We start from the raw sequence: 72,089 nt of genomic DNA, 5'->3' as shown, positions 1-72,089 counted from the left end.
CTCCACTCAGGCTGGCCAACCCCTAAAACCAAATGTCGGGACTCGACCGTAGCAACCCCGGCGCATCAGTGACTGTATTTCCCCCAATTATTGACAGTTGTTGAAGAAGGAGGGTGGATCTTTTGGCGTGAGTCAAAATTTAATTTAAATTGTAATGTGGAAGCATTCCACCCCGTTACACCTATATTCCGTTCAATTTGATCTAAAATTGTCTATAAGGCCATCTATATTTTTCTGAGTTTATCTATAAATTGTCTTATTGAGAAAGTTAATTGTAGGTTCAGGTTTCACTATATTTAAAAATTGGGAATTTTCTTTCGAAAAAATCAGTCCTTGCCCCTAATACACTTTACGGTTGTTTTTTTCCCATTTCATTCAACTTCTGAGCTTTTAAAAGCAATTCAAAAAATCTTCAGCACAAAGTCATAAAAAATAGGCCAAAATTAGAACTTTTTTTATTTTCAATCGAAAAAAAAAAAATATAGAGGAAAGTCGGCACAAAATGGAAATAGCGGGGTTATATACTGTCTTGGTTGAAGTTTTTTTTGAGACAAAAAAATTGAGAATCGAAGGTTTCGGACTTAGAAAAAATGACGGTTTTATTGAAAAAACTGAAATATTTCATATATCGTGATTTCCGAAAAATTTTTTGTATTTTTTTCTGAAAACTACATTTAAACACACAAATTTTGAAAAAAAAAAGTGCTGAAAGATTAATTTGTGAGAAAGTTATAGCAATTTAAAATAAAAGAGCGGTTTTTTTTAAAAATTCGTAACTTTTTTTGGGTTGGGTAAAAAAATCTGAAAAAATTCAGAAAAATGTCTCTGGTAGGATACAAAATGATAAAAAAGTTTCAGCGAAATCGAAGGGGGTCGGGTCAAAACCTCGGTGATTTGGCATGGAATGCCCCATATACAATCGGATGAAGATGATGAAGATTTTTCAACGATCTTTGATCATCCAATTGTAGTTGGTGATGTTTTGTGATTTAATTGTCGTTCAAAAAAATATCAGAAAAGTACTATACTTTACACGCAAGTATTTTTGTACTCTCCGACTAAGATAACAAAAGATGCTTAAGCCAAGAGAAAAAATTTCTCGGGAGAAAAGATCGATGTGGAGAAGGGGAAAGTCACCGGTGCTAGGCAGCAGCAGTGGGAGTAGTTCGATGCTTGCCACGAGATCGCGCCTACCATTTACAGTGTCCCTGGTAAGAAAGATGTTCTAGAATTGTTAAATTCCAAATTTCAGTACGATATTGTTTGAGTACTCTTCTGTCATTTGACAGAGCTACAAGTACCCTTTTGAATTGTACTATAGTATATCCTATAATACATCATGACTTCAATATTTGATATTAATTTTTACTTGAATAATTTTTTGCGAAATAAAAAAAAAAAATTACATTTCAGACAAGAAAAAAAAAGAATCAACACGTCAACCTTTCGGAGAGAGAATACATTTTGGACTGAGAAAAATTTCAGTCTTCATTAAAGAAGCAAACTTTTGGAGCAAGAGAATTTTTTTTTTGGGCCAAAAAATTTTTTCTTGGCCCAAGGGTTTTTTTTTCAATCAAGACGTTTAATTTTTAGAGCAAGAAAATTTTTTCTTTGGGGCAAGAAAAAATTTCTTGGCCCAAGTAAACTTTTTTTCGTTCAAAACTTTGATTTTTTGGAGTGAGAAATTTTTTTTCTTCGGGCAAGAAAAAGTTTCTTGGCCGAAGTTAAACTTTTTTTCGTTGAAAACGTTGATTTTTTTGACGAGAGATGACTTATTTTTTTAAGCCAAGAATTTCTTTTCTTAAACCAAGAAATTTTCAATTTCGCTTCAAAAGTAAATTTTTTTGGAGCAAGAGAATTTACTGTCTTGAACTAAAAAAATCGGTCTATCGGTTGACCCTGCCGGCCAGCCCTAAAACTTCCCGCTCTTTTCAAGCTCCTTGAGCTCGAAAACGTTGTTGTGAGTACGTTTTTGAGCTCTTCGTGCTTAAAAATACTTTCGGATGCCGTTGTTTTCGAAAAAAAACATATTTTAGCATTTTTTCTCCAACGATATCTCTCAAACGAATTGACCGATTGAGACGGTTAAGGTGGCAATCGACGCGTTTTATTGAGTTCTAGAGCTGATTAAATTTTGAAATTGATTGATTCAATTTTTTTGTAGATATTATATCGTATTGAAGTCACATCCTATAACATTAAAGTGGCGCTGCTTTCGTGGAGGGGGGGGGGCTTAAATTTACATCACCGAAAACTCAGTCACTTCAAATTTATCAAACGTAATTAATTTACTGTAATTAAAATTAATTCAGAACTTATCAAAAATAATGAATAATTAACTAATGAATCCTGAGGTATAAGAAATACAGAGTGTGGAGAAAAAACGAAAATTAATTTATTGCTATTTGAATTTCCCTAGGCCCCAGGCCCATTAGATAATTAGTAATTATTTTCGATAAGTTCTAAATTAATTTTAAGTGTGGAGTAGAGTAGGAATTTTTCCTACAATAGGAACTATCTTGGTCTCCTCACACGTAATTTAAATTCTAATCTTGCACGGTAATTTGGATTATAACTCATTCAAATAAAATAAGATTTGGAAAAATATTCTTCATGTTCATTTTTAGGAAATTAGGTTAAATAAAACTTTTACATTTGTTATAAGTTGTTTGTTTAAATTAAATTCATTAGCCCAGCGTATTAACTTTAGACCCTGGTATTTGAGGCTGAAGAACTATACATCGAGGCCATTGTAATAAATTTTCAAATTCTGTAGGCTAGAATGGATTCTAAAAATTTTGTTTGACTTTTAATTGGTAACAACTGTGAGTAATTTTTGTAAAATTCTATTCCTTGGCGCAATAGTAACTACATTGTCTTCTTTTTGGTTAAGGTTTTATAATTTTTTTTTTAATTAAATAATAACATTTGAATACAGTTATTACAGTTAAGTCATTGCTTATTTTTTAAAGGTGGGCGAGGGGGGTACTATCTAAAAATTCCCGTAAATTGAAAAACAAATAACTAACATAATATTTTTAATTTATTTTTTTCTACTTCGTAATTATTTCTCATAATTCTAATTAAAAAAAAATATATAATCTACATAAGATTGAGTATCCGGTAGCTTAGGAGTAAATTAACTGTTTTGAATTAGATTTGAATAAACGGATGGCCAGATTAATATTGTGGAAGGAAAGAAATAAATAATTAATAAGGATGTAGAAAAGGGGTGGGGGGAGGCAAAACAGGGAACCCCTAAAGTTTTTTAAAAAATTTTTTTCTTTTAAATGTTTTTTAAACAGTCCAAAATCACGTTTGTATTTATAATTGAGCTAGTTTTAGAATTTGTAAGAAAATAGTATAATATCAATTAAATTTTCTTTCTTATTAATTTACAATAAAAAATCTGGGCGTCAGTTGGCCCTGCGTGCCAGCCCCAAAACTTCGCGCTGTTTTTGAGCTCAAAACGCTCGAAAACATTAGTGTAAATACATTTTTAAGCTCGAAGAGAAAATGCTTTTATATGCATTTGTTTTTTTATGAGCCTTTTAAGCTCAACAAATTAGGTTGTATGTTAAAGTTTGAAAATTTAAGAATCTAGAATCAGTAATGAACATGCGGTTTTAAAATTTTTAGTTCTGATTATGTTCAACGAAATGGATAAATTATGGTAGAAATCAATGTCAGTAATAAAAATAAAGATTTAATAGAGTTTTGACTGAGATACCCGATGAAAAAAGATTTTGTCTAATCATATATGATTATATATGTTCATATATATGATCATATATGATTATATATAATCATATATGAAGTTATATATAATCATGCATGATTATATATGGGGTCATATATAATTATATATGACCCCATACACAATTAGATCTGATCATACCGGGCTGTTATGAGCCCATATGTAAATCTATATATGATCAGATCTGATTATCGCACTCGGCGCGATACCGAATTGGTCTGGGTTCGATTCCCAGTTCGAGCTATCTATATTTTTCTCAATTTATCTATAAATTGTCTTATTGAGAGGTTTGCATGTTTAGGTTTCCACTATATTTAAATGGTGTATTACCGTACGATGGACGGTGTGGTTCAATAAGTTACAGATCAAATTGAATGGAATATAGTATAGGGCCGGATAGCTCAACTGGTAGAGCACTAGGCGCGATACCGAATTGGTCTGGGTTCGATTCCCAGTTCGGGTTATCTATATTTTTCTCAATTTATCTATAAATTGTCTTATTGAGAAGGTTATTTGCATGTTTGCATGTTTAGGTTTCCACTATATTTAAATGGTTTCCACCATGCCAAGCTCATAAAAATAATAGTTTTCTAATCGATTTTGAGAACTTAATGTTAAAATGAAAATAACTAAAAAACAATGAGGAATTTGAATGAATTTTATTGAAAATAATTTGTAGGGAATAAAGTTGTCTACAAAAAAAGACCTATGACATTTTTTGATAAGTCTGATAGTTTTGCTGGAAAAGTAAAAAGATCTCGAAATTTTCTGTAGATTTGACTTCCAGCTCCAATCACTTTCGTGCAGACGAATTTATCAAAAAATGATAAGAGACTTTTTTTGTAGAGCGTTCAATTCTCTACAAAAATATGTGATGGACATTACAATGTAATTTACGGTTCATTAGTTTCAAAAATCAGAAGAAAAAAAATTTTTTTTTCCTGTGTTATTCTTATGGAAAATCAAAAAGTGCAATGCGGACTACCTTAATATTAATATTAAGGGCTCATATTTTCAGAGGCCTATTTTGGCATCTGAACGAAACTCTTGAGCCTGGTTCCGAGAAAAAAAAAAAATTCTTGTTTTTTTTGAAACGCCCTAATATATATATATATATATATATATATATATATATATATATATATACTAAATAATATGACAATTTTTTAATATCAATGTTATTAAATTTTTATTCTGTCAACTATCAATCAAAATTAAATCCCCAATACTTAAAAAATATTCAAAGGTTTCAGCAGCAATTTAAAAGTATAAATCGATATCGATTGATATACAAATATTTATAAGTTTATAGATAAATAGATTTGATTATATGTCTCTGATAAATTCTACTGTATTTTATGTACAAAACCAAATTCATCATTAGGTGCATTATCTACGTAGGATGTATCAATTTGATTATTTGAGTTAAGTAATGCCATAAACGTTTCTTAATTGTAAGTGTATAACAGACCAGAGGATCAGACTACAAACCATCGATAACGAAAGTTAAACAGCATCAACGTGGGACATTTATTGGACGGGTGACCTCGTAGTAAAATTATAGTCAATGGTTAATAATTTTATTTTTTTATTCAATTTTAACCGACATTTATATTGATGAAGACAATAAATCCTAATTAAACTACTTAATTAATAATTTACAGATATTCTGAATGAGATTCTAAAAATGACTATATTCGTTCATGCATGATTATTAAAGGATCAAACGAGCCCGCCGAAGGCGAGCGAAGTTCGATCAGAATTATATGACGTCTCGTTCGAAAGGATTATATAACGTAGTACCGCTGTTTGTACTGCGATGTCACCACAAATTCAGAGTATGTAAAAAGAAAGAGAGCCACTGGTGGCCCTCTATAGGCTGTACGGTCCCATCTACACTCATATTTTTAGAGAGTATCCTTCAAAAATAATAAAATGTTCAAAAGGGTGATAACATATCAGCAAAGATCAAAAAGAGGTGGGAATGAATAACTGGGTGGGAGATAATCCTTTCGAACGAGACGTCATATAATTCTGATCGAACTTCGCCCGCCTTCGGCGGGCTCGTTTGATCCTTTAATTATATGGCGTCTCGTTCTCAGGATTATACAACGTAGATGTTTAGAGTGTAATTAATCATGGAATGCATTTTATTATTTTTTACAGCTACATCAATCATTCATTAAGAAATACAGTTTTGGCGAAATTGTTTTCAGTTGTCTGTAATGGGCGATTATAGAATCTGGCAAAAACTTCGGAAGATTTCGACCATCCAGCCGTAGATTTAATTACATCAATATCCACTTCTTTCCTGAATGCCGATGATGTCGATGCATGTCTCGTGCTATACGCAGTGAACTCTTCACTTACTCCACTTGCCGATAAAACAGACTTAATCCATCTACTAATGGTTTGTGATGATGCTTCATTGTGAGGTTTATTCCAGGTTAATAGCAATTTTTCGCTGTTATTTCTAATGTTACTAGTTACCTCTATATATTTAAGAACGTAACTAGCAATACAAAGTTGCGGCTTCTCTTTGAATAAAGGTAAGTATAAAAGCGGTTGGTTAACGCCCTTTTTTGACGTCTTAGCTTGGTCCTGTATCTCAACTTCTAATCCATTCTTAGTCTTTTTAATATCACTTAATCTTATGACAGCCAAAGTCTGAAGCCTGTGCCCTGTTCCTAATGCTAGCAGCGTAACTAATTTCTTTGTCAGTTCTGGCAACTTTAATGACTCAATTGGCTCCCACTTCTCAAGAAAATCTAGTACTATCTTTGGGTCCAATGTTCTATCATACCGAGGCTTTAATGGTCTCTGTTTATAGACGAATAAAAATCTGTTGAGCAGTGTACTAGTAGACAAATTTTTTCTTGATATCAAAGATATGGCCGCTCTCATTGAGTTTAAGGTACCATAAGATGCTCCTGACTCAAATCTCATTGATAAAAACTCCAGTAGTCCGGATTCTGAGACTTCGTATGGGTCGACTCCTTTTCCGATACAGAATCTCCACCATAATCTTATTGGACTAGCATACTGCTTTAAAGTACTTTCTGATAAGGATGACAACATTATCTCGGAAGTCTGAACTGAGAGATTTCTTCTCGTGAATGCTGTCCTGATAATTTGCCGGCAATCAGGGAGAGTTTCCGGAACAGTGGGTGTTGTTGTGTTTTACAAGGAGATATAAGCAAATTCTCAGTAGGTTTAAATACTATAGGTTTATATATCAACAGAGACTCGAAGATAGGGAACCAAGGCTGAGTTGTCCAGAATGGGATAACTACGATGCCTTCCGACTTTTCTGCAATAATTTTCTGGAGTACCCGAGGTACTAACGCAAATGAAGGAAATGCGTAAAAATGATTATTACTCCAGTTTATTGTAAAGGCATCCACATAAGAGCCTTCTGGATCTTTAAACCAAGAGCAAAAAATTTTGCATTTAGTATTGATCCTGGTAGCAAACAGATCAATCACTGGTTTGCCGAAGGCTTGAGTTATACTTGAAAAAGCAAAATCTGCAAGTTCCCATTCGGTGTCAATATTAACTACCCTTGATTCCCTATCTGCTTCGACATTCTCCTTAGAAGGGATGTATGAAGCAAAAATCCATAAATCTCTTGCCTCGCACCATTGCCATATTTTTCTGGCTAGGTTATTCAAGTGTAAATATTGAATATCCCCCATGCGATTAACGTAGGAGATTGCAGTCGTATTATCCATTCTAAGAAGAATGCCACAGTGAGAAAGATCAGCAGCAAAAGTCGTCAAGGCCAGAAAGACTGCAAGTAGCTCTAAGCAGTTTATATGGAAAACTCTCTCTTCCGCAGCCCAAAGCCTATGCGACCGTTTTCCTTCGCACGCGGCTCCCCAACCTGTTAGGAAGGCATCTGAATAATTGGTAATTTCATATGAATGAACCCCAAAGGTGTTAACCGATGAAAGGATATTCCTTTCCCACCATGAGAAATCATCGGTTAAGTTCTCTTTAAGATGTACCTTCCCTTCATAATCACCATCATTAACTAGTAAGGCTAAATATTTCTCTCTCTCGAACCGTTTTGTATATAACCAACCATACTTGATCGCTGGGCAGGCTGCGATTAAGTTTCCAATAAATTTAGTCAACTTTCTAACTCTTCACTCTCTTTTTTGGCTTAATTGCTTAATGAATTCCAAGATCTTCAACCGTTTCGTTGACGGCAACTCTAGTGTCAAACGATCTGAGTTGACCCAGAACCCTAAAAACTGACACTTTCTGCTAGGAGTCAACACACTCTTCTTCCAATTGATAATAAACCCAAGAGACTCAAATAATGTAATTGTTACCGATATGTTTTCTTCACAAGAAGCGAAATTCGGCCCTATACATAGTATGTCATCTAAATATGATACCGAAAGTAACCACGTTTACGTAGGAAACTTAAAACAGGCTTCAAGATCTTGGTAAAAATAAAAGGAGCTGTAGCTAAACCAAACGGTAAACAACAAAACTCATACAGTTGTGATTGAAAACGGAATCTGAGAAATTTCCTGCTTTCTTTATGAATGGGCACAAAAAAATACGCGTCTTCTAGATCCAAATTAGCCATGTAATTTCCTTTAGAAATTAATTTTGACACTTATTCAATATCTTCAAATTTGAAATGAACTGTCTCAATTAAGCTATTTAACTTCTTCAAATTCAATATGAATCTTTTTGTACCGTTTGATTTGTCTACTAAAAAATAAGAAGAAACAAACTGTCCTTCTACGTCATGACATAACTTAACAGCTCCAAAACTTAATAATCTATGAACAGCTTCCTTGCAATCTTTCAACTCCTGTGAAGAACTTATAAAATTTTCTGGCTCTTTTACTTGAAAAACAGGTTGGCAAAACTCAATCTTATAACCCTGTATACAATTTAAAACAAAACTATTATCTGTGATCTTTCTCCACTCATCAAGGAAAAATCTTAGTCTCCCTGCTTTTGATGATACCTTTTGTCCTAAAGACGACGGTCCGTTCTCGGACGAGTCAACTTTGGCTGGTGTTGAGGCGACTGGTACGGTTTTCTTGACGCACTGGTTCCGGTCGACCTCCCTTGGAAGGTCGATTTGGAGATCCCCATCCTCGACCAATGCATCTTTGAGGATGGGGTTTTCCAGTTTACCTGATCTGAAGTTTTCAACGGCAACTTCTTTGGAGTTGGCTTGGATGGATTTAATCAACTTAATTTTCTCTGACAAACCATCTCCAAAGAGAAACTTGTCGAGTTTACATTTTTCCAGGACCTCCTTTATATTCTTCTCCATACCTGGTAAAATAAAGGATCTTCTTGTCACGGCTTCCCGATGGTGAGCCTCTGCTAAAAGCTTGCCGGCATCAGATAGGCACTGTAGTAGCTGCATCCTATCAACTCCTTCATCTTTCTCATTTAACATTAAAGAAATTCCCATACCTAAAGCAAGCATTGCCGATCCGATAGTTTTTTGGATCTCACTGGCATACTTGTCTCTTTTTAGAGCAACATCTTGCATAGAGACTGCGATCTCTGGGTTAAGAATCTGCGCTTCTAACTGACAGTTATTTGCGCGCGGATACTTTGATAACAACTCATTTTTGAGCTCTTTTTTCAAACCCTCGTTGATGTGATTAGACCAACGTGTTGCTAATTTTGAGTGTAAAGTTCCCACTTGGGGGTCCTCTGCTTGCGGATCATCACCCAGAATATCAATAGTTTCGGGATCTATATGATCAGTCTCTTTCGCGTCTGCAGTGTTAACAGACTCAGACGTTTCATTCTCGGATGATTTGGGGTCATGTTTGGCATCTCCGGTGTTTATTTGCACTGCCGAAGCCTCTGTCGATATATCAGATACCTGGTTCTGGATGTCCTCTCCAGTCGGTAAGGAAAGATTTTCCTTAACCGAGCTTCCGTCCGCGTCACCTGATGCTTCTGTGAACAGAAAGCAATTATAAAGCTATGTCTGTACCACTCGGGTACGCACTAAGCCAAAAATATGAACAATTTGTCCCACCACTCGTGTGGGCTCATTGCCAATTAAAATAATACCGCCAAAAAGCAAGTCAAGTATAAACAAGACCAATGTTTACCAGGTAACTGTGCAGCCTCGTTGGATGATGGCGGCTGGACGGTGTGCGTTGCTCTTTGAAGTGCTTCCTCCAACTCTTTTATTTTCTTACACATCCTATCCTCCCGCTCTTCACGTTCTCTTTTTCTCTTACTCTTAGACATTATTCCCGCGAATCAATAGAAAAAATTAATATAAACTCAATCGTTGATCACTCTTATTTATTTTTTTTTTTTTTTTACAATGAACTCTGACGATGTGGCGCTATCGAGCACAAAAAACGTTATGAGTGTAGATGGGACCGTACAGCCTGTAACGGGTATTTTTTTTTATTAATTAATTTATTATAAACAAATCTTACCCCCGGCTCGAGTGAAGCTCGCCGGAGTCCAGGATTCTGACGAGGGTAAACTATTGTGCAGAAGTAAACTATAAGTAAATTACCAAAACCTCTTTATTTTAAAACAAAAAAAAAAATATAACAGTAGTACGATTACAATAAACAGAGAAAGAAAACCCACTCATACACGGCGTTACAATTCTCCGCCGTCGGTACAAATCGCGTTGCTAACCTCCCCTTCTCGGCCCTCTGTCCCCGTTTCCTGACGGGTAGCTAGTGCCGCCCCGCCGGCCCTATTCCGCGTTACCCGAGGGGAGAGTGAATAACATCCACCTCGCCCCCACCTACTCGGTTGTGATTGCCTACCACCGTTTGGCTGAAGGCCTCCGGGTGGGGAGTCGCCTTTTCGTCGTGGGTGAAACGGCTCACTTACCTGTGTTGTAGTCCGCGCCAGGTAGAGTGGACCCTCTTTAATTTCTCGACTAGAAGGCTCCCGTCGAGGAATTAAACCCAGAGAAAAAGTTGCCCAACGGTGGATAATTTTTCGGCTTTATCACCTCAACCTGATTGATCTGTCACCGAAAATTATTTGCCCAACATCGCCACCTATCGGGTGCCGTGGAACTTCGAAAATTCACCGATTCATTCTAAGTCTCGCTAAATTTTCGCTGTGAAATATTTATTTTCATTCAGACAATTCATACCTTTTCACAATAAATTATATCTTCGTACAAATTCTCGCCGGGACTTAGGCCCATGACAGAAAATTTAATTTATTGTGAAAAGGTATTTATCATAAATTATTTTCTATTCTAAGTTTTCTTCGGACTTAGAATGAAAATGTAAATGAGTATTAATTTATAACATTTAAGTAGATAATACTTTGCATAAACTCGATTTTTGTTCTTCTTTAGAACAAAAATTATCGGCTCACTAATTCGCTTTTATCAGTTCGACGGTAGTTGCCGCAAGCGAACCAACGTCGACCTTGTCAGCCCTCTATCGCAGCGGTGGCGAACTCTCGACGTTCAACATTTATTTAAACTGAACCGTCGCTGATAATAATTTTAATCCCGGAAATAATAAATCAATAAAAATAATACATGTTTATAATAATATTCGCAAGTAACTAACAAATAATTTGTAAAGCATCATTTAATCATAATGACAGAATTACCAATATTAATAAATGTAATTAATTATCATAACGATAGTAATCGTAATAGTAATCATCGTAATCATACGAAACAAAAAAAATAATAAACGTAAACAAAACAAAACAACAAAACAAAACTACTGTAGTTTCATGGTCTCCTGCCATGTTCTTCACACCCCTCTTTCTTTGAAACGAAAAGTGGTGAACTTTGTTTGCCACTTTTCGTCTGGTAACTCCTTTCTTCATTCTTCTTTTTCGGCTTTGGATGCCCGTAGTCTGGCCAGCATGTCATGAGCAGTCTCGTCCGACGAGACTATAGTAGGTGTTTTCTGGTTACGGGTTTGGCTCACTTTATACAGTCGTAGCTCGGCGTCATATGCCGTGTATCTGCGTCGCCTTTGATGCGGAAGGAACGGTAGACTTCTGACTTCGTTCAACGGCGTCAGAGTTGCCAACAACTGCTTCAACGACAGTTCCGGTCGTTTCCTTGGGCGCTCGAAGAGATCACCTGGCTTGTCCTCGAATTCTTCCGGATAATCCATCAATAATGGTGCCTCGTCATATTGAGCCCAACTGGGTAAACGGGCCCCTGTCGGGGTATTTTCTGATGTCGCAACTGCCAAGGGTTTGTCTTGGCGGGGACTGTGTTCGGCTCGGAGGTCTGCGTGGACGTCGCTATGGGTAGTCTTTGGTTCGGAGGTAATCAGGATTTCCTCTAACAGGCGGGCTACCTTCTCCAACGAGTCAGTCGTTGGGTGATTTTTCCTTGGTTGAGTCCGTACAAACCCAGGATTGGCGGGATCATACGGCTCGGGGCCTGGTGCTATCCGGATCTTTTTGGGCAGTGTTCGGATCTCCGCTATTGAGACGTTCGGTCGCTGAAGTCTCTTCTTCTTAGGAGTTCGTCTGGTTTGTTTGCTTGGTTCGTCGACGCCCTTCCACTGGCGTGGACCTGGACTGGCCGAACCGAATAGCTCTGACATTTTTTTGCAGCGTTTTCGAGCGAGGCGAACTCGTCGAATATCGTGACTTGCGATCAAGGTAGCTGTGGGAACGTGGGGGTCGTTCTTCAAAACTTCCTCGAGGCGGCGAACTTCTTCTTGAAACTCGCTGATCTTCAACGGCTCCATCGTCTATGAAAATCGTCGAAAAAAATGTGTATCTTAAGGCTATAGACACTTTACATAATTTCATACCCGCGTTATTAAAATAAAGAGGTTTTTTGAATTTACGATTTGATTATCTTAAACTACCTTTGCGTCACGTTCGGCCATTTTCAAATCGGCGCCCACGACTCTATGACTAATTTTGCTAATCCGCGCTTCGTTCTCGATCGCGTTACGCGAGCATTCTCGTCGGGTTCCTCGATCGTCACTTTTGGTTCGTTTACTTGGGGTTCTGATGATTCCTTGAACTGTGCATTACCCTCATGGTATGGTTTGATGTCCTTGATATGCACAATATACGTTTTCCCCGCTTTTTCCAGCTCGTACACCGATGGTCCTACTACTTTAGAAATTACGAAACCCGTGGAAAACTTATTTGCCAGCTTGGCTGAAAAGTTGTCCCCTGCGGCAGACAGATGGTGTTCTCTTCGACTCACCAAGTCTCCGAGTTCAGGTTGCCACGACCCACGTTTCTTATCGTAGTATTTAGCCTGACGCTCGTACGCCTGCGCTAGGTTCACGTTTACTAATTCCATCGTTTCTTCCAAAGATTTCACCGCCTTATGGGAGTCGTGCTGCGCGTGTGTTCCTTTGTCGCTCAATGCCCTTATTGATACAGGTGGCATAATCTCGCGTCCATAATTTAGATACGCCGGTGAGAACTGCGTTGCCTCGTGTTTAGCCGTATTATACGCGAACATTAACTCCGGTAGCAGTTTATCCCACGTTTTCTGACTCTTTTCGACAAATTGGGCAATCATTGTTCCGATTACGCGATTTGTGCGCTCTACGGGGTTGCACTGAGGTGAGTAGGGTGGGGTTTTCACGTGTTGGATATGGAATCCTTGTAACAACGAAGTGAACTCTCTGCTTACGAATGGGGTTCCATTATCCGTGATCACCGTATCGACTCGTCCAAAGCGCAGTAAAACTTTATCCTTGAAGACTTTACTAATCGCGTCGGCCTTCTGGTGGCGTAACGGGTGCGCCTCGACCCATTTCGTGTATTTATCTTGAAATACCACGATATATGCCAATCCGCTGGTCGACCTAGGCTTTGGGCCGATGATGTCTGCTGATACTACCGCCCAGGGTCTGGTAGCCGGTATAGTGCCCATCGGCGCGGACGGGGGTTGCTGTGACGGCTTGTACGCCTGACATTTTATACATTGACGGACATGCTCCGTAATTTCAGCGCGCATTCTTGGCCAATAATAACTACGTGATATCCTCGCGATAGTTTTTGCAATGCCTCCGTGTCCGGCGGTCGGAGCGTCATGATTTTCGTGCAAAACTCGGCGTCTACCTGCCTCTGGGATACATAACTTCCACACGTTTCCTCGATCCGCGTAATCCAGACTGTGATACGCGTGTCGGTATAAAAGATCGTTTTTCACGCAGTATTCTGGATACCTCTGTGGGTCGTTTTCGACGCCCTTTTTAACGCGCTCGTACCACGAGTCTCCCAAGATTAAGGCGTCGATTATGAGCTCGGCATCGTGGTCCTCAGCTTCTTTGCTGTCGGCATTTCCCGGTTGACTACGTGACAAGGCGTCAGCCACTTTATTCCATTTTCCCCTTCGATATACGACGGTAAAGTCGTATTGCTGCAAATACATGTTCCACCTAGCCACTCGACCGCTCGGGCTTTCCATAGTACGCAACCATTTTAATGATTGGTGATCGGTGATTACCGTAAACTCATAACCCTCGAGATACTGCCTCATTTTTTGAATCGCCCAAACTACGGCTAGGCACTCCTTCTCAGTCACGGAGTAATTACGCTCCGCTTTATTCAAGGCTCGACTCGCGTATGCGATAACTTGTTCTTTACCCTCGTTCTCCTGCGTTAATACCGCGCCCAACCCTTCGTTACTCGCGTCGGTTTGCAAAGTGAACTTTTTGTTGAAATCCGGAGGAGTTAGCACCGGCGCGGATTTAAGATGGTCTTTCAGAGCGTCGAAGGCCGTTTGCTCTACTTCTGTCCATCTCCAACGTTTCTTTTTCTGGAGTAAGGAGGTGAGGGGTTTAGTTTGGTCTGCACAGTTCGGGATGAAACGTCGGTACCACGAAACCATTCCCAAGAACTGCCGTACTTCTTTCGTCGTCCGAGGTGGAGGGATCTCGCTGATTGCTTTCACCTTTTCTGGGTCCGTATGAATCCCGTGCTCGTCGATAACATGCCCGAGATAGACAACCGATGGTTCCAGGAAGCGACTTTTCTCGTGGTTAATCTTCAGGTTCGCGGCTCTGAGGCGTTCTAGCACTTTTTGCAATATTTCCATGTGGTGCTCGAGAGTTTCGCCGAGTATAATAATATCATCTAAATATACTACGACGTAAGGTTCCAAATCGACCCCTAAGACTTCGTGCATCGCTCGTTGAAATGTCGCAGGCGCCGAATGTAACCCGAACGGCATCACGCGGAACTGGAATAAACCACGCCCGGGAATTGTAAAGGCAGTGATGGGTTTACTCTCTTGGTCCAGTGGTATTTGCCAATACCCGCTCTTTAAGTCAATTACGCTCTTATACTTGGCTCCTCGCAATTTGTCCAAGGAAGCGTTGACTTGGGGAATTGGAAAGGCATCCTTCTCGGAGACATCATTTACGTGCCGTAGATCGACGCAGAACCGATATTTTTGGTCTTTCTTCCGTACCAACACAATTGGTGAGCTCCATGGACTGCTAGACGGTTCTATTATGCCGTCTTGGAGCATTTTGTCCACCTCGTCGTTCATAATCTTTTGTATTTTTGGATTTTTCGGATAATAACGTGATTTGATTGGTTCTGTACCGGGTTTCAGTTTAATTCTATGAGTCGCGCAGCGAGTTGGACCTTTTACTCCTTCGTCGAGCTTGAGTAAGGCTTTGATCTCTCGGCGGGCGGTCTCGAGATCGTATTTCACGTCGAGGGTATGACACTCGAACGTATCTTGCCTTCGCAGCAACTGGTACCCCATTTTATTTAGGTTATCGACCCCTAAAAGCATATCATTCCTGTACGATGGAATAATATGAAACGGTAACGTGTAAGCTCGGCTTGCCTCGGATATCGCGATCCACGCTGTGCCAGTAGTTTGCACTACGTGGCTTCCTAAGCTTGATCCTCGTATCGGCGTTGGATCGTACTTCTCAAATAGCCCGTTATTTTGTACGAAGGTCCATGTGGCTGGCGAGATTACTGAAGCTGTCGCGCCAGTATCCATTAACGCGTGTATATCCTTTCCACCAAGTTTAATTTTGGCAAAAGGGCGGTTATCTCCTGTTCTTACTGTCGAGGGGTTGTACTGCTGCCGGGCTCCGACGCAGCCGTCGTCACGGTGTTGCCCCTTTTGTTTGTCTGAGTCTCGGCTCCCGATGTTCGTAAGTCTTGACGGTCCCCGGGTCGACTCTGGGAGCTGGTGTCGACCCTCGCGGCGTTTCCCTGCCACGGGCAGCAATCACGGGTCCACGTGCCCATTTTACCGCACCGCGAGCAAAATTTCACTCGTGGGTTCGTGCATTGGGGTTGTCGGTGGCCTTTTTGCCGACAGCGCCAACAATGTTCTCTCCAATCGTACTCAAAAATTTCTAACGCCGCGCCTGGTTTCGTAGTTTTTCCTGTAGCCGACTTTCCGGTATTAGTTTTCCCCGCTGCTGGCTTACTACTCGACGGTGATTGCCCGCTTTCTTGAACCACGAGCTGTTCGAACTCGCCTGCCAGTTGCAACAGTTCTGGAACGTTGGTGAACTCGGTTCGCTTGATATACCGACGGTATTCAGGTCTTAAATTTTGGTACAATCGCGCTAACTTGGCCTGGGAAGTCATCTGACCGTGTCGACGCATCAGGGTCTGCAAGCTTGTCGCATACTCTTTTGCTATCTCCGTCTCTCTCTGCACCCGGTTCCGAATTTGTTCTTCGAGTTCGATCTCCCGGCCCGGTGGTAAGAAGAAAGATTTTAAATCTGATGTAAAGTCTTCCCACGATATCCAGTCCCTCTTGTTGTTTCGATACCAGTGTATGGCTTTATCGCGGAGAAGCATGGGAATACAGTGGACTAGTTTGTCCTTCTGGAACCCGTAACTTTCAGTCAACTCGTCGATACGCTCGATGAAATCTAAAACATCGCGCTCGCCGTTGAAGGTAACACCCCACTTGCGTACCACGTCTCTCGATCGGAATTCGTCGGTCTCTCTTGGCACTGCCGCTGGATAAATCGGGCCCGGATTCACTACTGCCTGATTGGCTTGTCTTTCTAATTCTATTTCCCGTCGAATTTGTTCTGTGATTTCTCGTCTCAAGCGTTCTCGTATCTCACGGTCTTCTCGTTCCCTTTGCTCGTGCTCGCGTCTTTCCCGCTCTTCTCGCAGTTCTCGCTCCCGTCTCTCCTGTTCTTCTTGCTCTGGTGCCGGTCTTTCTCGTACCTCTTGTACCCTTCTTGCGTCTATCTCTTGCCTTATTTGTTCCCTAATCTCGCGTCTTAGTCTTTCTCGTAGTTCTTGTTCTTCCCGCTCGCGTGTTTCACGCATCATTCTTTCTCTCTCAGCGCGTTCCTCACGTCCACGTCTTTCCTGCTCTTCTTGGACTCTCATCTCTCGTTCTCGGGCCTCAAGTTCCTCTCTTTCTCTTTGCTCACGTGCTTCTCTCTCTCGTACCTCTTGTTCCCGTGCTCTTAATTCCTCGAGTTCACGTTTTTCGCGCTCAACTCGGCGCCTTTCTCGCTCTTCGCGCTCCAACCTCTCTCTTTCCTGTTTTTCCATCTCTTCTCGAACTTCGCCCTCGACTTGCCGACGTAACTCAGCTTCTCTAGTTTCTTGTTCGCGGGTTGCTTTTGCTTGAGCGTCCCCGTGAGACTGATCATCGTCTAGTGTCCGTTGTTCCTCCTCTGACTCGATCCCTTCCTCAGTATCATCTAATTCTATCTCGGACCGATCGAGATCACTCAACAGTTTGTCGTATATTCCCTCTCGTCCCGCGTTCGCGACCTTGGATTTATTTAGCTGGGCTCTCAGTAAAATCCGTAACTCCGATAATGTCGCCCTTGATTCGACTGACACGTTGTACTTCTTCAATTCCTCAATCACGTCGGATTTTCGTAAGGACCAAAGCCACGTTTGGGAACCCGCCGTTGCTCGCGCTGCCATTCTCAAAATAAAATTTTTATTCTACTCCGTTTGAAATAGCCGATCGCGTCGCGGTTTACTAAACTACTACCCCGTTACCCGAAAGCTAAACTCTGTCCCTGTTCGAGCGCCAAAATTTGTAACGGGTATTTTTTTTTATTAATTAATTTATTATAAACAAATCTTACCCCCAGCTCGAGTGAAGCTCGCCGGAGTCCAGGATTCTGACGAGGGTAAACTATTGTGCAGAAGTAAACTATAAGTAAATTACCAAAACCTCTTTATTTTAAAACAAAAAAAAAAATATAACAGTAGTACGATTACAATAAACAGAGAAAGAAAACCCACTCATACACGGCGTTACAATTCTCCGCCGTCGGTACAAATCGCGTTGCTAACCTCCCCTTCTCGGCCCTCTGTCCCCGTTTCCTGACGGGTAGCTAGTGCCGCCCCGCCGGCCCTATTCCGCGTTACCCGAGGGGAGAGTGAATAACATCCACCTCGCCCCCACCTACTCGGTTGTGATTGCCTACCACCGTTTGGCTGAAGGCCTCCGGGTGGGGAGTCGCCTTTTCGTCGTGGGTGAAACGGCTCACTTACCTGTGTTGTAGTCCGCGCCAGGTAGAGTGGACCCTCTTTAATTTCTCGACTAGAAGGCTCCCGTCGAGGAATTAAACCCAGAGAAAAAGTTGCCCAACGGTGGATAATTTTTCGGCTTTATCACCTCAACCTGATTGATCTGTCACCGAAAATTATTTGCCCAACATCGCCACCTATCGGGTGCCGTGGAACTTCGAAAATTCACCGATTCATTCTAAGTCTCGCTAAATTTTCGCTGTGAAATATTTATTTTCATTCAGACAATTCATACCTTTTCACAATAAATTATATCTTCGTACAAATTCTCGCCGGGACTTAGGCCCATGACAGAAAATTTAATTTATTGTGAAAAGGTATTTATCATAAATTATTTTCTATTCTAAGTTTTCTTCGGACTTAGAATGAAAATGTAAATGAGTATTAATTTATAACATTTAAGTAGATAATACTTTGCATAAACTCGATTTTTGTTCTTCTTTAGAACAAAAATTATCGGCTCACTAATTCGCTTTTATCAGTTCGACGGTAGTTGCCGCAAGCGAACCAACGTCGACCTTGTCAGCCCTCTATCGCAGCGGTGGCGAACTCTCGACGTTCAACATTTATTTAAACTGAACCGTCGCTGATAATAATTTTAATCCCGGAAATAATAAATCAATAAAAATAATACATGTTTATAATAATATTCGCAAGTAACTAACAAATAATTTGTAAAGCATCATTTAATCATAATGACAGAATTACCAATATTAATAAATGTAATTAATTATCATAACGATAGTAATCGTAATAGTAATCATCGTAATCATACGAAACAAAAAAAATAATAAACGTAAACAAAACAAAACAACAAAACAAAACTACTGTAGTTTCATGGTCTCCTGCCATGTTCTTCACAAGCCTATAAAGGGCCACCAGTGGCTCTCTTTCTTTTTACATACTCTGAATTTGTGGTGACATCGCAGTACAAACAGCGGTACTACGTTATATAATCCTGAGAACGAGACGCCATATAATATATAATCATATATGATCATGTATAAACAGACCAAGTTATGAATGATCAGACCTGGTTAATTTTTGGATCTGATCATATATAGACAATTATGCATGATCATATATGATTAGACAAAATCTTTTTTCATCGGGCCGAGCAATAATATACAAAATCCCACATAGAAAAGTATATATGTAAATAATTATATGCAACATATATGTCACATATATAACATATATGTGCGCAAAAAAAAATTATGTCAACTAAATTTTCAGATAAATGTATGCATAGTTGAAACCATAAATGCTTACATAAAATTAAAACTATATAATACATATGGGGCATTCCATGCCAAATCACCGAAGTTTTGACCTGACCCCATTCGATTTCGCTGAAACTTTTTTATCATTTTGTATCCTACCAAAGACATTTGTCTGGATTTTTTCAGATTTTTTTACCCAACCCAAAAAAAGTTACGAATTTTTGAAAAAAATCGCTCTTTTTTATTAAATTGCTATAACTTTCTCACAAATAAATCTTTCGGCACTTTTTTTTTTCAAAATTTTTGTTTTTAAATGTAGTTTTCAGAAAAAATACGAAAAATTTCTCGGAAGTCACGATATATGAAATATTTCAGTTTTTTCAATAAAACCGTTATTTTTTCGAAGTCCGAAACTTTCGCTTCTCGATTTTTAGGTCTCAAAAAAATCTTCAACCAAGACAGTATTTAACCCCACTATTCCTATTTTGTGCCGACTTTCCATTATATTTTTTTTTCTCGATTGAAAATACAAAAATTTCTAAATTTGGCTTATTTTTTATGACTTTGCGCTGAAGTTTTTTTGGATTGTATTTAAAAGCTCAGAAGTTGAATAAAATTGGACAAAAACAACCGTAAAGTGTATTAGGGGCAAGGATTGATTTTTTCGGAAGAAAATTCCCAATTTCTTAATATAGAGAAATCTAAACCTACAATTAACTTTCTCAATAAGACAATTTATAGATAATCTCAGAAAAATATAGATGGCCTTATAGACAATTTTAGATCAAATTGAACGGAATATAGTATAGTACTGGATATCTCAACTGGTAGAGCACTCAGCGCGATACCGACATAGTCTAGGTTCGATTCTCAGTTCATGCTATCGACTGCTCACCGTATGCCATCTTCCACGACAATCTACCGTATATTAATAATTATTTCTAATAAATTTTTATTTTAATCAATATTTGTACTATTACATGGTGGTCACAGAAATTTGAGATTGAAATTCCCCGACTTTTCCAGGTATTACAGTCAAACAATTCAAAAATTCCCTGACTATGTGTAGTAATATCAAATCATTGAAAATATTTATTTAATTTAAAATATAATGGTATAAATCAGTTGAATCAATAATTAATCATTGTCGTTAAATGAAACTTTTTGTTATTACTAGTTAAGGTTCATTGTTTTTTTTTTATTTATTAAATGAATAATTTTTGATTTTTGATTTGAAATCTATGATTTTATATAACTTACTCTATAATAAAATATAAATAAATTTTTCATTTTCAATAGAATACATTTCATAAATAAGTATATTTCATAGAATATTAATAAAGTATTAATCAAATACGAAATAATAAATATAGTAAAACTTATTTCTAATTAGTTCATTACTTATGTATGCATTCAAGATTTTTAGTTTTTTAACTTGTCAATATAGATGTTAATAGCTTGAAGATCCTGGCGATTGGTTTCTACTAAGACTTTTTTTTCTAACAGCCTTGATAATTCTAACTGCTTCATTTTTTCGCTATTGGAATCAATTTCTACTAATTTTTTTTCAAGATGGTTTTACAACCGCATTCGCGCCGCGTCACTTTTTGAACAATTTTGACAGAAGACTAAATTTGTCGGATTTTTTCAGTCAAAAGAAAGAAAGTGAAAATTTTTCCAGGTTTGTGACGAAATTTTCTGACATTTCCCTGACTTTTCCAGTATATTTATGATTCCCTGACATTTCCAGGTTTTTCAAAATGTGGCCACCATGTATTATTAAGCACATCAAATCCATGAGAAAAATTATCTGTAATTTTTTCCATCATCCGAATATTATGTAATTTTAAGTTTATTAAACCGATGATTTAATTTAAACAACAACAATAATAATAATAAAAATAATAAATTGTTTGTAATTAAAAATATTTATAATTGGTTTATTGTATTTAATATTTTTATTGAAGTATCAATTGTCCGACAGATAAAATATCGGGTATTATTTGTCTTAGTGTAAGTTGTCATTGTCATGAATCGTCGCGGGGATGAATTGTCGAGGATGAATTGTCGGGGATTAAATGTTTTGGGACCAAAACGCAGTGAATCGGTGATTTGACATGGAATGCCCCATCTAGACATATATGTCTGTATATATGTTGACATATATGTCTGTATATAAGTAGACATATGTGTCTGTATATAAGTAGACATATATGTCTGCATATATGTTGACATATACGCATCTATGTGGGCATATATATGTACTTGTATGTATGCATATATGTCCTTTATATTTTTATATAAATGTCTAAATATACTTAATTAAATGCGTAAGAATATATTTTACGTTTATCAAAACATATATTTTTTTATATAACTTGAATATATTTTGGCGCAAAAAAAATACATCGGAATATATATTTCATATAAGTAACATGTATTTTTATATATGTGACATAGATAACTCATATAAGTTTGCATATATTTTCCGCATATATATTGTAGTTATTGGTATCTTAAATTAATATCACTTATACACTACAATGATAACACACTTATATTAGAAATAACAACACCACAATTAACAGCAGTAAAAGAAAGCAAGAGCAATATATAGTTTATTGAAATACAATGTTTGCTGTTAAACTGTCAATATAAGACTGACTGACTTTTGTCGCGTATCTATAAAACAAGAGAAGAAGGCATTTGTTTTCTAGCTATTCAAATATTTTAAAGATCAGTTTCACATTCGTTACACTACCCCCTTCTCAATAAATTATCGTCCCGATAAAAATTGTGTTGGAAGAATCGAACTTAATTAAAATTAAAACCATTTGCAATCTTCGTTCGATTCCGCTATGGTCCCAACACACCCTATCTATCACCCTACAGGGAAAAAAAACACCATAGTCAAAAAAACAACCCTGTAGGCTAACGCAAAGATAATAAAAAAATAAAAAAGTAGTCTATAGTTTAATTGAGCTAAGAATTTATAATAAAAAAAATAAGTTAATCAGTGCACGTGACTCTATTTTCCTATTCAACGAATTAAAATAAATTAATTAAAAATGCAACCCTCATCTTGATTGAATGGACCTTCAATAGGAATGGGATCAGGTACGGGATGCGAACAGGAACTCCTTCCTCTCCTCCTTGAGGGACTAGAAATTGACTTCTTCTCTCCTTCCCCAATGAAATTGGAAATATTATCTGTACATAATAAACAAACAAAACGAGTATCACCAACATTTTATTAAATTTTATACTTAAACGTATTTTATCGTTACATTCTATTATTTATCAGTTGTTAATTTAAAACTTTCATTATCGTGATCGATTTAATAATTTCGATCTTAAATGCTCAATGTTCTGCCGTTCGATTCATCCAGACCATTCTCCGATATGTTATCTCGAGCTAACATACCAATGATTCTGAATAACACACGTTGCAACGAATTTCATTTTTTTCCTAAAAGCTCCTCGGAAACTCTCCAGGGCATCCACCTATCTCTCAGAAGTCGTGGCCATCAACAAAAGAGAAATGTCGACTGTGTCAACTCCGGATGGATCCCAAAGCTCCAGTCAGGTTGCTCTTAGCCATTGATAAGTCCTCAGAATCAAACTTTTGATCTTCGTTGAGCTCACTTAGATCAAAAGAAATATCCAGCCTCCGATCAATGACTGAGGAATCCCGGGAACCCCGCAACGATTAATCGTTCAGGGCCCACAGCCAGACTTCCCTTCAGCTAATATACTCAAACCCAGAACATTTCCAGTCCTTATAGAATCCCGGGAATCCCTCGAATAACGTTACCACTAAGATCGTTCAGAGCCCTCAGCCAGACTTCTTTCAGAATCACGGGAACTCTTCAGCAACGTCTACAGTGGGGCTATTCAGGGTCCACTGCCAGATTTCTTCTAAGGACTATACCAGTCTTTAGCAGTCGTTCAGATAACTTCAATTCTATCTGTTTGCAAGATATCCTAGACTTACTAACTGACTACAGAATCCCGGGAACCCTTTACAACGTCTACACTGAGATCGTTCAGGTTCCCAGCCGGACTTCTATTTTATTTCCTCTTATTTATCACAATATGGTATATGACGATTTACATGCATGATTTTATATTTTCATTCGGTATTTTTCTAATTTTATAAACTACGTTATTTAGCCTATTTTCAATTTCATAAGAACCCTCCTAATCGCATTGAAGTAAATAAATTTTTAATTATTTCCGTTAATAACGACTTTTCTTTTTTTTTTTTTTTTTTTTTTTTTTTTTTTTTTTAATTCAACTCATGATAGTTATCTCAGGAGTTTCATAAAACTTTCCTATTCATCCGTATAAAACTATATTGATTAACTCGATAAATACTTGAGGTATTTTATAGCCCAGATAAAATCTTTCAAAAATGACTATCTATACAAAATTTTTGTATCTATTGTTCTTTAACAAAAAATCATTAAATATACCCGGTTTATTAATTACGTCAATCGATTACAAAACAAAAGAGCGGTTAAATATCATGATATTTTTAGCTAATTTGTACTTTTTTTTCTTTTTTAAATTTCATCTAACTATGATTATTATTAAATAATGATACATCACCAAATTTATCCTTTCCCAATTGTAATTTGTCCACAAGTTCAATTTGAACTTCTCAATCAGTTCTATGAAAATTTTTACCGTCTTTACTTCTTCCTGTTTTAAACAAAATAAGACTATCCGTCGTTTGATGTTTCGATCACTATTATTTTGTATTTTTATCACACGCGTAATTACTAAGACTCGCACTTTAATACAAATTGATAGAAATATTTTCACAACACTAATAATTTAATCACTGAATTCGTTTAAATTATTACACGCACTTGGAATCTATATTATAAAATATATTCACAAAAGCCCTAGGGGTATAAGCATGGTGAATTTGCCCCCGAAAGGTATCGGCTTGATACTGCGGGGATTTTTAGGTACTAATAAGATATTAAGATCCTGAGAGTTTCAGCTTTTGAAACCAATCGGTCTTCGAGAAAAAGCCAAATATGTAAAAATCAGATAAAATGAATATTCTCAGAGACTATTTTATCGATTGACTTATACTCGGGATATGTTTTGGGGGTCGATAGTAGCTCCTCGGAAAAAAATTGGGAGCTTGATCGGTCGACAACAACCTCGAAAAAAATTACTTTTTAGTTTTAATTTCGACTTTTCACGATGTTACGGTTCTGGTACAATTATGAAATAATTTTTTTTGGATTCCTCATCCAATTTCCTATAGACTTAAGTGCTTTTAAAATTTTTAAAAAAGGTACGCCATATAGAAAAAAAAATAAAAACCACTTTTTAAGCAAATATTTACTTTATTTACATGTTTAAAGTGTGAATCATTATTTTTCTAGTTTGTATATGTTCTTGAATGTTATTTGCAAGAATAATCTCTGCATCAGCAGTTAAATTTTGTCATATTATATAATATCAACTAAAATATTATAAACATTATACACATATAAAACAAGAAATAGATTTTAGTTTGTAAATTATAAATACATAACAACAAATGAAAGATATACTTGAGGAAAAAAATGTATAATCATATTTTATCAGTCTTCATCACTATCCTCTTCAATCACAGTTGAAATACTGTATCAAATAATTTGCTAAGTATTTCAGCAGGCCTTAAAATCTTTGTTAAATATCTCCCGTGTGATAAATAGTAAACAATAGCAGCAACATGAGAGCAACATCCAATTGTTCTCAGACCATTTGCACACTCACAACTATGCCTCAATATGCTTTTTGGACCAATAGCATTTTTTTTATACTCAATAAAACATCTATAAACCTTTCTATTAATGTGTCTGGATTGAACTTGAATTTTGAGTATATTTGACTGTTCTTTCACATATTGAATAATGAGATTACCTGTTTCATCAACCATTTCTGCTAAATAGGAAACAGCCTGTTTCAATTAATAGGAACCAGTGAAAAACATATGCAGATCATTTTCTGTCATTTCTGGAAAGTCTTCAAGAGTTTCAGATGAAATTGTTTGAAACGGCAATTTTTTTCGCTGCCAGCCATTTTTTTGAACGTCTGTAGAATAAACTCTGATCAAACTTAGAGATTCATCATAAAATCGTTTCTTTATTAAATGATTTTGACAGCATCGATTTCCATCTGGTATGAAGACTCGTCGCTTAATGAATGACTGCATTTGGGCTTTTTGAGAAATAATAATTAAGTCACTAGTATTACCGCAAAGACAACAGTATCGATGAGTTGGAATAGTTCTTTTCATACGAATCTCAACGTACTCTGTACAATCGGTAGGAGTAATGTTGACTCTAAAAGAAGGATCATCTGAACTTGACTGAGACAATGTCATGTGTGACAGACTAGACTCCGTTCGTTCTAACATTCCACTAACGATAGATTCAGATCCATCTTCAGCATCAAAAACCACTGGTTCAACTTTTCTTTTTTTATACATCTCTACACGACATTTACCACAAACAATATCACCAGTAAAAAATTCACCATCAAATACTGCAGAAAACTCATCAATGTCTTGTTCTGTTAATAAAGTTTGAGGAGTTCCCGGAACTTTCTTTACTATTTTTGAGCAAATGCAACACTTATCATTTTTTTATTTGGAGTCATTTTATTAGCTTAATAAATAAAATGTGAACAGACAATCTCTCAGATTCAGATCATAAACAACACTTTTGTCAGCTGTTGTATATATGACCAAATACGCCAGTGGGCGCGTCGGTCGTGCGGATCTTTTTGCACATAAGACGACCGAGTCGATAACATACCATATTCAATGACTAAAAGCGACAATTTGAAAATAATTTTAATATTACTGCAAAAAAAAACTACATAATTAATTAAAAAGTGGTTTTTATTTTTTTTTCTATACGGCGTACCTTTTTTAAAAATTTTAAAAGCACTTAAGTCTATAGGAAATTGGATGAGGAATCCAAAAAAAATTATTTCATAATTGTACCAGAACCGTAACATCGTGAAAAGTCGAAATTAAAACTAAAAAGTAATTTTTTTCGAGGTTGTTGTCGACCGATCAAGCTCCCAATTTTTTTCCGAGGAGCTACTATCGACCCCCAAAACATATCCCGAGTATAAGTCAATCGATAAAATAGTCTCTGAGAATATTCATTTTATCTGATTTTTACATATTTGGCTTTTTCTCGAAGACCGATTGGTTTCAAAAGCTGAAACTCTCAGGATCTTAATATCTTATTAGTACCTAAAAATCCCCGCAGTATCAAGCTGATACCTTTCGGGGGCAAATTCACCATGCTTATACCCCTAGGGCCCTTTCCTATAAAATTGTCATTTACATTTTTTCTGTAGGTCTTGTTGTTGAGAGAAAAAACAAGAATTCTATGAAAAAATTCGGTTTAGAGGTCCGTACTACCCCACCCGTATGAGTTACGATTTCGCGACCTCGGCCACTTTTGTAGAGCATTCAATTCTGAGAAAATCCCGACTTTGGGCGAAATGATATCATAAAATGCCGTGGAGTTATAGAAGTTTAAAAAATAAAAACCCAAGTTTACGTGTATTTTAAATGGGAAATCTTCACACGCTGCGGTCGAGTACTTAATATTAATATTAAGGAATCAAACTCGCAGGGAATTTTTTTGAGGGTATTTCCAACAAAATTTCGGGATGGAAGCGAAAAAAAAAACAGTCGCAAAAATAAAAGCACCCTAATATATATATATATATATATATATATATATATATATATATATATATATATATATATGATTATTTATGATCAACGCTAGAATTCATTTGATATTAAATACGAAAGACAAGAAGTCACAGATGATCATGCATTACTATTCATGATCATGCATGACCGTGTATTAATAGTGCGAATACTCTTGCATCAATCATGAATGTTCAGGAAAGGATTGTACGTAACTACGTATGATTAAGCATGATAAGACATGACCAAACATGACCAGGGTGTTTGACAATTTCACTACTTCATCCGTGAAAATCCTTAATCTGCTAGGGAAAATTGTAGCATCAAATTTATTAGTGAGATTTGACTTGTGAAATTGTGAAATTCACAAATTAAGAAGTGAGTAACAGCTGTACTTGTAGAAATTATGAAAATATCTCTAATTTTTCACTGATTTATGTTAAGAGAGTATAAGATACTATTATTACCTATAAGTTAAACTAAGTCATTTTTATTAAACTGATCAAATTGCTCAAATTTTTCATCCACATCAAATTACATACTTACACTATAAAAAAAAAACGCCAGTGTAAGTCCACGCTATTCCAGTGTCAAGGTTATGGATGTTGAATTTAACTCCCAAAACGGTGTTACAATAACACAGGTGTTCAAATTGTATTTCAAAGACAAAAAAAAAATTTATTGTTTCAAAAATTAATGACACGAAAATTTACCAACTTACGGAAAAATCCAAAGAATACTTGTCCACAATGACATGTTAATGGTATTGTATAGAGTATGAGCAATCTAAATCAACAAGAAAAATAGAAGAAATTCATGAATGATTAGTTTATCATCTTTAAATCAGTTATTTTTTCATGAAGGCCATCGGAGTTATAATAAAAATGATGATTATATTGATTCCAAATAATTAATTCGATAAGTGATTTAAAATTTATTCAATTTGTTCAGTTCAATAAAAGTAACATTGTTTATTTTATAGATAATAAAATGTTTTTTATGTCAATTAACGATACTTTTTAAATTCTAACAGATTATTCTTATAATTTTTTTTTATTTTTTAGATTTCAAAACACTCATATTCACACTCATACTTCGAACGGAGTTAATTTACTCTGCATGTACGTTTCAACATCAATAGATTAGTACCACTACACCGGTGTGAGTCCATTTTACCACTAAATTGGTGTTAAAATAAGTCCACTGGAATACCACTCTTTTTACAATGTATGAATAAAATTTGATATAAATGTTACATTACGCATAAAAACAATAAAAAAATTCAATAAAATAAGTAATTCATAATCATCAATAAGATGATACATTAAGTAAGAACATATAGAGTAAGCTGAAAGTACTAAGGGAAATAATTCAGCTATATAACGACATCGCGCGAGCTATTGCTATTGCCATTGCCAGTACGATTCTATTGTTCTGTTTATATATATTGTAATATGAGGAAATTCGACATCGACCCGTGGTTCAATATTATTTGAATAAAATAAATAGTTATCCGGTGAGCCAATCCGAGTGACACCTATGAGCAAAGATTCCGACTTTGACCAAGCAATCGACTCGACGCATTGATTGTCACGAGAGATCCGTTGGATACTTCGAACTGAACGGCCACGTTTTTGATTAATTCGATTCGCGACTAAAAAGAACAATTCGACTCCGACCAACCGAACAGTTTCGATTCCGATCTCAGAACAATTAAATTATTGATCAACGATTAATAAAAGTGACCGACAAGTAAATTCCGAGTGAACAATAAACCGACAACTGTGAACAAGCCGAAGCATCGGCGCGATATTGAACAAAGTGTATATGTGACTTTAGTATTGAACAAGTGAAACACGTTCGTGTAATAATTAAATAATTAATTACGCGTAAAAATTATATGATCGTGCAATTTAACGCGTTACCGAAAAAAATATTATTTTATATTTTATTTTATTTCAATCGAGCAATTCTGAGAATTACGAATTATCCGCGTCTCATTCGCAACAGCAGTCTTGTCACCTCGCCGTGTTAGAATACTCTGACGTCACCCGTCAAGTATTTCTTTAATACTTCCGCTGAATGTGTGTCTCCGGACAATAAAACTATTTTATTTTAATTTCGTGAACCAGCTGTGTTTTCCTTGAGCAAAGAACTGATTTTGTTTTGATCGACGACGTTTTTTTTTTATAATTTGTTTATATCGAGTCAAGTCGACTACAGCAATTTATTACTTTTTTTGTAACCGATTACTTTTGATTTGTGATACTGATCAACGATTTTGTTTAATTAAAATACGACTGATTATTTGTTTAATTCTGATCAATTATTTATCGTAATCTTAAGTGCTTGACCTTTCCCCGATCTGCCACCCTGAGCCGATTTCGATAATTGTTTATTTGGTGATTGTTACATCACCTGGCGCCCAACTAATAATTTTGAACAAGGTTGCCAAAAATCGTAAGTGTATTCGGACTTCACTCCGGTAGATCCCCGGTGGTAAAACCCGTTACAATATATATATATATAGATATAAGCAGGACAGTATATTATATATATATATATATATATAGTAAAGCACAAGAAGGCGTACTGATTGGCCCCCAGCTTGGCTAGTAGTAAACACTCTCGTATGATACCAGAACCAACACCGGCACCACTTTCAGGATCTCAGTACTTGTACAAGTACTGTACTATACTACTACTCCTTGGAAAACTTTATATATATATATATATATATATTAGGGTGCTTCGTTTGAAACGACTATTATTTTTTTTCTGGTCCATCGACGGAATAATGTTCTAAACATGTAAAGAAAATTCTCACCAAACACGAGCTCTTAAATTTAATTTTAAGTACTCGCTAAATGAATTTAAATTTTCCCATTTAATTAACATGTAAAATATGATTTTTTTTTTCAATTATCTATAGCTCCGCGGCATTGCAATATATTAAGTCGTAATTAGGCTGAAATAACAGAGGAATCCTGCCTCTTTAAAAATGCTTGTAGCTAATTTACGTTTGTAACTAGCCTCACCGGTCAAAAATCTTAAAGCCAATTTTTTCTCAAATTTCATGGTTTTTTTTTATTTACTCGCAAACCACTAACTTTAGACCAAAATTGTACAGGACTTTCTTATAGAAAATTTGATTTCCTACAAAAAAGGTCATTAAAGCCATTACTGTAGAGCTCGTAGTTTCTGAGATAAATCTAATTAAACATCTCAAAATTTGAAAAATTACTGTTTCATCCGAGATTTTAGAACTTTTTTATAAATTCATGGCCGATGGAATATATAATATATACTGGTAAATATATCATCAAAAATATGTCCAGAAATATGAAACTGTCTCCTATTACATTTACCTCCATCTTTTCTTACCTTAACCCAAATGTCCTCGTTTGACTATCGATCGCTTTTTCAATTACTACCTCTTTCAGTACAAAGATAATTGTTTCATACTTTTTATAGTTACATATACATGTGTAATATGTATTTTTATATTTTATTTGTATACATGATATGTTTCTACGGCCAAATTTCATAAAAAAGTTATGAAATCTCGGATGAAACAGTAATTTTTCAAATTTTGAGATGTTTAATTAGATTTATCTCGGAAGCTACTAGCTTTACAATAATGGATTTTTTGTAGGAAATCAAATTTTCTACAAGAAAGTTATGTACAATTTTGTTCTAAAGTTAGTGGTTCGTCAGTAAATTGAAAAAAAACATGACATTTGAGAAAAAATTGGCTTTAAGATTTTTTACCGGTGAGGCTGGTTACAAAACGTAAATTAGCTACAAGCATTTTTAAAGAGGCAGGATTCCTCTGTTATTTCCACCTAATTGCGACTTGATATATTGCAATGCCGCGGAGCTATAGATAATTGAAAAAAAATCAAAAAATACATGTTAATTAAATGGGAAAATTTAAAATTCATTTAGCGAGTACTTAAAATCAAAATTAAGAGCTCATGTTTGGTGAGAATTTTTTTTTACATGTTTATAACTTTATTCCATCGATGGACCAGAAAAAAAAATAGTGGTTTCAAACGAAGCACTCTAATATATATATATATATATATATATATATATATATATATATATATATATATATATAGAAAAGATCCTCGTAAAGGGCTTAAATGAGAATAAGACAACTAGGACAACAAGGACCGGGAGATAGTTGTAGTTTCCCCTTTTCCCCTTACTTCTCTATCACACAAGCTTGTGTATAGTTTGAGTCCGATTTAATGGGGTGGAAACGCAAGCGACTCGATCAAGTTGTATCCAATTATCCCTCCTTTCCTGTTAGTCTACTGTTGAAGTTAGACATTTCTCTCACTTATGCTACTTGGTTGCTTGCTTCTATTCGGTTATACCTTTTCTAACAGTATACTATATCAAATATCTTGATTACTTTCATCCCGTAGGCCAGATATTCTTCACCAATTAATCTCGTTATCGTGGAAGAGATGCTTTGAGCGGAGCACCGATCTAACTATTCATCAGTCATTGATGCTTTTCTTATTCTACTTGTTTGCATTGCTTTTTCAATGAAAAAAAAAAAAAAAAATGTTGGAAAATCTAGAAGTGCACACCTAAATTGACAATTTCATTTTTAATCGTTACTTTTATTTCATTATTAGTTCATAATATTAATTTTTTCTTTTATAAATTTTTGTGCAATCTTTAAATTATATCAATTTGAATTCTTTATTCCTTATTTTTAGTTTAATATTTTTCTATTTAATTATTTTTAAATATCCCGCCTTTTTAGTAGTTAATAAATCAGTTAATCAAAAGAAAAAATGAAAACAATCATCACAAAAGTAAAATTAAACATGGCAGCACACTCAGCCACTCTTATTATCGATGTTTGTCATCTTATGTACATATCAATTTACACAACTAAACAAGAAAATTAGAATATTTAATAGTTTGTAGTAGCTCTTGAAAAAATTAATATATTATATATTTTTATCAATACCAATGAGAAATTTCGTTTTGTTATAAAAAAAAATTTATTTTTTAATGCAAGAATTTGTTTCTAATTTTTAATTATATCTTTCTTTAATTCCTTTCTTGTTATTTAACCGAAGATTTGCTTTATTTGAGTTTTTAGTTGTAATCAATTCGAGAACATATCAACTAAATTAAATAAATATTTGCTTGCCTTAAGTAAGTGATGCTTCTATAAATTTATTACTAAAGTGAAGCAATAGTTTTCTTAATATAAGAACTATCAATTTCATTTCAAAAAAAAATTACTTATTCTGAGTTTTTTTGGAAACAAGAAAAGTAATCACTTGAGTTTAATTTTATTTTCTCAATGCAGGATTTGTGTAGTGAGTTTCATAAAGGTTTTTAAGAAGAAAAATACAAAGCTAATAAAAAAACGATTAGGTTAATTAATTTTGTCTATCGAGAATTATCGTGTTGACGAACCTTCATACGATATAATTGACAGAACCGATTTCTCGGACTAATATATTTTACTTTAATTCAAAGGAATTTCAATATTATGAAATAATAAAATAATAATAAAAAAATGGCGGGAAGCACGATTAAATTAAAAATATATACAATTTTCTTTCATGAAAATTTGTTGTTTTTTTTTTTTTTTTCAATTATTGTTAGTGGGGCCGTAGCAAGACACACTTAGTATAGTCAATACTGCGCATGCACTTTTACTCATATTCTTCGCTTTTACTTATTCTTTCTTTTTGCCTTATATACCTTACGCATCTTTCATACATACTGGTTGCACCTTCTTTTGTGTCTTATTACTTATTAATTATTAATTAAAGTTTATCGTACAATTAATAGATCTGTGTTCTTTTTCTTTTAACTATCGCTTCTAGTGTAATGAGCTCTCAACAGGTTATGGGCCCAGGCTCAATAGTTGAAAGAAAATAAGTAATATTCGTCTATAAAAGTGAAATAGTGATCAAGTACGTTTATTCTAATATCTAATATGGCGTCAAGCTCGTCGGGTGTCACTAGAATTGAGCCTTTGTGTAAGGACAATTATGAAGCGTGGAAAATACATGTAGAGGCTTTGTTAATTAAAAATGATTTGTGGGAATATGTGAGCGGTGAGAAGATACTTCCTAATCTCACTGAAGTAGAGGCACAAAATACTGAGATTGTAAGAAAACGGGAATCATGGATCAGAAATGACCGAAAAGCTAAATCAGATTTAATCTTGGCAATTCACTCGTCTGAACTACAACATGTATGTGGGTGTAACACCTCACGCGAAGTTTGGCTTAAGCTCGAGTCAATATACGCATCCAAAAGACCTGTAAGAAAGGCATTATTACTTAAGCAATTGATGTTGCACAAACTATGTGAAGGTGGTGACGTCAGAGAACACGTTAACAAGTTCTTCGATATTGTCGATTGCTTAAATGCAATGGAAGTAGACATAAATAAGGACCTGCTATCTGTAATGTTATATTACACAGCCTTCCGGATAGTTACGAGGGATTCAAATGTGCCATGGAATTACGTGACGAATTGTTGAACGTCGAAGCTCTCAAGGTCAAAATACTTGAAAAGAGCGAAGTAGAATTACAGTCTGTTATTGAGGTAGCTGGAGCTGCGGGAGAGGGGATTCAGCGTAGTAACAAGTGGTATGGAAACGTAAACAAATCAAAGGGCAATCCGTTTAGGTACAAGTGCTATAAGTGTGGAAGGAAGGGGCATAAGGCACCTGAGTGTACAACAGCAACGAGGCCGCAAAGAAACCCTGAGAGTTACGGGAATATAAATAGAAACAAACAGTGTGCGCAGGCAAGCGATGACACGTTCGCAGTTTATCATACCGAATGCAATAAAGCCATGACCGATCATCGGCCATGGATACTCGATAGTGGATGCGCGACTCACCTATGTGGTGATAAGAAGTTGTTTAAGGTCTTAAATGAAACAACTTGTGGAGTCATTAACTTAGCAAGTCAGACAAGCAGTCCAATCAAAGGTAAAGGTACTGTCAATTTGGTAGTCGACAATGGGCATAATCTCAGGTCTGTAGATTTTTCAAATACCTTGTTTGTACCTGAGCTAAGATCAAACCTAGTTTCAGTCGCCCAGATCACCAATCATGATCACGAAGTTTTGTTTCGAAGAGATTCAGCCATAATAACAGATGTAAATGGGAATGTAAAACTAACAGCTGAAAGACGCGGCAATTTGTACTATTTACTTGAAGAAAATCCAGAAGCTGGCATTGCTGATGATGAGATTGATTCAGAACTCATAAAATGGCATTGCCGACTAGGTCATTTGAACGCCAGAGATTTAGCTCGAGTTGTCAATCAGACCACAAAATGCGAAATTATGCCCGTGAAGCTAAAATCCTTGTCTAAGTGTGAAGTCTGTTTACGCGGAAAAATGACAAGGTTGCCGTTTCCAACAAGCGAACGAAGAAGCAAAGACGTCCTTGAAATAGTATACTCTGATATCGTTAGACCGTTTAGGACACAATCAGCAAGTGGAGCCAAATATTTTGTCACGTTTGTGGATGATCGGTCAAGGTGGTGCGAAGTCTTTTTTCTCAAGCAAAAGAGTGACAAATTGGACGCGCTAAAAATGTATCAGGCTCATGTAGAACGTGCGACAGGAAAGAAAATCAAGTGTCTTCAAAGTGACAACGGTAAAAAGTACTGCAACATTGGAGTAGATGCATTTCTACGTGATCAAGGTATTGAACGTCGACTCAGTGTCGTTAGAACACCTCAGCAAAACGGTATCACCAAGCGTATTAATAGAACTTTAGTGGATATGGCGCGGTGTCTTCTAATCCAGTCAGGTTTGCCCCATATGTTTTGGGCCGATGCTGTGGCAACAGCATGCCATATAAGGAATTGATGTTCGTCCAAGAGCATTGATGGAGATACTCCTTACCACAGGTGGTTCAATAAAGAGACATTGTCTTTACATTATTTACGAACTTTCGGGTCTACCGCATACGTTTTGGATAAAGACCCATTAAAGGGAAAGTTAGCTGATGGATCAACTAAAGGGATTCTTGTGGGCTATCCACGCCAGTCAAAGGGCTACAAGATTTGATTACCAGAGAATGAAAAGTTTATTGTTGCTCGCGATGTGAAATTTATAGAGGATAACGTAATTATACCGTTGAAGAATATAAATATAGAGATCTTGGAAGACGATGATCCGGAAGTCGAAAATTCCCCACAAGTTGAGCTGGAGATGAGATCTGACACTAATTCAGATAATCTTTGGAATTCGTCAGAGAATGATAAGAGGCCATCATCTTCAACACCACCTACTGTAGAAAATCCTCAAGAAGGAAGGAGAGAAAACAAAAGAGGACGAGGTAGACCACGAATATTTCGAACTGGCTCAAGAGGTCACCCTATGAAGTTATTGTCTAAAAATCAGAAAAGTAAAGAAACTGAATCGACATCAGGAGAGGATGAAAATGATGACGTTTTCGCTGGAGTAGCTGAGATTAACGTAGATGATGCAATGAAGTCACCCTACCGATCAAGCTCAATTTTTCACGTATTTTAGATATTAACAAGCCACGTCGAATCACACCTTAACGATCAAAATCGGTTCATCCGTTCAAGAGTTATAGATATTTACATACATACGGACGTACGTACATACACACATACATTCACTCAGACATCATCGTGAAATTAGTCAGGATAGCTTCCTAGAACCTCAAAACGTAAAAATCTGATAAAAATTCCGAAACTTCCTGAATTTTTGAAAATTTTCGATTTTCTTAGCGGGATGTTAATAATACAAAAACAAAACTTTTTTAGACTCAGACCTCTAAAAATTCTGGTATGAGTCAATCTATTGACTTTATAATCTTTAGAATCCTCAAGTAAGTATATTTTTTTTAAGACCATAAAATTGTCAAACTAAATTATTTTCACTCAAAAAGTATGAAAATCCTACACGAAAAATACGTCGTTGTTCAAAATTATTCACACTTCTAATTTTTTCAAAATTCCAAAAACGTTCATTTTCAAGTTGCAAATTGTCCCAATGTTGGAATGTTCGCAGTTACGAACATGATTTAATGTGGTCGACAGATGTCGTTGTTATCGCGCTGCTTGCTAATATAAAATTTAATTTTAATTCTAATATATTATTTTATTCCATATTTATTTGAGTGAATATTTTGCTCAGAATACTCTTTTAAACAACGTTAACCTTTCTTTCTTCGCGTCTTTTTTAGTTTCTCGCTCGCATTGTAGTGAGTCTCTATAGGTTGAGTAGTTGTTAGGTGGCGATTCGCTCATAGCGCGAGTAACGAAAGGTTAATAATGTGATATTTAAGTCATCGTACGTATTATATGTTAAGTTTAAAATATACTTTTACCAGGAGGAAAGAAGACAAATCTAGAATGAATTTTATGATCGTAGATACTCAAGTCGACTATCGATTAAGGCTTAAGTTTTAAGTAACTGCAAGGTAATATATGAATTATTTACGGTATATTATTTAAGGTAAGATAATATATTATTCTGTATATGGGGCATTCCATGCCAAATCACCGAGGTTTTGACCCGACCCCTTCGATTTCGCTGAAACTTTTTTATCATTTTTTATCCTACCAAAGACATTTTTCTGGATTTTTTCAGATTTTTTTACCCAACCCAAAAAAAGTTACGAATTTTTGGAAAAAACCGCTCTTTTTTATTAAATTACTATAACTTTCTCAAAAATTAATCTTTCGGCACTTTTTTTTTCAAAATTTGTGTTTCTAAATGTAGTTTTCAGAAAAAATACGAAAAATTTCTCGGAAGTCACGATATATGAAATATTTCAGTTTTTTCAATAAAACCGTTATTTTTTCGAAGTCCGAAACTTTCGATTCTCGATTTTTAGGTCTCAAAAAAATCTTCAACCAAGACAGTATTTAACCCCACTATTCCTATTTTGTGCCGACTTTCCATTATATTTTTTTTTCTCGATTGAAAATACAAAAATTTCTAAATTTGGCTTATTTTTTATGACTTTGCGCTGAAGTTTTTTTGGATTGTATTTAAAAGCTCAGAAGTTGAATAAAATTGGACAAAAACAACCGTAAAGTGTATTAGGGGCAAGGATTGATTTTTTCGAAAAAAAATTCCCAATTTTTTAATATAGTAAAACCTAAACCTACAATTAACCTTCTCAATAAGACAATTTATAGATAAACTTAGAAAAATACAGATAGCCTTAAAGACAATTTTAGATCAAATTGAACGGAAGATAGTATAGTACCGGATATCTCAACTGGTAGAGCACTCGGCGCGATACCGAATTGGTCTAGGTTCGATTCTCAGTTCTCGCTATCGATATTTTTCTGAGTTTATCTTTAGATTGTCTTATTGAGAAGGTTAATTTTAGGTTTAGGTTTCACTATATTAAAAAATTGGGAACTTTCTTCCAAACAAATCAATTCTTGCCCCTAATACACTTTACGGATGTTCTTGTCCAATTTTATTCAACTTCTTAGCTTTTGAAAACAATCCTAAAAAACTTTAGCGCAAAGTCATAAAAATTAAGCCAAATTTAGAAATTTTTTTATTATTAATCAAAAAAAAAATATAAAGGCGGGACAGAAATGAGAATATCGGGGTTAAATACTGTCTTGGTTGAAGTTTTTTTTTAGACAAAAAAATTGAGAATCGAAGGCTTCGGACTTCGAAAAAATAACGGTTTTATTGAAAAAACTGAAATATTTCATATATTGTGACTTCCGAGAAATTTTTTGTATTTTTTCTGAAAACTACATTTAAAAACACAAATTTTGAAAAAAAAAAAAAGTGTCGAAAGATTAATTTTTGAGAAAGTTATAGCAATTTAAAAAAAAAGAGTGGTTTTCTCCAAAAATTCGTAACTTTTTTTGGTTTGGGTAAAAAAATCTGAAAAAATCCAGAAAAATGTCTTTGGTAGGATAAAAATGATGAAAAAGTTTCAGCGAAATCGAAGGGGGTCGGGTCAAAACCTCGGTGATTTGGCATGGAATGCCCCATGTGCACTCATATTTATGTTTAGAACTTACACATCTATTTTTTAAAAAATCGGAAAGGTTGTGAGGCCTAACTGTAGTATTACATGAAAAGAATAACTTTGTCAAGCCAAATCTCTCGAGAGTAAAGATACATTTTTGAGCGCACATTTTTAATAACGATAATTTTTCGTTTGCTCAATTAATTGATTTGTTCTTATTCACGATTACTATATCTGAATTCCTAACACTTATAAATTCTGAGTAACCAAATTTTTTTTTTTTTTTTTACTAAAAAATAATTTTATTGAAAATAAATTTGTAATTACAGCAAACTCATAAATCTAAACTATGGAAAAAAATCTTTTTATTCTTAAATGGTTTCGAGGGGTTTGTTACGCCCCGGTTTCCCCTATAGAAACAATTCTAAAGAATTATTAGGAGAAGGTATAGCAGATATAGTTAGATCTATCAAAATATGGAAAGATCTGATCAAATTAAATTATGAATGGTCAGATATAGAATTCAGATCTGATCAAATCGCGTCAAACTTAATTTGCTAAATTTTTATAATCAGACTTGTACAAATCTTTTTGTGTAGGTTCAGATCTGGACAGATACTCCCTATCTAACCAGATCTGCATGTATATCAAAAATTCTAAAAATTTTTTTAAAAAAAAACTTCTTTGACACAATTAGATCTGACAAAAAGTCCAGAAATGCTCAGATCCCGATGCAATATCTGATCAAATATAAATTTTGTCTGCCAAAATCTGACTTGATGCTGTCAGATCTCATTTTTTTTCACGATCAGGCATATGTGTTAGTTACTAGAATTAAACAATAAAAGTATTTAAAAGTTTCTCGACACAATATATATCTATATAAATATAACCGGACAAGCGAACAAAGTAATGCCTGAAGGCAAACCTAATATTCTTGAACATTGTTAGTGCCGCAACCTCTAGCAAATTTACTAGTTTAGAGAAGCAAAGTGCTTTTTTACTTTCCTCGCATCCTTTGCATACTTTTGTCTCCATACTACAGACATTGTATAATTACATATATGTAATTATACACACATATATATATATATATATATATATATATATATATATATATATATATATATATATATACATATGTGTGTTTATATACATACTTTTATATGCAAGTTTATCTCTGTGCAATTCTAAACAGCGTTCGAAAAATCCCGCCTTTTCTGATATTAAATAACACGCATACTTCACATAACACAGCTCTTCTCCTACGATCTTTTGTATTTTTTATTTACTCACGATATATATACTCCTTCACACACACAGACACACACACAGACACACACACATACACACACACACACACACACACACACACACACACACACACACACACACACACACACACACACACACATACACGCATTGATATTTTGTACACTAGCGATGGGCGATGTGAGAAAATTACGTCGACATCGTAACATCGATTGTTTAAATCTGTTAACATCGAACTTTCAATGTTCTATGAAAACATCGATACACTAAAAAAAAAAAATATGGTTATTGTCATCATCTAAAGTAGTGCTGATGGTAGATAGGAGTCATAATTGAGTGTATCGTTGAATTGGCAATGCTTGATGGCTGCATTAAATATCTTCAATTTTAAATATAAGTATTGGTAATTTAACTATACCCTTTGGTTATATCCCCAATACTTGGTATTGCTATTTTAATGATTCCTATAGATTGTTATGACAGCAATTCAAATGGTTATTATAGCTATTTGGATTGAAAATATATCAATATGTATTGTTAACATAGTAATACGTATTCTGGTAGCAACCATCTATATAGATAGTCGATTTAACAAAACATTGTATGTGAAATATAGTAAATCTAATATTTACGCAATTAATATATATATATATATATATATATATATATATATATATATATATATATATATATATTAGGGTGCATCATTTCGGAGCAACATTTTTTTTTTTAAATGCATGTGGAAAAAATCATAGTTAAACACAAAAGGTCCTCTTAGTTAAGTGGCTTAAGTTCTTCGTTCACGTGATATAGGGATTTTAGTAATTTTGTAAATAAAATGTTTGTCAAAAATTTTTCCGAAGTTGATCAATTTGACCCTTTCTGGTTTTAATGACTGGATTAAATTAATAAAGGGAAAATTATTTACTGATTTAAAATTGAAATGAAATAGCATGTGGTGGAATTTTTTGACAAATATTTTATTTACAAAATTATAGCCTTTCGCAGTGATGCGAGCTTTTCTCTTTTCAATTAACCCGTTCTGTCCATACTTGTTTGTCAAAACGATGCGACTTCCAACGATATCTTGACCTGGAGATCGTGTAACAATTTCTCAAGTATCATTTTTTAACAAGCTTGTCACCTCTGATTGGATTGCTCGCTTCCACTCACCGCTCTCTGCAATAGCTCAAATAGACTAATACAGATTTTTGTAGGAAATTGAACGCTCTACAAAAAAGGTCTCTTATCATTTTTCGATAAATCCATCTATTCAAAAGTTATTGAAGCTCGATGTAAAGTTGGAGATCTTTTTACTTTTCTGGCGAAACTATCAGACTTATCACAAAATATTGCGAGATCTTTTTTGTTGACATTTTTACTCTCTACAAATTATTATCAGAAAAGTTTTTTCAAATTCCGCATTGTTTTCTAGTTGTTTTCATTTTAATTTCAAGCTCTTAAAAAAGTGGTTCTGATCGATTTCTAAAACTCGGCAGTAAAATAGAAATAACTAGAAAAATATGCGGAATTTGAAAAAACTTTACTGACAATAATTTGTAAAAAATAATATTGTCAACAAAAAAAATCTTATAAGATTTTCTGATAAGTCTGATAGTTTCGCCGGAAAAGTAAAAAGATCTCCAACTTTACTTCGAGCTCCAATAACTTTTGAACAGATAGATTTATCGAAAAATAATAGAAGACCTTTTTTGTAGAACGTTCAATTTCCTACAAAAATATGTATTAGTGTATTCGATCTGTTGATCCGTCAAAGAGTTAACAATGCTCAAAGCTAAAAAAAAATTTTTTCCCTTGTTATTTAAGTGGGAAATTCGAATTTTTCAATGAGCTAGGTCTGTAATCAACATAGAATTTTTTTTCTTGCGCAAAAATTTTTTTTTGTGTTGAACTATGATTTTTTCCATATGCACTTAAAAAAAAAAAGTTGCTCCGAAATGACGCACCCTAATATTTATATACACTTGATCATGTACGGTCTTGCATGGTTGTACGTTCCAATTCACGTGAGTCAGTATTCATTTCATTGACTTCTGTGAAAAACTAATAATTGAATATTTTAATAGATATAAATATAATTATGGTGTTATTTCTCGCAGCCAGAATGGAAGGTAGATTTTTCTAAAATTTTCAGCACCTTCCTGACTTTTTGGTAACTCGCGCTTAGTTTAAAACGAAGGCGGCTCTTGTTCATTTTTACTAAGGTTGAAGTCAATTTTCGCAAGTCAGTTTTTCAATCCGAAATTCTTTATCCACGATTTAAATATTGTTGGTATACTCATATATATAAGTGTACGAACAATACTAATTTACTAGCGTATTAATAAAATTTCGGATTGACAAACTAGCTTTGAGTAAACAGCGTTAGAAACGAAAATATACATACGTAATAAAATATGTATTGATGAAAACTTACGCAATTCATCAAAAATTCGAGATTTATAAATTCATCAGAATTATCAAAAACGGCACAAGCAAATATTTTGATATCTAAAACTGAATAATTAATAATTAAGCTCTTAGATTTCTCATCGAATTGGTAGAAAATGGTGATGGATTAAGGAAAATAAAGGTAAATAACAGTTATAATTTATATTCACCTATTATTAATAATTTTAAATACGAGAGAGGTTAAAGAGGCATATGACACTGATATAGAGACACGGTTGACTCACACCGCCACGTCCACATAGTTATATAAATATTAGGGTGCGTCATTTCGGAGCAACATTTTTTTTTCTTTTAAATGCATGTGGAAAAATCATAGTTCAACACGAAAAAAAAATTTCGCGCAAGAGTAAATATTTTATGTCGATTACAGACCTAGCTCATTGAAAAATTCGAATTCCCATTGAAATAACACGGGAAAATTTTTTTCTTAACTTTGAGTATTTTTTAATTCGTTAACAAATCAATAGATCGAATAGACTTATACACATTTTTGTAGGAAATTGAACGCTCTACAAAAAAGGTCTCTTATCATTTTTTGATAAATCAATTTGTGTTGACTGAATAGGAATAGGCTTTAATACAGGGATAGACGAAAATTCGTGTGAACAGTTTAATGTATTCTTGCGAACTTACTAGACTAATCATTAGACTGGGCCAAAAACATCGTCTATTTTTTTTTTTTTTCGATACTATGAAAATATTATTTCTGATTACAAAAAAAAATTATTGTGCAAGTTTGAGCCCTCAATATTGATATTAAGAGGTGTATCGTTACGAATTTTAGTTTTTTGACAGAAATTTCATTTTTTACCCAAAACTCGTAAATCATCTATCTGAAAAATTTGAGCAATGTATGTTCTCAAAGGAAATTGAATTCCCTACAAAAAATCTCTTAGTAAATTGACGTAAAACGAGCCGTTTCCTTGTAACCGTGCCTTAAACATTAATTTGTTTTTTAAATTCTTTGTTTCTATTTTGGATTTTTGTAACTACTAGAAATAATAAAATTTTTTTTAGTCAAGATACATATTCTTGAAGGAAATTTAATACTCTACAAAAAAGGTCTCTTAACATTTTTTGCTAAATTCACTCTTTAAAAAAGTAATTCAAGGTTGAAGTTGAGTCAAAACGACTTTAATAATCTGAATAACTTTCGAAGGAGTGAATTTAGCAAAAATTGTTAAGAGAACTTTTTTGTAGAGCATTAAATTTCCTTCAAGAATATGTATCTTGACTAAAAAAAATTTTGTTATTTCTAGTAGTTACAAAAATCCAAAATAGAAACAAAGAATTTAAAAAACAAATTAATGTTTAAGGCACGGTTACAAGGAAACGGCTCGTTTTACGTCAATTCACTAAGGAAGATTTTTTGTAGGGAATTCAATTTCCATTGAGAATATACATTGCTCAAATTTTTCAGATAGATGATTTATGAGTTTTGGGTAAAAAATGAAAATTCTGTCAAATACTAAAAGTCGTAACGATACACCTCTTAATATCAATATTAAGGGCTCAAACTTGCACAACAATTCTTTTCTGTCATCAGGAATAATATCTTCACAGTATCGAAAAATAAAAAAAAAAAATAGTCGATTTTTTTGGCCTAGTCCCCATGGAAATAGTATATATTCAGAATATAAAAAGAATATATTCTGGAATATATATATAAGAAATATAAAGAATACAAAAATAATATATGAGGAATATAAAATAATATCATTAAGATATATACTTGATGTATTCTAGATACAAACAGAATATATTTATTTTGATATGTTTTTTGCCGTTTTAAATAGTTTTAATTAGTTCCGTACTAGTTTATATTATACAAGTGTCCGCACACTTACATTATTAAGAGTTTTATTAAAATTAGTCTTTTGGGACATGTACAAAGGCTTTGCATCTGAACACCTTTATATGCCCTAAGTTCGGCTGAACCCCGTGTCACAGCTCAAAAGGTGTCTTATTTCGTGTTCTACTTGATAAACAAGTTTGTAAATAACATGCTGTTAAAATTGTTTTGCCCCGGTAAGTTTTAGTTTAATTAGCTTGGATAAGCATCGTGCGTGTCGCTTCCATTACGTACCGATTTTTTCTTTCGGCTACCTCGTTTTGTTGTAAGGAATACGGCGCAGTCGATTGTCTTTCGATTCCTTGAGCTTCTAGACAGTTTTTGATTTCATTTGATAAATATTCACCCTCGCGGTCAGATCTGAAAACTCGAGGGATCTGTTTAAATTGGGTTTGGCAATTTGTGACATAATTTTTTATCACGCTACTTACGTGAGACTTATTTGTTAACAAGAAAATTTTGCAACGTCTACTAAAATCGTCTACAAAGCTAATTATGTATCGCCGGCCTCCTGGTGTTTTTACTTGGAAGGGTCCGCAAAGATCTGTGTGGATTAGTTGACGAGAGCCTGAAGTATCATATTTAGTTTGCTTTGGGAATGCTGTCCTTGACATTTTCCCTTTTATACAGCTCTCACATAGAGACTTGATTTGACAATCTTCGACGTGGATTCTCGATGCTAAACTTTAATTTTCGAGATGCCTTATTGCATCTGGATTGCGGTGAGCAAGGCGCTTATGTCATTGGTGAATATAGTTTTCTTTGTGTGAATCTTTAGCAATTAATGCGTTTTCAGGTCACCTAAGTTCATAAATTCCGCTGTGCACTTCTCCAACAGCTATTTCTGATAGGTTGTTGAAAATTTTCATCGTTCCATTCTGAATAGACACGTTGTAGTAACTTTTGTCTAATTTGCTTACTAAGATTAGGCAACTGTCAAAATCTGGGACATACAGTACGTCATCCAGGAATAAGGTTTTCTTAGAGCCACTGCTGTTTATACATTGAATTAAACCTATACTGTATACATTGCTCGTTTGCTTGTTAGCTACACGTCCAACGAACGCAAAATCTAGAAACCTTGATGATTCACTATCGTTTGATTCATCGCTTTCTTGTTGAGCTGCATGAGGTCTTAACCGTAGTGATTTGGCCTTATATTTCAAATACTTCAAATACGCGAGTGAAAATTACGCTAATTAAATAGTAAAGACAATAAATTATTGCTTTTCTCATGATAATAAATCTCAATGAATGTACATAGTGTAAATAAAGTATTTATTGTGATTACTTACTATGATTTGTGTTAAATAAAATTATTCCTACCCGACCAATTCACACACGCCAGATCCTCTCATCCTCTCATTAGTACAATTAATTTAGTTATTAATTATTTAAACATTTTTTGGTCCTTCGAGCCGGATCGTGTCAATTGGTTGAATAATGTTATTTAAAAACATTCTCAGTGACGCAAAGTGATGTTTTGTTCAGTGCATATTTTCCACTTCAACACAGGTGCATTGCGGAGTACCCAGGACATGGTACTGCACTTGTGGAAAATATTTAAGGGACACCACTGTGCAAATTAATTATTGTGAAGTGATCAGTGTACCAATTGACTCTCATCTGTTAGAGGATCTCATCTGCATCTCAACTGCAGTCGTTTTCAGCATCTCATCATCGAGCAGCTCACTACTGTCAGTTTGATCCTTGTCTCATGAAAATTCTCAGGCTCATTTGAGCATTTTATTTTTTTTTTGTGTCTCATTTGTCTCTTTTTCAGACATGGCTACCGTCACTAATAAAATTACACTGCAGCAGAGCCGCATCGCAGTGTTTAACACAATTGCCGCATCCGCAGAAGCTGGTGTTGTTGATACCATGTGACTACGTGCAGCCAACACGAAGTTAGACATACTTTCTCAGTATTGGGCTAAATTTGTTGACGATCACGAGAAGTTGCTCTCATCCAAGACTGACGTCACAATTGAGCACAAATATTTTACTGACGGTTCTTTTGAGAAGGCTCTCAAATTATTTCGGGGAGCAGAGGATGCTCTTCTCCATCGATTCACGAGTTAGAGTGAGCATTGCCCTCACAAGGTTCGTGTTCTAGCTAACTCAAGTCTCATCCCGACAGCAGGAAGTCGTCTCAACGTGCTCACGATTCCGGTGCCAAAATTCTCAGGACGCTACCAAGATTGGAAACACTTCTACGACCTGTTTGTCTCTCTCATCAGCAAAAATACATCTCTCACTGCAGTTGAGAAGATGTATTATCTCAAGTCGACATTGGAGGGTGATGCCGCACGTCTCATCGCTAACATCAGAGTCACAGGTGACTCTTTCGCATCTGCATGGGACGCTGTTGTCCAACAATACGACAACAACCGTCTTCTCATCTCGGCGCAACTTGAAAAGATGTTCAGCATCAGACCAGCTGACAGCAACTCCACCAAACAACTCAAGGCAATCATCAACAATGCCAACGAGGCAGTGCAAGCTCTTAAGGCTCTGGGATCACCAACTGAGCAATGGGACAGGATCCTAGTCCATCTCATCGTCCAGAAACTAGATTTCTCATTACGTGAGGCCTGGGAAGTTCACTTAGGCACCTCTACTGAATTTCCTACCTACGAAGACCTGCACACGTTTCTCACTGGTCGCGCAAGAGCTCGTGAAGCCATGGAGTGCGGCTTCTCACCACGTAAGCATCAGTCTGACTTACGTTCGAACAAGAGCCACAATTGCCGGATCTCATCGGCGCAGGTTTATGTCGCTACTACCCATGACCAGTCTCACCAACATCAGAATCAGTCTCATCAAGCTCAACCACCGTCTTACCATTCACCCCGCAGCCAGCAATCTCAGCCGCTTAAGTCTCAATCGAACTCGTCTCAGTCTCACCTTGCAGCATCCAAGCACACACTTTCTTTCAAATCTGATTTCTGCGTATGCTGTGGAGGCAATCACTTCATCGTGGGGTGCCTAAAATTCTAAGTCATGGGCCTAGATGAATGATTCCAGCTTGCTGTTCACCATCGTCTGTGTCGCAACTATCTCGGCGATCACAGCTTTGAAAATTGTCGCTCCAAGGACCGTTGCAAGTGCAAGGAATGCGATGAGCCGCATCATTCAATGCTGCACTATTCTCGTCTCATGAGGCTGACAAAGAAGCCACCAGCAGTTAAAGATGAAGCATCAACTTCCTCACCTCCACCTGCATTACAGCCAGCGTCTCATCCTCAACAGTCTCAGCAATAACAATTTCGCCATTCTCAGGTAGCAGCTTTCATCTCATCTGCCATCAGCCGTGCTTCAGATCACAAAGCAGTGTCATCTCGACCAACAGTGCTGTTGGCAACTGCACAAGCTCTCATTTCTCACTCATCAGGGTCCTCTCATCGTATCAGAGTTCTCATTGATCCTGGATCAGAACTTACTCTGATTTCTCAAGCTGCTGTTCGCACTTGCAGTCTCATCGCTCAGTCATGCCGTGTACTTCCACAAGGAGTTGGCAACGTCTCATCAGGAAAAACCGAAGGTATAATCTTATTTATACTTCGTTCTAGTATTTCATCAGAACAAGCACCTCTCAACGCTTACATTCTCAAGAAAATCACAGCAAAGATTCCATCAGTCTCAATCTCACCAACTCTATGGTCTCATATTCAAGATCTAGAACTCGCTGAACCAGAATTCCACAAATCTGGTAAAATTGACCTTCTCATCGGGGCAGATTTCTACGGTCAAATCATACGACCTGGTCTCAGATCAGGAAGTTCCTCAGAACCGATTGCCATGAAAACTATGCTCGGCTAGACAATCCTCGGTCCAGTTCATGAACAATCGCATCAATCACCTAGTCTGTCTCATTATCTCATCTCAAATACTCAACTGCACGACTCTCTCACAAAGTTCTGGGAACTTGAAGAGGTCTCAGAGTCTTGCAACGAAACTCTCACCGTCGAGGGAGCTGAAAGTGAAGCTCACGTTCAAGCTACTCACTCTCGGGACGTATCAGGACGATACATCATCCGTTTACCATTCAAACCGTCATCTTGGAAGCTAGGTGAATCTCATCATATTGCGCAGCGCTGTCTCAAACGTCTCATCAAGCGTCTTTCTCAGGACTCTGAACATCAGGGTCAATACACCGCATTTCTCACCGAGTATGAAGCACTCGGACACATGCAGCGAGTCTCATGATTATCACCTGAACCATCTCAGGCATATTATTCACTTCATCATTGTGTCGTTCGCGAAGACAGTGAAACGACCAAGTTGAGATTCGTCTTCAACGGTTCAAGCAAAAAATCATCAGCTAGCTCTCTCAATAATCATCTGCATATCGGCCCAAGCCTGCAATCAAAGATCTGTGATGTACTTCTTTATCTCCGAAGTCACAGATACATTTTTTTGACGGACATCGTGAAAATGTTTCGTCAAATTCTCATTCACCCTGACGACAGGGATTATCAGCGCATTCTCTAGACTGAAAATGATCTCACCGTGACATATCATTTCAACACCGTCACTTATGGCACTCAACCTGCACCGTATCTAGCTGGCCGAGTTCTCAAGCAACTTCTCATCGACGAAGGGTCTCGATATCCACTAGCAATGGAACCATTTCAAAAAGGCTGCTACGTTGGTGACATCGGCGGCGGTGCTGACAATCTCAGCGATCTCAACGACATTGCAAATCATGTCGAATCACTCTGCAACTCAGGTTGCCTCCCATTAGCCAAATGGAAGAGCAATCATCCTGAGTTTAGCAAAATCTCATCATTACTCAGTCCAGAAGATTCTCATTCATTCTCAGACACACTCTCAAAAATATTGGACCTCTCATGGAACTGTCAAAAAGATGTTCTCACGTTTACTGGCAAGACTTCTCAGACTCTCAGCATCACCAAACGCACCATCACCTCAGAGGCTGCTCAATTATTTGACCCTCTGGGTTTGATTTCACCAGTAATCGTCAAGACAAAAATTCTCATCCAGGACCTTTGGCTTCAAAAGGTTGACTGGGACGATGCACTCTCACCAGAGCTAGTTCACCGATGGAAGACTTTCCGCAATGAACTTCCTCAACTATCTCAACTCAGAATTCCTTGATGGATCAATCTCATCCCAAACTCATCAAGCATCGAGATTCACGGGTTTTCTGATGCCTCTCAAGCTGCAATATCTGCAGTAATATATCTCAGAGTCTGTCAACCTGGCGAACAGGCTCTCATTTCTCTCATTTGCTCAAAAACCAAGGTCGCACCACTAAAACGGCTTACAATTCCTCGACTTGAGCTCTCAGCTGCATTATTGCTCTCAAAACTTGCATCTCATGTCTTATCAACGCTTCAACTATCTCATGTTCCGACCTACCTTTGGACTGACTCATCCACTACACTAGCCTGGGTGACCAGTGAACCTACAAGATAGAAGGAATTCGTCAAAAATCGAGTTGAAGCAATTCAGCAACATTCTCCAGATGCACTATGGAGATACATCTCAGGGAAGCAAAATCCTGCTGACTGTGCTTCCAGGGATCTCACAGCGTTTCAACTTATCAATCATCAGCTACGGTGGTCAGGACCCAGCTGGCTAGCTGATCCTCCCACTCAATGGCCATCTCATCAAGTTCTCAGCTCGACATCAGACGAAACAGAGCAAGTAAACTCAGAAATGAGACCTTGCCAGTCTCATGTCTCAACTAGTCCACCTCTCATGCCACTATCATCTCTCATTCACTCATGGACTACTCTCACAGCTTTTTTACGTTTCAGTTATTAGAGCAATCTCATGCTTCAAGAAAATACCTGGTTCAAAAATCAGCATCTCACCTCTCACTCCAGCTGAACTACAAGCAGCTCTGGTCCATTGGATTAAATCTACCCAGCAGGAATATTTCTCATCAGAAATCTCATTACTATCTCAAGGTAAAGCTCTCAAGAAATCTCACTTTCTCACCCGACTCACAGCATATATTGACCAAGCTGGTATTACGTTCCCGTAATATTTTATTGATTAAATTGAAATAATTATTTTTATTAAATTAATTTTACGCAATGTAACGGAAATCGGTTACGATAAGAGAGTCGCCGTGTCTCGTGGGTAGTCAAAACAGATGACGATGCATGAGACCCGGGCCACGACGGTCTCTTACAGGGAACCTGAGATGCAGCGTCAACATTTTGTCAACTCTGCTGGCTTTATTATGTTTTTATAACGATTATACAGTCAGTCCTTCGAGAGAGCTCATAGAGCTCGAACCACTGTTCTCCATATAATTAATAAATTACAATTTATCCTAAATTAATTCAATCTTATTGTGGGGTGCCAATTGGCACCCCAATATTTTCACCTACACTATGACCTATCCGTTCACCTTCTACTATAAATATAAAAATATGGAGTTTGAACCGACATCGGAAATACTCAAAATCACAAAAATTAAATAAAATAATAAATTATAAAATAATCGACGACCAGAGCCTACCGGGGGTCTATAGATTTTTCTCAATTTATCTATAAATTGTCTTATTGAGAGGTTTGCATGTTTAGGTTTCCACTATATAAAATGGTGTATTACCGTAAGAAGGACGGTGTGGCTCAATAAGTTATAGATCAAATTGAACGGAATATAGTATAGGGCCGGATAGCTCAACTGGTAGAGCACTCGGCGCGTTACCGAATTGGTCTGGGTTCGATTCCCAGTTCGGGCTATCTATATTTTTCTCAATTTATCTATAAATTGTCTTATTGAGAGGTTTGCATGTTTAGGTTTCCACTATATAAAATGGCACTCTAACGAGGCCAATCCTGGATAAAATATAATAATTAAAAATTTTTTTTATTTTTAATTAATTTGGGGTAATTCCCAAAACGTAACACTGGTCTAATCAGAGTCGGAGGACGTCTTCAGAACTCTACTTTGGATTCTGACAGCAAACATCCAGCGATCCTGCCCAAGGATTGTACGCTCTCACGTTTCATCATCGCCGATTCTCACTTACGCACCTTGCATGGAGGTACCCAACTCACATTGTCTCATGTTCGCAAAAAGTGCTGGATACTCGGTAGACGAGCACCAGTAAAAAACTTTATTCATCGCTGTCTCACCTGCGCGCGCATGCGGGGAGTCAGATCTCAACAGCTCATGGGTCAACTTCCATCTCATCGAGTCTCGCCATCTCTTGTCTTCGAGAACACTGGAGTCGACTACGCAGGTCCAGTGTCTCTGAAGTTCTACCAAGGCCGTGGTACCAGATGTTACAAGGGCTGGATCGCTGTCTTTGTGTGTCTCTCAACATCAGCCATTCATCTGGAGGTTGTCACCGACTACTCCTCTGAAGGCTTTCTCAAGGCATTCCGCCGTTTCACTAGTCGATTAAATAATTAGTTACCTTTTGCGTATAATAATTCAAAGTAACCATTAGTTATATTATTTTTGCTCTCATAATTAATCTCAGTGCATTCTCAATTTAATAAGTCTCACCACGTGGACCGGCATTATTCGCGTCTCTACGCCATCTTGGCCACGTGTTTCTCGCGAGTGAAAATCACGCTAATTGAATACACTAATGGAAAAAATTAAAGGATAAAAAAAAAATTCCAAATTTTTGGGCAATTTTTAACAGGCCCTAACTTTGAGAGAAATGGTCGTACAAGAAATAAAAAAAAAGAAAATTGTAGCTCCAAGTGTTTACTTTTTGGATTAGAACTTCAAAATTTTTTTGCGTCAGCGGTTTTTGAGTAATCTTAGAAAAACCAGCGACAAAAAAATTTTCAAATTAAAAAAATTTTTTTTTTGGTCTTCGGGCGTGGAAAAATTTATTTTGCTTAACCACTATGAGGATCGGATACCTTCATTATTCAGCTTTAATTTCTTTTTTTATGGACCTTGATACGTCCACTTCTCTCCGAGATATCGGGCTTCAAGTGGAAAAGGATCCTTTTGTCTTTGATTATCGATATCTGAGAAACCAATGATCGCACAGAAAGTAAATGGTGAGTTTTAAAAACTTGAATAAATTCCCTTCAACGATTAGCCATTGATTTTTCGAAAAAAAATTTTTTCCTATCGTCACATGAATTTAAAAATGCAACAACAAAAGGGCTTTTTGTGGTTTTTCGGAAAATCAAGCGCTGAACGAAAATATTGTGGAAATCGATAATGTTAATTGTGCATTTTATAGTTCAATATGTCCAGAAAAACCCTACAACGAGCCAGATCAATCCAACCAGCCGTTTCTTTTGTTTCAGTCGATCAAATTTATAAAAAAATTAAAGGATCACGTTTTTTGCTCTGAAAAGCTCATAATCTTTAACAAGATGAAAAAAACAAATTTTTCGGAGGTTTGTCAACAATTTTATTGCAGACAGTGCTTAAATTTCCAAAAAAGAAAAAAGTTTTTTTTCAAAACAGAACTTTCAAGAAAATAAAATTTTTTTTAAATTTAATCCCCTAGAGATCGGTAAAATTACGGAACCCAGCGGTGGAAACGTGTTAAAATTAAAAATTTTTTTTTTTGAAAATTTTGTTTTGAAAAAAAACTTTTTTCTTTTTTAGAAATTTAAGCACTGTCTGCAATAAAATTGTAGACAAAGCTCCGAAAAATTTGTTTTTTTCATCTTGTTAAAGATTATGAGCTTGTCTGAGCAAAAAACGTGATCCTTTAATTTTTTTATAAATTTGATCGAGTGAAACAAAAAAACGGCTGGTTGGATTGATCTGGATCTTTGTACGGTTTTTCTGGACATATTGAACTATAAATCGCACAGTTAACATTATCGATTTCCACAATATTTTCGTTCAGCGCTTGATTTTCCGAAAAACCACAAAAAGCATTTTTGTGTTGCATTTTTAAATTCATGTGACGATAGGAAAAAATTTTTTTTTCGAAAAAGCAATGACTAATCGCTGAAGGGAGTTTATTCAAGTTTTTAAAACCCACCATCAACTTTCTGTGCGATCATTGGTTTCTGAGATATCGATAATCAAAGACAAAAGGATGCTTTTCCACTTGAAGCCCGATATCTCGGAGAGAAGTGGACGTATCAAGGTCCATAAAAGAAGAAATTAAAGCTGAATAATGAAGGTATCCGATCCTCATAGTGGTTAAGCAAAAAAAAAATTTTTCCACGCCCGAAGACCAAAAAAAAAAAATTTTGTTAATTTGAAAATTTTTTTGTCGATGGTTTTTCTAAGATTACTCAAAAACCGCTGACGCAAAAAAATTTTAAAGTTCTAATCCAAAAAGTAGACACTTGGAGCTACAATATTCTTTTTTTTTATTTCTTGTAAGACCATTTCTCTCAAAGTTAGGGCCTGTTGAAAATTGCCCAAAAATTTGGAATTTTTTTTTTATCCTTTAATTTTTTCAATTTCTGTAGTGAAGACAATAAATTATTGCTTTTCTCAATAGATCAATTACTATAATTTGTGTTAAATAAAATTATCCCTAACCAACCAATTCACACACACCAGTTCTTCTCATCCTCTCATTAGTATAATCAATTTAGTTATTAATTATTTAAACATGTTGTACTGAGATTTTTTCCACAGGCACTTAAAAAAAACGTTGTTCCTACATGACGCATTTTTATATATAAATATATATATATATTAGGGTGTGTCAAAATAAAATGATATTTTTTTTTAAGGTCTCATAGTCTCAAAAGTTTCTTTGGGACAAAAAAAAAATTCTCCTAAAAAATCAGCTCGATATCTCGAAAATTGAGCTGGCGGTTTACAAGTTCATTTTCCCATTTAAAATACATGTAAAAAATTTTTTTTTTAGTTTTTCGAGGAAAAATCTAAGAAAAAAATTTTTATTCCAATTTTGAATTTTACACTCTTATAGGAAATTAAATTCCCTACAAAAATGAAATGAATTGTCATGCTCGTAACTACAATATCAAAAAAGTTACAAGCTCCCAAAGTTAAAAAAAAAGTTTTTTTTTTAGGTATAATTATTGTTTTTACTTTTTTGTTATTGATTGGTGGTATTTTTTTCTTCTAATTTTAATTTTCAATCTTCTATATATAGGTATTTTTATGCAAGAAATATTTAAAAAATAATTTAAAACTGTGAGGATTAACTTTTTTTGTGTATTGGTGTCAATCACTCGATAAAATAGATTTATTTATTACAATAATGTTCTGTAGCGGTTAAGTGAGTTACTAAAACGTTTCAAATTTGAAAAATTTATCGAAGATGTCATATAGAAGATTGAAAATTAAAATTAGAAGAAAAAAATATCACCAATTAATAACAAGAAAGTAAAAATAACAATTATACATAAAAGAAAAATTATTTTTTTTTTTAACTTTGGGGGCTTGTAACTTTTTTTATATTGTAGTTACGAACATGACTATTCAAGACATTTTTGTAAGGAATTCAATTTCCTATAAAGGTGAGAAATTTAAAATTAGAAAAAAACTTTTTTTCTTTGATTTTTCCTCGAAAAACTAAAAAAAAAATTTATACATGTATTTGAAATGGGAAAATGAACTTGTAAACCGCCAGCCCAATTTTCGAGATATAGAGCTGATTTTTTAGGAGAATTTTTTTTAGGTCCCAAAGAAGCTTTTGAGACTATGAGACCTTAAAAAAAAAAAAATCATTTTTTTTTGACACACCCTAATATATATATTAGGGTGGGTCAAAAAAATCAACTATTTTTTTTTCACACGTGCCACAAAAAAATGGGTTGCTAGACACCTCAAAGAAATTCTCACCAAATATGAGCTCTTAATTTTAATAGGAAGATCCTCCGCATCGCAGTTTTTTACTATTTTCTCAGTCCAGTAGGAAAAAATTCATACCTCATCATTAATTGTTTGTACAGAAAAATGTTTCCAAAGAATTTTGTAGGAAATTTAATGCTCTATAAAAAAGGTATCCTAGATTTTTTTCCATCAACCTCACCATTTGAATGATATTGAAGATTTAAGTTTGATCATTTTAAGACCAATTTCATTTTTGCTTATGAATTTTATAACTCGACAACAAGTGACTATTATGAAATCCGCAATACAAACTTTTGTAGGAAATTAACTGCTCGATAAAAATGATTTCTTATATTTTGGCGATTAAATTAAGCGTTTGAAAGATATTCATCATCAAACTTTCATTTGTTCTGATTTTAAGAGTTTTTGATTAGATAATCGAGAAATTCTAATTTACTTTATGAATTTCATACAAATTTCATCTTTCGTCATTTTTTTTCAATAATTCTAAACATTCCATTTTTTAATCATTAGAAATCACGATCATGTTTTTTTTTAAGATCTCTTCTGTTATATCCGGCTTTCCGTATATTTAAAGGGGCCTCTTTGCCGCGCTCGCTGCAAAGTGCAGCGTTAACAATTTTAGGGATAGCAACTTCGGCCAACACCTCGTTGCACGTCGTCAACGATTCCGCCAATCAGGGAATTACACTTGACCGTATTCTAAATTCATCCAATTATATATTTTAAATGATTCCCTCCAGAACCGCGAACCGAGGTGATAAAAACAACGAACACCAAGGTGCGGCAGCCTATGGACGCTTGAGAAGTTAATGTATCTTCCTTGTTGGCCCGCGTGAGTTCTAAACCGTGTTACGTTTAAGCAACCCTCTTTTTCTATTTTTCTTAGACCGATAAGTTCATATTCGTTAAATAAATCTAAACAGTCAAGTTACTACAAAATCCCACGGGAAGATCGTCTCGATATTGCACTCGAGGAGGCGTGGCAAGTTGCTTGTTACCGTTAAAGTTGTATTCAAATTTGTCGCTTTTTAAATTATATTTTCTTTTCCAAAAATCACCACACGGGAAATACCGCTCGCGTAAACACGAGGAGGCGTGGGTGATTTTTATAATAATTGTTAAGTGTATAAACGGCGATTCTCGTCCGAGTGAATTGCTGGAGTTGGGGGTTCATACCGAACTCATATGAGCTAAAGACTCAACAAATTCAAAGTGTAAATCTATAAGTTAAGTTAATAGTTAAGTGTAAATCCCAGAGATTTAAGTGACAGAAAAAAACCTTAGTGTTAAGAACAATTCAACATCTTGTGAACTAAGTACGGTGAGCCCATAGAGCAAATATTGAATAAACATTAATTATTTGGGGAAAACCTGCATATTAGATTATTTCTAATGTTAAGAACCGGATCCCTTCGTCCTGAACCAAATCATCTTTCGATCAGGGTCCAACAGAAGCCGTACCCAGGAGTTGCAGTCCAAAGGCTACAAATACCAACTTACAAGTAAGCAGCGAACAACGAAAGGTAGGTGAAGTTACCAAATCTTTAATATATTGCATCCAAATTCTGCATCGAATACACAGAGAAGCCCTTACGGGGTTTATCGTTCGAGTTCTCACAATAAAAATAAAACCTAGAGTTTATTCTCTCGAAAAATCACTCTGTTTGCCGGGTGCCTCCCACTTGAGGCCCACGTGACCATTTCCAATAATTAATTATTATTAATTAATTAAATCCGGACATAACACTTCAAAACGTCTTTAAAACTTGTTCCACTATAGCTGGAGATTGTCTTAGGGGAATTTTGTTATCTAGAGGATTTATGTTTTGAATTTTACTTCTTATTGCAAGTTGTTCTAGAGCATCGGAAAAATTACCCTACTTGCAACAAAAAATTGTTTGAAAATTAAAAACTTAATTGAAAATTTTTATGGAAAACTTTTTTATAACTAATTGGACGTTTTTTTTCCTCTAAAACTGAAACATATCATAATATATTCATAATAGAAACTGCTTTTTTTAATAATAAATAATTAACTAAGCGATAAGTAATGTACAATTTATTTTTGAATGTAAACACAGATAATTACACATAAATAAAAACTTGAAAAATATTTCGAAGTTTCTTAGTCGATAAAAACTACAATTTGTGTAAGTTTTCTCAAAACTTATAAATTAAATTACAATTTTCCGATTATCTAATCAAGAATTCTCAAAATCAGTACAAATGAAAGTTTGATGATGAATATCTTTCAAACGCTTAATTTAATCGCCAAAATATAAGACATCATTTTTATCGAGCAGTTAATTTCCTACAAAAGTTTGTATTGCGCATTTCATAATAGTCACTTATTGTCGAGTTATAAAATTCATAAGCAAAAATGAAATTGGTCTTAAAATGATCAAACTTAAATCTTCAATATCATTAAAATGGTGAGGTTGATGAAAAAAAATCTAGGATACCTTTTTTATAGAGCATTAAATTTCCTACAAAATTTTTTGACAACATTTTTCTGTACAATCAATTAATGATGAGGTTTGAATTTTTTTCTACTGGACTGAGAAAATAGTAAAAAACTGCGATGCGGAGGATCTTCCTATTAAAATTAAGAGCTCATATTTGTTGGGATTTTTTTTAAGGTATCTACCCAGTAAACACATTGACGTAAATTTGACGTCAGAGTGACGTTACGCTATGTCATCATTTACGTAAGATATAAGTCACGAATGAGTCAGGTGTGACTCATTATTTCCCACTTTTACACGTAAGATTATGATGTAAAACTAATGACGTATGCGTAATAATGATGTAAATGTGATGTCTGTGTGACCTTCTATGACGTCAATATGACATATGGGTGATGTCAAAATTATCAATTCGGAAAAAATATTTTGAAAAAGAAAAAAATTAAATGAAATACCGAATTTTTGATTTGATTATTACCGCGCGAACGCATTGTAAATTCTGAAACAAGATTAGATAACGTTAAATGATGAAAAAATCCTGGGCGTCTGCTGGGTTCGAACACGGCTCCTCTTGGCTGGGAGTCCTGAACGTTGCTCACTGGTCCACATCACGAGAGTTCAAATCTCGTGCTTAATTGATGTATTTAGAGTGAAATGCCGGAAAAGACAGAGTTAATAAGTTTTCGTGATGGATTTTTACAAAATTTAAAAAACTCCATGAACTTATATGAAATTTTATAGAAGCAATATTTGTCGACCTCGATGATAATTGTATAAAATTTCATTAAGTTTCATCAAATTTTTTAATTTTTTGTTGTGATATGAAATTTAAAAAATCTTCTATAAAATTTTGCGAAACATTAAATAATTTCACAAAATCGTATGAAATTCAATCGATTGAAAAATTGTGATACCAAACTTTAAAATCATAATAGCAAAAGAGTTCAAACTGTTGTTATATTTTCTTTGTCATCCTAAATGATATTTTCGACATATCATTTAAAAAAATAAAGTTAATTTTTTTATGCTCACGCTAATGTTTTAATCTAAAACGTCTGAATGATCTATTACCGGGTTGATCGATTACTTTGAGCCCAAAAATGTTCGACGTTTAGTTGTTATTTTTACACATTTACACATGTTTGAAAATTCATTCTATGATTGTTTTATTTCAATAAATAGATGATAAAAAACTATGACTTGGACATTACATCAGCATTGTGTAAAATACTGACTTGTCACTGATGTGAAGATATGATTTAAGAGTGACATTCACATCACGTATAACCGTGACTTTGCTACTGACATAAATGTATGATTTTTAAATTACGTCATTATGATATACGGATAAAATACGGATATACGGACTTTATTACTACATAACAATGTGATGTAGATTCTATTTCAAACGTACGTAATACATAAGTCATAACTGTGACATCGTACAAGAGTCATGCTTACATCAATATGATGTCACAAGCTTTACATCATATTAAAGTCATATAGAACGTCATATTGACGTCAAATTTACATCAGATGTCGTGACATTGCTATGACCTACGTATGACGTCAAAATAAGGTCATGTGTTCACTGGGTAGCAACCCATTTTTCCGTGGCACGTGTGAAAAAAAAAAAAGTTGATTTTCTCGACCCACCCTAATATATGGGGCATTCCATGCCAAATCACCGAGGTTTTGACTTTTTATTTCTATCCTACCAAAGACGGTTTTCTGAATTTTTTCAGATTTTTTTACCCTACCCAAAAAAAGTTACGAATCTTTGAAAAAAACCGCTCTTTATTTTTCATAGCTATAATTTTATCACAAATTAAACTTTCGGCACTTTGTTTTTTTTTTAAATTTGTGTTTTTAAATGTAGTTTTCAGAAAAAAATACAAAAAATTTTTCGGAAGTCACGATATATGAAATATTTAAGTTTTTCCAATAAAACCGTCATTTTTTTGAAGTCCGAAACCTTCGATTTTCAATTTTTTTGTCTAAAAAAAAATTCAACTAAGACAGTATTTAACCCCGCTATTCCTATTTTGTGCCGACTTTTCTTTCAATCTTTTTTATTTCGATTGAAAATAAAAAAATTTCTAAATTTGGCTTAATTTTTTATGACTGCGCTAAGTTTTTTTTGGATTGTCTTTAAAAGCTCAGAAGTTTGAATAAAATGGTGTTATGATTTGTAGATGAGGTGGCAATTGTAGGCTAGCACGTGCGGCCATACGTTTCAAAGTACCACCTATTCCATCACATGGTCCTTCACCGTGTGCCGTAGCGAAAAAATTCCACTCTACTGTTATTCCGATTTCTTCATTATTATGAGCTCATCTACAAATCTTAACACCATTACAATTATTTGATTGGGCTTTAAAAAACTTACCAAATATTAATGTTAGGTTTTTGAAAATTGAAGAGTATAATTTACTGAAAGAGAAATCAGAGGAACGATTCAAAAGTGCTAAACTGATACCAGCGACACGAAAAATTCATCAAATTACACCATTATTAAATTCTGTGGGAAAAGTTAAGTCTTTATCTTTGTCGGATGAATCGACACAATATAGTACGGTTAAGAAGTCAAGAAGACAATCGCTAAGCCGAGGAAAATAATTAAAATGTTTAGATTTTTAACAATGTAAAAACGATACTTTAATAACATAATTTAATGCTTGCCCCTAATACACTTTACGGTCGTTTTTGTCCAATTTCATTCGACTTCTGAGCTTTCAAAAACAATCCAAAAAAACCTCACCGCAGTCATAAAAAATAAGCCAAATTTAGAAATTTTTTTATTTTCAATCGAAAAAAAAAAAAAATAGAAAGGAAAGTCGGCACAAAATGGGAATAGCGGGGTTAAATACTGTCTTAGTTGACGTTTTTTCTGAGACAAAATAATTGAGAATCGAAGGTTTTGGACTTCACAAAAATGACGATTTTATTGAAAAAAACTGAAATATTTCATCTATCGTGACTTCCGAAAATTTTTTTGTATTTTTTTCTAAAAACTACATCTAAAAACACAAATTAAAAAAAAAAAAACCAAGTGCCGAAAGGTTAATTTGTGAAAAAGTTATAGCAATTTAAAAAAAAAAGAGCGGTTTTTTTCAAAAATTCGTAAATTTTTTTGGGTAGGGTAAAAAAATTTGAAAAAATTCAGAAAAATGTCTTTGGTAGGATAGAAATGATAAAAAAGTTTTAGCGAAACCGAAGGGGGTCAGGTCAAAACATCGGTGATTTGGCATGGAATGCCCCATATATATTAGGGTGTCCCAAAAAAAAAACAAATATTTTTTTTTCAACGTCTTATGGGCTCAAAAGTTACTTTATATTATAAGAAAAATCCTCACCGAATTTCAGCCTTCTTTAAAATTGAGCTATCACAAAGGGGGGGGGGGGTCCCCTTTTCCATTTAAAATACACGCGAAAATTTTTTATTTTAGATTTTTGTTATTAAGACTATGAAAATGTAACAGGGTACATTATGCACTTTGGTTAAAACTATAAATTTGAATTTGAATATTATTCCCGCCGCTAACCGGCCAATGACCTTGTAAGTTGCGAGTTAGGGTTGCGACTTGTCACCGGGTGTCGCATGATCGCTAAGACCCAAACATTCGCCACTCCCCTAGTCTAAGTTTTCGGGAGTGAACCAGAATAGAGGGAATGATAATATAAAAAGGACTGCGGAACATGGAATCATCAGTTGAGAGTTCAGTTTTTGTCCAGACAACGACAACGGCAGGACGCTAATAAATTAAGGTAATTATATACGTCTAAGTTTGCTTCACGTGGAACGAAGCGATAGTTAATTAAAAATAAAATTATTATCTGGATCTTTGGCCGATAATTTCCAATTTTATAAATCTTGAAATCAATTACTTATAAGTACTGTTCATTGACAGGTTTATCAATATCAATAATTACTATAAATAAAGAGAGTGAATAAGAGTCCAGAGACAACACGAGACCGGATAAATTTCCGTCAATCAAGAAAAGTTTACACTGACATCCAGGGAGCAGCAGAAACAACATCATCAGTTGCTGTAATAAAGTTCTGGAGGTAAAATTATAATTTTAATTTGGCCGGAATTTTATTTCAATGGCCAAAATTTAATTTTAATTAATTTACTTGATATCTTTCCATCGGTTAATTTATAATTATTTCGTATTGTAAGGCCGTTGGCCATTACAATTACGCGTCTCGTGTTTCTCAAAAGTTGTCGCACCGTTTCGTTTACTAAATTGCGTCTGTAACTCAAAATTATTTATTTCAGGTCCTTCGGCCGAAATAAAATAATTTTCCGCGTAAAATATTAATCAGATAAATTATAATATAAAGTCAATAAATTAATTGAGGCTGGAATTTATTCCAGTGGCTGAATTAATTAATAATTAATTTCAATTTACTCGAATCCGTCGGTAAAATTCTGGACCTGAGTGACGCCAACTCTATGGCCGAATTTCTAGTCAATTTATAAATAAATTCTAGTCGTTACTTGGTGATAAATTAATTTTAGTAAAATTAAATAAATAAGTAAATCATTAAAGGTTAAAAAGGACGCTAGAATTTTGGGTAAATTAAATATTGAGTCAAATTGAAAACGGATTATTTTGTGAGTGAATTAAATTTAGTTTTGAAAATTATTAGTGAGGAAATTATAAATTAAAAGTTATTGATAAATATTAATTGTGGCGAATAAAATAGTAGAATTATATACGTGGAAAATTACAATAAATTAATTAATGGATAAATTGAAAAAGAAAGTGAATGGTTAAATGACAAAATTAAAAGTGAAAAATTATAAGCGTTAAAATTAATTAATTAATAAATTATATTAAACAAAAAATTAATTAATTAATTGCAATTGGGAGTTGTAAAATGAAAGTGGAAGTTAATGAGTAGAGTCAATTAGTTGTAGAGTCAATTTGGTGTAAAGGAAAACTGTGTCTGTGAATTAGGTCCGGTAGACATGTTAAGATTAGATTAGTTATACATCCAGGGAATGTTTTAGTTGATTTTAAGGAAAATTTTGGTTAACGTCCAGGGGACGGATTTATAAAGGTTAATTAAGGTTTAACGTCCAGGGGACGGTATTTTAACGTGGGAGTGTGTGTGCGTGGAAACGTTCAGGAGACGCTATTAGTTTGTCATAAGATTCCGTCCAGGGGATGAGGAAAAATTTAGTTTGTCATAAGTAAACCGTCCAGGGGACGAGAAAATATTAGTTTGTCATAAGATAACCGTCCAGGGGACGAGGAAATTAGTTTGTCATAAGAATTTAGTTTGTCATAAGGTTATAATTGTTATTAAGGGTAAATAAATAATAAGCAAGGTGCTTATAATAATTAAAATTGAAAGCATAGTTTTAAATAAAATTTATTTTAGCCTGTTCATTATTCCTCTCGTCTCTCACAAAAAATATAAAATTTACGAACGACCCTGTGCATATAAAATAATTACATTAACATCCGGTTCTGGAAGGCCGAGTCCATCTTCCAGTGGCGCCCTAATATTCGTCTATAATACTTAGGTGCGACTAGACTTGGCAAGCTAATCACTCTGTCATAAAAAAAATTTTTTTTTCCAATTGGGGATCATAATGAGCATGTAAGGAAAAGAGCTAGGAAAGGAGCAATAATACTTCGACAGGTTTGGGGCATAGGGAAACGGAATTTCGGGAAGGATGGGGGTTGAAGAATGTGGTTGTTTGATAAATTAGTATGGTCGGTAGTTAGCTATGGGGTAGCAATTTGGGTTTGGAAAGGAAGGGAAGAAATGGAGAAAATTCAGGAGAGATATTTAAGGTGGGTACTTGGGGTGTCAGGGAGGGTAGCAGGGTATATGGTGAGGGAGAAGCTGCAAAGGATTTACTGGAAGGACGGGCAGGGATGAGGGCTTGGGGATGGATGCAGGATGGAAATGAGGAAAAGGGTTAAGGCGGGGTGAGGTTTCATTGGGTGGGAAGCTGAGAGGAAAGATTTCTTTGAAGCTAGATGGTAGGAATTAAAAAAGGTAGAAAGGCAGTGGGAGGAAGGTCGGATAAAGGGAGAACATTTAGTGGGGGTGGAGAAGAAAATGTAAGAGTGTGAGAGGTGGGAAAAGATCTTGGGGTCACGCAGTAACAGGGATTATAAATTCGTAAAAGGTAAAGGAGTGTCAGGGTATCTCAAAAACGGATGGAGTGAGGAAAGGTGGAGTAGAATAGTGAGATTTAGGTTAGGGGACGGGTAAGGGGAGGTAGATATTGAGAAAGTAGGGATAAAAGGTTATTTGCAATATTCAGGAGGAATGAGGAGACTTGGAAACATATGTGGGAAGTATGCTCTGGGCTAGGGTTGGAAAGGGGTTGGCAGGAAGTAAGGAATGAGGTTTTGGGGGAGGAGGGACCGGGGGAGGGTTGGGTGAAAATGATAGAAAGTATGAGAGGAGAGGTAGGAAAAGATTAGTATTGGCGAAGTTAAGGTTAAACTGGTGCAGCGGAAGTGGAAGTCTAGGAATGAGAGCGATGGATGAAGGTATATGTGCGAGCGTAGAAAATGCGGGTTTTTCTTTTGCCTGCTAGAGGTTTTCTTTTTACCACCAGGAATCGGTTAAGTTAGTGTACAAATTGAATATTTGTAGTAGGAATAAATTATAGTGAAGTAAGGTATAGGCTAAGAGAGTTTTGTAAGCGGAACGGGGGTCCGCTGATGTACCCCTATTGTATGGGTATCAATAAAGATTTTATTATATTGTCTATCAGTTTTGGTATCGAAGTTATTTTAACTTTAACAGTTAATAAAAACTGATTTTTTCGAAAAATCGTGAAAATTTTAAACAGCCATAACTTCTAAACTAATCGACTGATTCAGCCCATCTTCGAACTTGATCAAGATAATCGCCTATAGAATAAATGTCGGAAATTACATTAAGATCCGATAAAAATTGTAGGCACTATCGTGATGACAAGACCAGTCATAATTATACGGCGTACAGGTACGGTTGAAACATCAAAAGTTATAAACGGCATATTTTGAAAATATAAAATAGTTGTAAAATTTACAGAATATTTTATTCTCAAGAAAATAAAAACGATGGAATGGGAGTATAATGGAAAATACATAAGTTATCCGGAATGAAAACCAATTTTTCTAAATTTTTTGATTCTATCCAAACTTTCAAGACTATCAAATTATACATACATACATAAATTTACCAACGAATGGTATTTTTGAACTCTACTTAATTAATTATGATAGGTTCTGACAAAATTCCTTGAAAAGATGACCATGAGGATAAATACAATACATAGATTTAAAAAAAAAATCTACTTAAAAAAAAGGCCATTCGGCAGCCGAAATGAAAAGTAGATTTTCCAATTAATCTATATAAAAAGTTTCATACATACATATCTTGTAATACATGTCAGTGTATAGTAATGATATGAAATTAGGCTCGTTTTCTAAGAGTGAGAGTAAAAAAAGACAACGTCTATTTCCAATAGAGAACTTCAGTTAGTTGATTTGACAAAACATTGTATAGGTAATATACCAAACTAACCTTCACGTAAACAAAGTATAGAAATTTCTATTAGTATGAGATCATAATTGTAATGACTATTAAGATGGCAAGATCAGTTATAATTATAGGACGTGCAGGTACGATTGAAACATCATAAATAATCAAAAAAATACTTTTAAAATATAAAATAGCTGTGAAATTTACAGGTTATTTTGTGCACAATAAAATACAACTGACAAAATTGTATTATAACGGGAAATTCATAAGTTATGTGGAATGAAAACCATATTTTCAACATTTTTCGATTCTGATAGAATTTTCAAGGCTATCAATTTATTGAAAGAAATGGTCAAAACATCAAGTTAAAAGTCTTTATTTAAAGCCTATTAGTCAAGTTTTCAAATACTTTTAACGGAAATTATCTATGAGTTTTAGTTTTAAAGTTATATGAACTTGAAAGTGGATACAATTTGTTTTTTTTTTTTGAAAAATTGGGGACATTTGAAACAGCCATAACTTCTAAACTAATCAAACGATTTAGCCCATCTTCGAACTTAGCCGTGGTAATCATCCATAGAATAAGTGTGAAAAATTTCATTAGAATCCGAAAAGGATGCTAGGTGCAATCGTGTTTTTAAAACTGAATTCTATTGCACACACACACACATATATATATATATATATATATATATATATATATATATATATATATATATACATTTTTATCGATATATATATGCATACATATATAAATTTTTTAACGAATTTTACTTTCGAACTCTACTCAATTAATTATGATAGGTTGTGACAAAATTCCTTGAAAATTCCTAAAAATTGAAGTACAGAATAACGATTTATACGAAAAGTACGTCGTCAATCATTACATCACGGATTTTTTTATTTCTTCATCAGTTATTCTTTGGTATCATAATGAATATGTAACAGGGTACATTATGCACTTTGGTTAAAACTATAAATTCGAATTTAAATTGTATTTCCGCCGTTAACGTGCCAATGACCTCGTAAGTTGCGAGTTAGGGTTGCGACTTGTCACCGGGTGTCGCATGATCGCTAAGGCCCGAACATTCGCCACTCCCCTAGTCTAAGTTTTCGGGAGTGAACCAGAATAGAGGAAATGATAATATAAAAAGGACTGCGGAACATGGAATCATCAGTTGAGTTCTAGTTTTTGTTCAGACAACGACAACGGCAGGACACTAAATAAAATTAAGGTAATTATATACGCTTTAGTTTGCTTCACGTGGAACGAAGCGATAGTTAATTAATAATAAAGTTATTATCTAGACCTTTGGCCGATAAATTTTCAATTTTATAAATCTTGAAATCAATTACTTATAATTACTGTTCATTGACAGGTTTATCAATATCAATAATTACTATAAATAAAGAGAGTCATTTGTAAATAAATTCTAGTCGTGACTTAGTGATAAATTAATTTTAGTAAAAATTAAATAAATAATTAATAATTAAAAGTTAAAAAGGACGCTAGAATTTTAGGTAAATTAAATATTGAGTAAAAGTGAGAAACGGATTATTTTGTGAGTGAATTAAATTTAATTTTGAAACTTATAAGTGAGAAAATTATGAATTAAAAGTTATTGATAAATATTAATTGTAGTGGAATAAAATAGTAGAATTCTATGCGTGGAAAAATAAATTAATTAATGAACAATTGGAAAAGAAAGTAAATGATTAAATGACAAAATTAAAAGTGGGAAAATTATAAGCGTTAAAATTAATTAATTAATAAATTATATTAACCAAAATTAATTAATTAATGGAAATTTGGAGTTGTAAAATGAAAGTTGAAGTTAATGAGTAGAGTCACTTAGTTGTAGAGTCAATTTAGTGTAAAGGAAAACTGTATCTGTGATTTAGGTCCGGTGAACATGTTAAGTAAATTAGTTATACATCCAGGGGATGTTTTAGTTTGTTTTTAAGAAAAATTTTGGTTAACGTCCAGGGGACGAATTTATAAAGGTTAATTAAGGTTTAACGTCCAGGGGACGGTATTTTAACGTGGGAGTGTGTGTGTGAAAACGTCCAGGGGACGCAAATTTAGTTTGCCATAAGAATCTAGTTTGTCATAAGGTTATAATTGTTATTAAGGGTTAAATAAATATAAAAGCAAGGTGCTTATAATAATTAAAATTGAAAGCAAAGTCTTAAATAAAATTTATTTCAGCCTGTTCATCATTCCTCTCCTCTCTCACAAAATTATAAAAATTACGAACGACCCTGAGCATATAAATTAATTACATTAACATCCGGTTCTGGAAGGCCGAGTTCATCTTCCAGTGGCGCCCTAATATTCGACTATAATACTTAGGTGCGACCAGACTTGGCAAGCTAATCACTCTGTCATAAATATACTATTTACCTTTATGCGATGGCATGCGTAGGTCAGCGCACTGGATAGCATCAACGACGTTGAATCAGAAGGATCCAGGTTTGAACGCAGCAGTCACCGCGATTTTTTCATCATTTAAAATCATGTATACTTCCTCTAAATAATGATTCTAATACATTGGATCACATTTCGGATCTAATTGAAGTGTCTTATTTTTTTTTTTGCAGTAAAATATTTTTTTTCACCGATCAAATCGGTAGATTCTCATATTTATTTTTGAATTTAGTGGATTTTCTCATTCACTTATTAATTCAGTGGATTCTAATATTCACATATTCATATAGTGAATATTCACTAATTCTGCGTGGTACGATTCGACCATTGACAAAACGTTAATATGCACTTAAAATGAGTGAAAAATCACTAATTCATGTTTAGAGAGTGCACCATGTGGAATCGGTATTATACTCAAGTGTAGGTTTGGTGGCACGAGTGAAGTAAGTATTTTTATACATTGAGACAAATCACTTTTTGCTTTGGCGATTTTTACCGCCGCCACCAGAATTCGCAGGTTGAACCCTGGCTGAGGCTGGCCTCTACAAAATTTATAATTACTTGGACAACGCAGATGGGTTCTCGCCAGCGAAAAACCCACACTCGATCAAACCAACAATCGATCAAACTCTTACTGAATTCCCTTAGGCTAATTATCTTATTTTATAGAATTTATTAATTTAAAATTATTCATTCAGAAGATAAGGCAGAATACAAGCACATGAATTGAATAGAAACAGATGAGTTTATTATTGCTAATTATAACAATAAAAATTACTTACAAGAAGATGTAAAGGCTGGATATAATTTCGATAGGCACATGGCACAATGTAGTTTTAGTCTTGCGAATATATTGCCGGTAACGTAAAATAATACTTGGATAAACAAAACTTTATAAATCACAAATAATAAATATATGAATAAAATTATAAGTAAATTGCCAGTAATGTTAAATTATATGCAAGTTAATTGCCCGAGTTATAAATAATGCAAGTAGATTGCTCGAATTACACAGAATCGCAAGTAAATTGCTAGTATATTACAATAGTAGATAAATTATGCGTCTTATTGCTAATTGATCCAGGATCGAAGTGATTGACCGATAATTTAGAGCGTAGGACTAGCATTGGGACTCTGTCCCCACTTCACTCTTACGGACATGCGTCGACGTGATAATTAGTCATGTGACCACGGGACTATGACTTGTGTACTTTTAGACGGCAACGAGACCGGTAGCGACTAGTCGACCGGGGAGTGAAAATTGAAGGCTTGTCTGTCAGTCCCCAATTAGCGTTAAGTAGGAGTGACTGATAACCGAAGACGCCCGAAGTCATGCGGGAAGTAAGTTATTATAATCGCAAGATGGAACGAAAAATGACTTGTGTCCGGAACGACTGGACTAAACAGACGTCCATAAGGAGAGTGAAATCAACACCTAAGGAGACGCCGACACTCAGACGCTGAATTATATCAGCAGGTTGAAGGAGAGTACAAGAGTTCGTAAAGTACGAGAGAAAACGAGACGGATACACGGGCCGGAAAAGACACACATACCAGGACAAAACACGAGACGAAATATCCAGGACGAGACACAGATCAAGACAGAAAACGGACGATTACAACTACAGGAAAGGAACAGGAGAGTTTAATTGTAAAGGTATTCATTTAATTTATTCCAGGCAGGAAGCCGGAAAAATTCATTAAGTATTTAGTAGTATATCCGGTATCGTCGCGTCGTAATTAAAACTCGGAAATTAATTAAAGTAATTCGCAAAATAAAATTAATAAATTGACTAGAATTAAATTAGATAAATTGATTAACTCCAAGCAGGTTGCCGGAGCTTTTGTATAGTAAAATATTTCCAGGCAGGACGCCGGAAATGTTCTAGAAGTTTCCAGGTGGATCGTGTAACCCACGCACCGGAAATTATCGAGTCTAAACAATAATCGAGTCCGTAGAATTAATAAATTAATTAATAAAGTAAATAAATTTAAATAATTTATTTATTTATTTATTTATTGAACAATAAACCCAACAGCCATAGCCAATTACAGGGTTACTTTACATAAAGATACAAAAGGAAAACAAAAATATATTTGTAAGCAGAAGATGAGCCTCCGAATAACTAAATACATTATTTTAGTATTGCAATATTATATAGTAGAATAAGTGATAACAAAATAAAATAAAAATGATCATTTTCCCGAGACACATACATGATAGATTTAGCGCAGTGAAGTTACTATTTTGCCAAGTGATGCATTTGATAAGCCCGTAGGACTGTCTATGATGTCAAGCAATCGCTCCCACTCACAGAAACGGTTAACAGAAACAGAGATCCGATATATTGGTGCCGACTGTGCCAGGTTAGTAGTAGCTTGAGGTATATATAGAGGGACCGGGTTTCTCCGGTTAGACATTGGTACTCCAACACAAAACATAGATAGAAGCTGAGAACAGTCTATTATGTTGTTAAAAAGCTTAGCCGCGAAAGAGACTTCCGCACATAGGCGCCTTTCCTGCAGCATTATAAACTTATTTTCATTACATAAAGCAATGTCAGAGACACCACGTGGTGGATACTGACCTGTCCTTTTCCAAGACAAAAATTTAAGAAATCTCCTCTGAACTCGTTCAGTCTTGGAAGATTGTCCCAAACTTTTCGGAGACCAAACTAATGAGACATACTCCAATTTGGACCTAACAAATGTGTAATAGGGGAGATTAATCACCTGTTCATTCTCAAAGTTCTTGGATACCCGAGTGATAAATCCTAACGTTATCCACGCTGCCGTGACAATACTATTTATGTGCTCAGAAAAAGTGAGCCTACCATCAAATATTACACCTAGAATCTTAGCCGCAGAATTTCGTGACAAGCCTTGTTCAGACATAGTGTAATTAAAGATAATAGGATTTCTTTTCCGCGAGATGGTCAGGATACAGCACTTATTAAAGTTGAGTAGTAATTTATTGTCCGAGCACCACTGAACTAGACAATCTATATTGCGCTGCAAGAACTCACAGTCATTCACATTGCGTATTCTCATATAACGTTGTGCATCATCCGCAAATAGGTCAAAGAAACATGACATGTATTGACTAAGTTCATTTATAAATGTGAGAAATAATAGAGGCCCCAGATTAGAGCCTTGAGGTACTCCCGAAGTTGATACATAGGGCCTTGACTTGTGTCCTAAGTAAAAAACAATATTCTCACGCTCCATTAAATATGATATTAGTATCCGAGTTAGTTGGGTGGGCAGTCCCAGTTTAATCAATTTTTCTATTAATGTTACTAAATCAACTTTGTCAAATGCCTTTGCAAAGTCCGTGCAAAGAACATCGACTTGGTCACCTGCAGCAAGAGCCTCATTAATAAATTGAGTGAAAAATAACAGATTGGTTGAAGTAGATCGCTTAGGTATAAATCCATGTTGCAATGGAGAGACTATTGACTGAAACTGACTGTAGACCTGATCATATATATACATTTCAAGAACCTTCGAGAATGAACAGAGAACAGCGATTGGCCTTGAGTTTATAACATCAGTTAAACTACCATCTTTTGGTATTGGACAAATTTTTGCTTGCTTCCATACTGCAGAAAAGGTACCATGATTGATACAAGACTGAATTAATATATGCAACGGATGACTAAAATTATCAGCACATTCACGCACCACACAGCAAGGAATACCATCTACCCCGGCGGACCATTTAGCTGGCAGCGATTTACAGTAACGCGTTATGTCACTTTTAGCCGGCGGCTCAAGATTACCAAGATAGTCTTTCATAGTTATACGCGGATAATCCCGTGTTGGTGGCGTAAAAACACTACTAAAGTGATGAGCGAAACCCTCAGCAATGATCTGAGGATCTGATTCCAATTTACCATTTATTTTAATTTCACGCGGAGATTTTGTGTCGCTGGAAAGTGACTTCACGTAGTTCCAAAAGCAATTTGGATCTGATATTATATTATTTTCCGCTTTGGATTTATAATTTTCCCGGGCACTCTTAATGCGCTGTTTTAAAGATTGCCTAAGTCCTTTGTAACACCGTTCATGATAAATAGACTTATTCCGCTTAGAGCGTTGCCGATGGTATTCCTTAGCTTCTAAATCCCTGATTATGTCAACCGTGAACCAGACCGGGAACGATGACGCTTGACGCTGGGTCATTTTGGGAACTGAAATTTCCAAGGCTTGATCAATTTTCTTATACATTAAAAAACACAGCTCATTAGGATTTGACGACGGAGAAAAATCAGACCAGTCAATTTGCGATAACGCATTAATTACACGAATTTTTTCGTATTTTTTGAAATTATATCTATATGTGATTATGTCGCCGTGCGACATTCGATCTTGTTTTCTCAAAAGGTTAAACTCAATTACTAAAGCTGGATGATACGAGTCCAGGCAAACTAGGGACCAGTCTGATTTTTCCACGCTACAAATTATATTTGAAAAAACTAGGTCTAGAGAATTGTTTTGATAATTAGTTATAAAATTGAATTGCTCTAAATTATGCATATTGGCAAAATTATTCAGGTATGATGACCTAATATCGTAAACGTCACTCTCTCTGTGTCAAACAAACTTATTAACATTAAAGTCACCGACTATTATTATTCTATCATTAAGATCACTGATAAACTCTGACAAAGAGTCAAAGAAGTTACTAAATACATTGCTCGCTAACGAAGGTGGCAAGTAAATCACAATTAATATCAACACATCACAAGTTTCCCACATCCGAACTCCTAGGGTATCGATATCTTCATAAGTAGTAAGCTCCGAAGTGTCAAGTATTGAGGTCCGTAGGGTTTGTCGTGCAGCAACTAGCACACCCCCACATTTAGATTTCTTGCGCGAGACGCGTCTGTCAGCTCTGTAAACTGTGTAAAGAGTAGGATCAAATAGTTCATTAGGATAGACACCTGCAGTAAGCCAAGTTTCCGTCAGGGCAATCAAGTCATATACAAGGGTAGAAGATTCTACTATGACGTTGTTTATTTTGGTGTTGAGTCCCCTGATATTTTGGTAATAAATATGATAATTGGCTAATCGAATGCTGGCTCGGAGACGGTCTCCGGACCTTTCCTCGAATTCTGACCCACA

The 72,089-nt window shown here is 35.0% G+C and overlaps 2 protein-coding genes across 2 annotated transcripts; one reads left to right on the top strand and one right to left on the bottom strand.

Moving 5' to 3' along the window:
* Positions 1-15,775: 15,775 nt before the first annotated feature.
* Positions 15,776-17,632, bottom strand: LOC130673417 (trichohyalin-like). Its single transcript, XM_057478408.1, has one exon. It carries the CDS (start codon positions 17,630-17,632, stop codon positions 15,776-15,778), a length of 1,857 nt encoding a protein of 618 aa, XP_057334391.1.
* A 28,442-nt stretch (positions 17,633-46,074) lies between these two features.
* On the top strand, positions 46,075-47,625 carry LOC130673415 (uncharacterized). Its single transcript, XM_057478406.1, has 3 exons — positions 46,075-46,755; positions 46,831-47,025; positions 47,086-47,625. The coding sequence occupies exons 1-3, from the start codon at positions 46,075-46,077 to the stop codon at positions 47,623-47,625; spliced, it is 1,416 nt and encodes a 471-aa protein (XP_057334389.1).
* Positions 47,626-72,089: the final 24,464 nt, after the last annotated feature.

The sequence above is a fragment of the Microplitis mediator genome, chromosome 8 (assembly GCF_029852145.1).
Source record: "Microplitis mediator isolate UGA2020A chromosome 8, iyMicMedi2.1, whole genome shotgun sequence".
In the NCBI taxonomy this organism is placed as follows: Eukaryota; Metazoa; Arthropoda; class Insecta; order Hymenoptera; family Braconidae; genus Microplitis; species Microplitis mediator.
This window is presented reverse-complemented; position numbering and strand designations above follow the sequence as displayed.

Excerpts from the sequence above, each read along its gene's own strand:
- LOC130673417 (XM_057478408.1), bottom strand. The coding sequence starts at position 17,632 with ATGGCAGCGCGAGCAACGGCGGGTTCCCAAACGTGGCTTTGGTCCTTA.
- LOC130673415 (XM_057478406.1), top strand. The coding sequence starts at position 46,075 with ATGTATTATCTCAAGTCGACATTGGAGGGTGATGCCGCACGTCTCATC. Across the intron at positions 46,756-46,830 it reads CTTTCAAATCTGATTTCTGC|CTTGCTGTTCACCATCGTCT; the intron begins GTATGCTGTGGA and ends GAATGATTCCAG. Across the intron at positions 47,026-47,085 it reads CAACTTCCTCACCTCCACCT|GTAGCAGCTTTCATCTCATC; the intron begins GCATTACAGCCA and ends CGCCATTCTCAG.